General features: G+C 35.1%; 1 protein-coding gene across 1 annotated transcript; it reads left to right on the top strand.

Annotated features, from left to right (window-relative positions):
* Positions 1 to 24,742: 24,742 nt before the first annotated feature.
* On the top strand, positions 24,743 to 71,667 carry LOC140159878 (conopressin/neurophysin-like). Its single transcript, XM_072183218.1, is given in 5 exon segments — positions 24,743 to 24,876; positions 42,262 to 42,388; positions 68,246 to 68,393; positions 68,396 to 68,452; positions 70,430 to 71,667. Coding segments are annotated over 4 exon segments (474 nt in total). The 5' UTR covers positions 24,743 to 24,876; positions 42,262 to 42,271; the 3' UTR covers positions 70,582 to 71,667.
* Positions 71,668 to 72,089: the final 422 nt, after the last annotated feature.

Below are 72,089 nucleotides of genomic sequence, written 5' to 3'. Positions count from 1 at the left end.
TTTATTTGATTTTGGTGGCCATTTTGAAAAGCGCCCTCAATTGTTCGACAAACCAGGGAACCAAAAGAAGACAAAAAACATGTGTTTTGTTTCCACAAGTTTCTTGCAGATTGTGTGTTATTTTATGTGTCGAGTTGTTTTTTATTACAACAAAATGATATTGTAGGCTTGCATTAAAGTCATATTAAAACATTTGCTGAGGAGGACGCCCTCAATATTTTTCACAATTCTACACTTTTACACGATATTATTGTCCTTTATCAAACCAACATACCGTGCAAAAATCAAAACCCTAGGTGCTGTAGTTTTGTCAAAATCCGAGATTTTGAATAAAACGCAGGAACCGTCATTTTATCATTACGATGGAAATATTAGTCGAACGCATACCCGATGTTCATAACACAGTATATACATGGCGTGCGCACCTTTGTTCCATAACCATTAAGGTATAGGACATTTTTTGTTTTTGCTATAGCCCCCGAATGAAATGTATTTAATTATGTTTGTACTCACTCAGGTAGCATTGTGTGTGAATTTTACTTCCGAACTAAGTGCTATTCTTTTTTATGGGCATTTTAGTGTCTAAAATGGCCCAAAATGAGGGTTTTTCAATATTGCCGTCCATTTCTAATCGTAAAAAATGTAATAGCACCTACTTCGGATGTAAAATTCACACAAAATGCTTTTTGAGTGATTACAAAGATAATTAAATACATTTCATGCGGGGCTATGTGGAATTTTGTATTCCTTGTACAATGAAATTTCACAATAAAATGTCCATTGGAAACAAAGGTGTGCGGGACGGTGATCTACACAACAAAGGATCGTATCGTGACATGACCGAAGGGGTGATACGTATTGGCGATATTGGCGCTGGTAGTAAATTCCAGTTTTCTTTGCTTTGCCTCAATTGATCGGCTGAAAATTAAAGGGGGGTATATCTGACAGTAAAGGCTAACATTTTTGGCAAAGAAATACTGATCTATTTTGCATGAAAATGTTATAATATGGCTTTAAACAGATAAGGGTTTGTGTTCTGGGGATTTAACTCTGGTAATGTGTAGTCTCAACAATTAGACTATAGTTTATTACAAATTACAATTAACTTGTAAGACTGGTTGCCGTGACTATATGTACATGTAAACTATGGCATAAAGCTCAGAGTAGGTGTTCTAGCGTAAATACTTTGAAATCTCAAATCAATACATAATACAACAATGTGTATGTGTTTTACCGATGTATTTTGCCCGGAGACGTAAAAGAGCAGATTGGAATTGGCTGGTATATATTACTTGCTTTGTTTTGACAACCTCTAACTTTAATATGGTAGGTAAGAAAGATACGTAGCAACTAGCTTCTAGGTACAAGATGTCTTTGATCAAGGAGGCGTGCAGTATGGGCTTTGGGCAATGCGTATTTTTTATACTATTTTACTATATATAACATAATTGAAAGCTTCATCAACTTTCACGTTTTCTGCAATAAACAATCCCTTTCTTTGTGAAGGAATGCCCCTGAGGGATTGGCCATCAGTGTGGATACGTTGACGATCAAACCTAATGGGATTATTTATGGGGTTTCATGGAAACAATGGAAAGTATACACGTATTCTTCCTTTGTATCTTTGTTTCTTGCAAAAAGTGCGGTTACACATGTTGTTGTTGGATGATGATGATGATGATGCACTTTGACCTGACTTTCGCTCTCAATTTGGTTTTGACCTGACCTTGGACCATGGATGACCTTTAACCTGACCTTTGACCTAACGAACGCAAATCTGAGCTTCCTTGGCCAAAGTTACACCCACCCACCAAGTTTGAGCTCCATGAGCAATTTGAAATTTTTGTGTTTTTTGACCTATGACCTCTCAACCGTAGGTCTGACAAAAAAGTCGCCGTGGAAACTCTTGTTTGTTAGTCCAATTTCCACCCACCCACCAAGTTTTAGCTCCATAGGGGCTATTTGAAATTTTTACATTTTTTGACCTATGACCTCTTAACCGTTGGTCTGAAGAAAAGGTCACCGTGGAAACTTTTGTTTGTTAGTCCAAGATCCACCACCACCAAGTTTGAGTTCCACAGGGGCAATTTGAAATTTTTACCTTTGTGACCTAATGAGCTCTTCACCGTAGGTCTAAACAAAAGGTCACCGTGGAATTTTTGTTTGTTAGTCCACGGTCCACCCACCCACCAAGTTTGAGCTCCATAGGGGCAATTTGAAATTTGTACCTTTCTTGACGACGAGGTCACCGTTGAAACTTTTATTTGTTATTCCAAGGTCCAAACACCCACCAAATTTGAGCTCCATAGGGCAATTTGATATTAATAATAATAATAATAATAATAATAATAATAATAATAATAATAATAATAATAATAATAATAATAATAATAATAATAATAATAATAATAATAATAATAATAATAATAATAATAATAATAATGTTATCATCAATATACTTAAACACAATTTATTCTTTATAAGAATTTACAAAATACACACGGCACTGATAATGCCACTTTTCAATAAAATATGACATATTCAATTAACGACACCATAAAATTGCTCACTTGGAAAAGGAGTTAAACAATATTCACTATTATCTTTTTCTTATCTAAGAAGTATTAAAAGTCACATACTTGAAAATTTGAAACAAGTAGAACAAAAGTACCTTCTTTCAAGTCGCAATTTTATATTGGCCAACATGATATTAAAGGCTTAATGTACGATTTCCTTCAAATTTTAAATTTGTCATTATATACTCAAAATGCTGAAATAATACTAGTAATAATTATCGGGAATGGTTTCTGTTAATTTAGAGCTGAAATAACGAGGTAAAGTGAAAGAAACACTGCTTGTTATTTTGGCCGTTTAACACGCAGTTCTATGGGAGGACATAAAGTCATAATTCTAAATTATGACTTTATGTCGAACTTTGTTCTGTTTACCTGCAAACACAAGAAATTTGGCTGAATCCATTTAGGTGCAAGTTGTGACATGTGTAAACATTACAAATATGCCAAAAAATCAGGTTTGAAAAAAATTAACCAAATTCATATTATAAGATCGTACATTATGACTTTAAGATTTTGAAATACATGTAGTATTCTTATTTGTATTTGTACAGCCCCAACTGACAACAATTGCAAAGTATTTAGGCTATACAGTAATATCAATATATTATATTAATCTATAATAAAATAGCAAGAACATGAAATGGTTTAAAAAATCATAAAAATGCATTTGCTATTCAATCCAAATATTTCAACTTTGTAGAAATGATCCGGATAAAATGGGGACGAAATAACAATTTCAAATAAACTGTAAATATTCTACGCAACAAACGTTCTGTAAAATGTAGAGCAAAAAATTACATTGCGGTGAGGTGTGGCCCTACGAAACAATTTTCTCAAGTACAACAACCACAATGACACCATCCGTAATCATAGATTACGACTTTAGCTATTAAATGAACATTTCTTGGGATGCCTTGAAGCGTATCGATCATGTGTCACTCACAGGTGTTCTCCGTATTTCTGCTTTCTGTCGACACCATTTTCTCGGGCAAAATTTTATTAGAATTTCATCAAGTCATAAAACCCCTTCGGGGTACTAAATTTGGGAAATTACGTGCTGCTCAAAGCGAATCTTTTTTATTCTGTTCCCGTTGTAAACAGTCATAAGGCATAAGGAAAATGTGGGTGAAGGACGGATTTCTCTGTTAACCTTAAAAATATTTGAAAAGTAAAAAATTCAAAATTGACAAAGCGCAAGAGGGTTCGGAATAATAAGTAATATGTACTTTAAACCTCTCTAATTAATCGGTGAGCAGTATAGCTAACCCAGCAAACACAAAACGTTTTCGACATGATTCGCAAAAGGTTATAAAAGGTTGTCAGAAAACGTTAAATGTCGGGTTATATAAAGGGTACATTAATGGTATAAAACGTTTTCATACCATTAAATAACAGTTGTTGGTAATTTACTGCACAGCAAACACAAATGTTTTACAGAAAACATTTACATGTCGGGTTATATAAAGGTTATAAAAACGTTTTAATAACATTCCAAAAACATTTTTGAAAACATGGTACAAATCATTCTAAACAGAATGTTATTTTGGGGTTAAAAAATATTTTGCAAAAACTGTTTGCCCAAAATATTTACAATAACGTTTTTAAAATGTTTTCACGGCCTTTATACAACCCGACATTTAAATGTTATTAAAACGTTTTTTAAAAATATTTTAAGAACATTTCTGTGTTTGCTGGGTGCAAATATTTTAACATAATGTTATTTAAGTGTTGACAAAATATTTGGCCAAAAATGTTTGCAAAAATAGTTTACAATGACATTTCGAAAACATTTTAAAAAACGTTTTAAAACGATTTCATGACCTTATAACCCGACATTTTAATGTTATTAAAACGTTTTTTCCTAAACCAAAACCCAAAATATAACTTATTTAAAACGTTTTAAAAACGTTTTTGTGTTTGCTGGGAAAGTATTCATTTTACGTGAAATTCGAGCTTGGTGAATAATTTCGCTCTTAGGCGGTGAATAATTTCCGTCAAAAACCATCTACTCAGCGTAGAATTTCCGGGAGAGCCGTTACTATTTTCCAACTTAATAATAGCCTCATTGTTAGCTATACGCAGAATGTTTCAGAGAGCATTCTTTTGGGATCGTCTACATTTGAGTCAATTACTCAAAGCAGTGAATGTAGGCCGTAGTGGTTTTTTATTACATCATATTGTGGCCTTGTTTGGTTGTATTAAACAGATGGGTTTGTGTTCTTGGGATGCATTAATTTGCTTAACTCTTGTATAATGTGATCTCAACAATAAGAATATACGTCATTTCTATGAACTTCTCAGACTTGTTTCCATGACTACATGTGTGTTAAAGTATCTATGTAGGGCAAGTATATTCGAAGTAATGTTAATAATAAAATGTGTTATACAGCTCATAGTAGGTGTTGTAGCGTAAATACTTTGAAATTTCATATCAATACATAATACACCAATGGATTACCGATTTATTTTGCAAGGAGACGGAAAAGAGCAGACTGGAATTGGCTAGTATATTATATTACTAATTTTGTTTTGACAACCTCAAACTTTATTAGTATAGGTAAGAAAGATATGTAGCAACTAGCTGCCATGTCTTTGATCAAAGAGGCAATACGTATTTTACTATATATATATATATATATATATATATATAACATCAATTGAAAGCTTCAGTTACGTTGTCTGCAATGAACAATTCCTTTCTTTGTGAGGGAATGCCCCGAAGGGATAAGCCATCAATGCGGATATGTTGGCGATCAAACCAGTGTGACCATTATTGGTTCTACATTCATGTAAGCTTTATTACGAATTCTAAGGTTTGTTTTTAGGGTTTAATAGGGTTAAAGTTTAGGGTAAGGGTAAGGTTGGGGATGTACAAATTTCGTGATGCTAACATGAAGGTAAGACCTGATTATTTAATTGGGATTCATAGAAACAATGGAAAATATTAAACTATATACGTACTTTTTGTTTGTATTATTACGAGATATATGATAACACAATGGTGATATAATAGCAGATAATGACGATGATAAAGAATATATATTATTTGATGATCAATTTCAAATATAACACGTCACAGTAATTAACAACATCAAAACAGCGATACAAAACTTACTCCCCATTCCAGAAAAATACAGCACTAATATTTTTGGTTAAAAAATATTATCCTGTTTTAATCATTAATCATTTAGTTACTTCTAACTAAAATGAAAGTGACATTTTAATATTTTGGTGGGCAATTTAATTTATTTTGCCCTCAAATTAAGGAAAATAATTTACTGGTGGGTAGCGGTAATTAATGGCTACCAGACGTTTTGAATTTTGGAAATGTAGACCTGTTTTTGCTTTGTAAAATTTGGCTTTGATGCAGGGGCTATTTTAATGTGCCTTCGTTCGTGCAGTGCGATTAAAAATCCGTGCAGTGGGAATTAAAAATCCGTGCTTAAAATATTTCTATGCCATTCAAGTTTCAACACCTTATTTTGGGGCCAAAATCAGGGCCGGATTTACCATTGAGCCATTTAGCTTGTTTTGGCTTCCTGTTTTGGGCCAAAATAGCCTAAAATTGTAAAACTGGTCCTTTGGCTCTGCCCTTCAAATAGCAAAAAGTCATTTTGGACTAAAATAGTCTGAAATTGAATTTTTTTGTGCGCATTTTCCACCCAGGCAGGTAAATGAATTTACTAACATTTGGAAATATATGGCTAACCCTGAATACTTGGTTTTTTTAAGAAAGTTATTATGCGCCGCTATCATGACTATTTATGTGTTGCGACCGACGTTTTTGTGTTTGCTGGAATTATTTAATTAAATAATAGACTGATACGAATTGGGTTGGCTTCGGCATATTCTTTGTAAAACAATTATAGCTACATTACAATGGGGATTAATTACTGTGGGAAATAAATAAGTGACCCATACCTTGATCACCATGATGGTGATAATCGATCATAATTACATTGAGGTGGTGTTGATGAATGATGTCTAGGTGGCATAGGGGACACCAAAATGACTATAAATAAGCCATACATCACTGTTTTTTCTGCTCTGTGTTGATCTGATAATACTGATATTTCTCCATATGAGAAACACATGATATTAATTTTTATTTAATATTAAAACCATGATATTCAAACTTTCGATACGCCATATTGGTCGACTACACTGTATGGTAATGATTTCTCCTGCGAAATATTGCTAAGGCTATTACTCAATAAACATTGTTTTATCAATTTTGATTGTCAATTATGCCACTTAGTTTTGTGACCTACTCCTTCAGGCGTTTTGATCTTGACAGAAGATTTGTACAATGAAGTTCATAAGGAAGAACAACATAAAAACGGCACATATTAAGATGTACGTGACTTGAAATAGAGGAAGTAAATTTGATCTTTACATCTTTGTTTTGGGGGTCAGGAGGCAAAGACTATAATGAGCTCAGAAAGCAATTTCTATCACTGTTTGCTGACGTACTGTTTTTGAACTTTTCATCCCTCGGGGTGTTTGTTAACATTTAGCCTGTTGCTAGTAAACCCAAGACCGATTGATGGTTGGAATTATAACATCAGGATTATCCATGTACATAACAAGTCCTAATACTTTACACTCATGTAATATCATGACCATTGCAATGATATTATTGAGTGAAGCTCACCGTCAACATTTTGTTCTCAGCTAAAGGGTATATGCTTAATATTTTATTTAACCCTCATGTTATGTCTTAACCAAACTATATTCTATAAGTTTGTTTACGAAGGAGGGGGTTTATCACTACCAAAATGAATGTTCTTTATATATACCAGTTTGATATCCATGTGAGATATAGCCATATACATACCAAAGTGAAAATCAGTATTGTGTGACAATGTCGTAATAAATTTCAGGGACCTTCGAGATTTAAATATAGGCTTAGGGGCGTTGCTGGTTTTTTTTTTAAAGGGGGCGTTAATTAGAGTTTTTTACAATGATAATTCCCATTAAAACCATCGCTAGTACCGTCTGTAAACACTCCCGATAACAATGGCTTCACACATGTATATCGTAAATAACGTAAAACTGTTGATCACATACAGGTGCATGTACTGTTTCAGTATTTATGGAACGCTCTGGATGAAAAATGGTGGGGCGTTTATTAGAGGGGCATTTATTAGAGAGAATACGTATTTGCATTTTGTTCAGGCGAGTTGGCGAAGTCGCGAACAGCGAAGCCGCTTGGCCCTCTCCCTGTCATAGCGGCGCTCTTCAAAGTACTGAATATTTATACTGTTACAGTGCTTTGTGGGTTAATAGCCAACGGGACTTTCTAAAAGGCTACTATAAGGGCGTTATATATAATGAGTGAGTTACCGCAGCGGTCGTTCCCTCCCCTTGCACCACTGAGGTCCCGGATTCAAGCCCCGGCGCGGCCCAAGGACTCATGTGCACTTGGTTTATCCCGATTCCATGTTCACTCTAGCAGGTTTCCTCCTGCTTTCAACTAATCGGTGATTAGTTGTTTGGTTATCAAAAACTTCCATTCAAAAATGGAATTTGGGGAGCGGTACAGGTAATTGGTGAATGTTACCATCTAAGTGTGAATAGGTTTGCGCTGGTGTCTGGCTGCACAATGCCTAGTCGATGCGATCTAATTGTGATGTTTCGCCATGGTAGAGAAATTACAGCGCTTTGAATACTTCGAGATCTGTGATAAGGCGCTATATAAATACCGATATTTATTTATTCTATTTAATGCCTACATTTATTCAGAATATGGGCAAAATAGTCTATTGTTTTCAAACAGCAATTGTTCGATACACCCGTGTTCCTTTCTGTATAATAGAGGCCGAATCGAGTAATACAAATTCTGTGTCATGTTTCTGATACACAAATGGAACTTATTGAATAACTTTACGACATCAGCAGACGAAACATCATATTACATAACATAAGTCATTTAAATCTGCCTAGAAGTATAAAACATGTAAAACGTGGACAGAAACGAATGCCGTTCTCAAATCCGCTTTGACGAGGAAGACGCACAGTTTTTTATTAAAGAATTTATTTGTTGCATAAATTTAATTAGCCTCATTCGCTAGTCTATATAATACACAAACATTCTCGTAATATCTAGCTCCACGACATAGTCATGTTACATTCTACCTAATAATGCATTAAAAGTAGGTCCTAAAGTTAACAGCATAGTGCTGTATACGTAATCAATGTACTGAACCATTCCTTTTCTGCGACATACATGGTGTTTCTGAAAGAACTGTCGGAAAGTGTACTTTTTTTAAATTTTAATTCCTGAACTAAACAAGATTGAATAATTTATGCAATATTGTATAAGAGAGCTTTTATACACTTCTTGAATTTTAAAAATTGACTTCATTCTTGCAATATAAATGTAAGACTTTTACACTGTTAAAATAAAATTAAACAAGTTGTTTAAAATTTTAAACAACCACAAGTTACCAGGTGAATCGCTCAATAGTTGTTTAAAAATTAAACAACTCAAAATTGTTTAATTATTAAACAGTTTGTTGTTTAAAATGTTGACCAAGATTTAAACAACTGTTGTTTAGTGGTATAATTAAACAACTTAGTTGTGTAAGCCTAGATTAAACAACAGTGTTTAAATTTTAAACGGTTGTTTAAAGAAGGTTGTTTAAAAATATGTTTTTATTCACTGAATGTTGTTTACGTTTTATCAAACATTTTACTTGTATGTGTACACGTTTTACATTGAAATCGTTCGCTATTCTATGTATACATGCTGCTGCTAAAACTGAATGTGATTTTGTAAAAAAAAAAAAAAAAAAACTGAGCATAATATTGCTGATGTTAACTATAAGCTTACCTGTACAAGCATACTGTATCTTACAACACAGTAAGCTTACAGGCATAGTATCAATTTTTTTAACCACATGTGGATCACAAAATTGCTTCCAGTTTGTGCACAGCAAACATTTACATAAATAGAGAGCGATACAGGCCTAAAACTTGTACACTTGCTGTATAAAGTTCGATAAAATTCCTTCGCTTCTCTCCACACATGCATGCTTGTCAAAACGGCCATCTTGGATTATGCAAATAATATTAAACAACTCGATGTTTAAAATGCCGATTTGGCGGTAAATTAGCATTTTTAAACAACTCTGTTTAAATTGATTATTTTGCCTTTTCATTTGTTGTTGTTTAAAACAATCAAGCTCCAATTTTTTTTTTTGAACAACTCTGTTTACTTTTCTGAACAACATTCTTTTAAACAGCAAAATTTTAAACAGTGTTCTAACGGTGTACGATGACAGTTCATCCCAGGGAAAAAACATTTATTCCTCCAAAACAATACTTGGCATTATGTTACTTGGATAAAAGAAATAAAATAATCTCAAGGGGGCAGACGCACCTCAACAGGCTCGTAACCAGGATTTATTTTGGAGGGGGCTGGTTTTGAAATAGTGGATTTTATTTTTCAAAATTTTGACCTTTTTGGATTAGGACGGGCGGATTTTGAAAAAGTGGACTTTTGTTCCCAAAATTGGACCTATTTTTACCGAAAAACCATAAGTTCCACCTCAAATTCCAAAAATTACACTAAAATCCGTCAAATCTTAGAATGGTTAACATAAACAATTAAAAATAGGTAATACACTGAAGCGACTCACTATTTGACTCAAATTACTAAACTCTTTGACTACCTGAAAAAATGATGAATTGACCAAATGAGTCCATGTATCATTATGGTCAGAATATACAACTCAACGGACTGAAGCTTTTATTCACCTATTGTGTCCTATTTGAGCGCTGACATATGACATGGAAAATGTTAACAATCAATATTCATGACGTCGCGCGATCGACACCTATAGTTTAATAATTAGGTGACTTTATTATTCGGTGTTTGTATACATTGGATATATGGAGCTGTACTCTCTAAATGTAAAAGAGTGAAAATTTCACTCGGAAGTTGGAGTGATTTCATTCTCACTCTATTCGAGTGGTTAGTCGTTCTTTTAGAGTGAAAAAAAGCTTCTACTCTCCTTACAGAGTGATCCAAAATTACCGCTCAATTTCAGAGTGAAATCAGAATCACTCTTTGCGGAGTGAATCCACAGTTCGTACAGCCAATCAGAAAGCCGGATTTTCGCATGAAAAAATTGTGATTATTCATTCGGCGAATTAATCGTTGCAGCAATGGCGGTGGAGTTGTCAGTAGTCAGGAATGGGCGAGGCAGTTTGGCGAAGAAATAGCCAATATTTTCGTCGGTAAGTATACTTTGAACTATTTTATTTATATGTTGAATCATTGCAGATTGTAATCGACAACTAAAATCTGATGTTACTGTCTCAAAGGTGATAATTGTACCCATGAAGCTTCTTCATTTGTTGAACACATTGATTCACATTGTCGGTCCGGCATTACGGTGGCACACTCATGGACTGCTATGCATACCTGGTACATGTATTACTTCGATCATAAACCTGTAAATGATTGAGTGTACTTGTGTAATGTTTGTTATACTGCGTCAGCCTTTTTATTGTTAGTATGTACCCGATCACATCTCCGAGTCCGATGCGCTAGTCATGCTATACATACCAGTAGCCACAGGATCACATGCAGCAAGGCCAGGCCATACCTAGCTAGGCTTAGGCCATAGGGCCAGGCCAAAGCATAGGCATGTTATTTCTGACCAGTCTCTAATTTATCATGTTTATATACTGCAGCATGTTATATCTGCATGCGTGATGCCAAAAGTCACAGAGGACTATAGGCCTCTATGTCTGACCAGTCTCCAAAAGGCTTTACTATAGTACAGCACGTCTACCTGCATGTGTGATGCTAGGCCTATAGTCCTACATCACTAAGCTTTTAAGCATGCCAAAATTACCATTTTAATCTTAATTAACATGTAAAGATACTTATTGTGTTGTAATTCCTTTGCTCACAAAAATACATGAATGAATGAACATTTTGTGCCTATTTCTGTGATTATTTTTTGTCAGTCTCATTCACTTCTTTATTTCAGAGCTATTAACTCAAAAAGAGTGGTTTTTCCACTCCTCTTTGGAGCTGTATGAGTGACCACTCCTTTTGGAGTGAAATTCACTCTCCCTAAAGAGTGATTTTATTCACTCTTTTTTCGAGTGAATTTCCTCACTCTTTTGAAGAGTGAATTTCACTCTAAAAGGAGTGGTCACTCATACAGCTCCAAGGAGGAGTGGAAAAACCACTCTTTTTGAGCTGTTTTTCACTCTTTCACATTTAGAGAGTAATGTCAGGTCATAGCGTGTTCATTAATTTTATTCAAACTAGCCGCACAAACTATATACTTTGGACACCGCCTTGGAATTACATAGAAGGTTTGTGTGCGTGTGACCAAATTGAGGCAACTCATACCCTTGGGCTGTGTTATAATAATAATAATAGCAATGGCACTACTTTTTCAAGTGGTGCGTTTACACATGACTTTGTTGTGGTCACTTATTGATACTCGCCTGTAGTAAAATATGCGGCCTGGTCAGTTACCAATGGCGGAACCGCTTTGTTCGATCAAAACGATGGTACCACTTTAATGAATAGCCTACGTCGGCAAATCAAATCAGTATCAAAGGAACATTGCGTTACGTAATCTATTTTTTCTCCTATACTCACACTTGGTGGTTGTATGTTCATTGAAGTATGATGATCAAAATAGAATCTAGGGGCCACCACAAAAGTTCAATTGAGTCTACGATGATATATTTTCTACAATTAATTCCCATCGATTATGCCGTTGTTTTTTCTTGTTCTTTTCACACAGAGCTTTGCAATATATACAAATTTTTTACTAGAGTCTCTGTATAATGTGTCAACTTCTGCTCTGCAATTATACAGAGACTGTTTCTTGTTTCACAAAGACTTACAATTTATTGACTCTTAACGTTAACTTAATATAGAGGTTTTAAAAGATCGATCATAAAACAGGCCCCATATCAATTTGTAAAGCAAAGTCATAGTTCATTGAATTTACAACCGTATGACAAAACAGGCGAAAATAGTAACTTTTTGCACAAGATTGGCAATTTAAAGAGAATTGGCAATTGCTCATTCTAATGTAGCTAGTATATGGCCAATATAAGTCTGCTCTTTCATTTAATGACATAAAATTTGAAAAATATTGTAAGGAACATTTGAGGTTTTGACTTTTAAAACCTACAATTTGGTCAACAGATTTTCCCCATTCGCCTTGCTATAACATTGCGTTATCTGCTGAACTAATAGGAAAGGTATTTTTAGGGGGAAGTGTTAGCTTTCGTTTGATATTAAAAACAAATCTGATTGGATGAAGGGAACACTTGAGGTTTTGACAAAAAACAATCACAGAATCCTTTTTTCCACTACATCTCACACAGCTCTTATGATGCTATGCACACTCAACCGTGTATTATAACACATACTGCGTACTAGACTAGACTCGATGTGCTGGAAATATCTGTGTGCTTGGGTGTATCGAGGTGGAAACTGTGCGTAGATGCATTTATAAGAGAATCCTTTTGTAGTCAAACCTTTTCATATGTGTCTGACTGTAAACCTGTAGCTTATAAGGTATCATAGGAACCCAAGTGTTTTACAACCTACATAATCGGGCAGAGCGAAAGTATGATACCAATTTGGAGATGGTTGACGAAATTAATTTCATATGAACCAGAGCATTATATTCTTTATTTCGACGCAAATCAAAAAAGAATGTAGATACTATCAGGAATTCTGGTGTGTTGCAAGCCAGATTTCTGTTTTATAAATTATCCTTTACCCTTTTTTAAAACGACGTGTGACTCGCAATATTGCATGCAAAGTGAACATATTCCCTGTAGGTTCAACTCCATACCACAATTTCCGACATACTTTACTGTATAAAATGGCAGTGATTTAAATGAATTATGTCAACTATAAAACTAGAGCGACCAATTGCTTAGTAAAAGATGAAAACATAATGCGATATGATTCAAACAATTTTTCAAAGTTACACAAAGAAGAGAACGTAGGCCTATTTATGATAAATTTTGCTCAAAATACAATATTTAATCGAATAGTATTTTTTTAATAAATTTGGAGAGAGCAACTACGTACTATAACATTTAAAAGGTAATTATTTCTCTCGCGTCGTGGCATCTGCTATGTATTTAGTTGTGTGGACTCTTATATATATACTATAGTGTACCATTATTATGTGATCTATGTAAAACGAACAAATACGAAAGCAAAACTGTTACGATAAATGGAATATCTTGATGGATGGCCAAATGCAAAAACAAAAGCCATTTGGTAACAAAATAATGCATCAAGAATAGACACGATGCCGCCCACTTTATTCCATTAATATGGGTGGTCACTAATATTAAATACAACCTTGATTCCTATTGAATGGAAAACAATTTAACAAATTTAGAATTTTGAAAATGAATGTATATGTTTTGATACAAAACGTGATCAGTCATCAGATCATGTTTAATAGAGACTGGAGCGTTTACAGTACGTGGGTTTTGCTAATTACAATAACAAGTTTTGTTTGTGTTTCCAGACTGCTTTGTGATCCTGCAAAAATAAACATTTTCATTGACACAAAGTTAAACGGACAGGTAGACTGTAGACAAAGTAAAGGTTTGTTACGACAAATTGTGTAATATAAAACTAACTGATAAAATGTGTTCCCAAAATATTTGAGACAACATGAACTAGGTTTGTCAGAATTAAAATCACACATTTCTTGTGTTAAGCTAGTATTATATAGAGGTAGGTACCGAAATAAAACAAAAATTTAACATACATTTCCTAAACCACCTCAAAAACTTTCTCAGAGACTAATTTCCCAGATTGATAGATGGTTAGGCGTCATCTTAAAAACTCAAATGGATGAAAACATTATATATTATAACAATGCGTCCCCATTGATAAGTCAAATATTTTATATTATTGTAAAACACTCTTTAGTTTAGGTTTGAAACCAATCAATCTAGACTGGTTCGTTGAATGCGATGCAACTGATACAAATACAGAAATAGAAGTAAATTTACGTACAGATTTCAACAATTGACTTAAAGAAAATATCAAACGACCAATGCAATTGCACCCAACTAGATAGTCACACAATCCAATTTAGATCACATAACCTGTTCAGTAAAATGCCACGTTACCACTGTTAGCCTTTTATGATAAGTACTATGGGAGCTGATCGCTCACAAAGACACGAAAGTTATAAACTACATACCACGAGCAGGATATTTGATAATGTTTTAATCTGTCTTATCGACTTGTAAAATATAATTATCATGGCATACATTGAACAATGTTCCGCAACATTATATAAAGGTTACAGCTAATTCCACCAACACCTGGGATTTATTTCACAAATATTGAAAAAGCTTTTCAGTAATTTTACCGTGATCGATGAGGATTTTATATGAATAATAATGAAGAGAGAAACGTAAAATCAGTCGACACCCTCTTGCTGTTGCTAATGTTGTTGTATAATTCTAAGCATCTTAAACCGTTGAGGGCGCTCCCTGTTAAATGCTCTGCCTTTAGATTTATAAAATCATTTTTGGCGCGCGTGTAAAGACTGTTTTCAATATTTCAAGTACCAAGGATTTTACATGGGTATTTTAAACCTTATTACTTGAGAGTCAAAACAATCTTAAGAACCAACATTTTAGCTTCTACTTAATGGGTAAATTCTCGTTAATAAAGAGTGCCTTTTGCAAACAACATTTGTGTGGGTGGGTGGGGGGATTATGGGTGGGGGTAAATACAAGATTTCGGCGGCAAAGACGGAAAAAAAATTCCCGGTTGCATAATTCTCACCAATATATAGCGGATTGGTGAGAGACTATACATGTAAAGTCAAAAAGGAATTTATTGGGACATTAGGGTAACAATTGGGTATTTTTTATCAATTTGGCCCCATGATCAGGTTAAATTTTAGGTGTGAACCGGGCTCCTTGCCACTTTCCCTTTGCTTTACGAGACCCACATTACACACCCTCCCGCCCCAGCTAACCTGACCGCCTCATCCGGTTGATTAGACTTTTGATGGACGATACCGCCTTGTTCAACCATTTGTATACTCTAGCGCCATCAATCCTTTTAAATGATGATTGAATGATAAAATGACGGCAGTGTTTAAAGCGCTGGATGGGCAATAGTATATACAAAGTTTAATATATATGGCAAAATAAAAAAGAGGGGAGAGACGAAGGCGACAACGTGAAGAAGCGTCCTGAAGCTGATTTCCTTGTCTCTGGCACAGTAAATTAACTTAAATTACTTGCATTATCTTTGTAACAGTTTGAATTACCAAATACATGAACAATATTTATTGTCCCTTGTGCTCACTTAACATTATAAAATATGCTACCAGATGTGTTGTGCTAATTCCTGGAGCTCATTATATAATGTTCTTACCAACCCCAATACTGAAGCGTGTAATCAACATGTCCAAATGTGCACACCAAATGACTTGTGCTAATCTTGGCATCATCCCTTGCGCTCATTCCAATAAAGTCCCAACTCACGCTCGCGTAAATTCACATAAGCGTGTGCCAGTCACGCATTACACAACGCACAACTGGCGTAAGCACTGCGCCCAACAGCGTGCATACCATTCTATATATATCAATACACAGTGTTATGAGCCTAATTTTTCCGCCTTATACCGAACAAACTTTAGTGCGTTTAATGAAAATATGTCCAAATATGTCATTCAATGACTTGTGCTAATCGTGGGACCATTTTTGGAGCTCATTGTTAACGAGGATGTTTTTACCAACCCAATACTAAGGCGTGTAATCAAAACATGTCCCAATATGCCATCCAATGACTTGTGCTAATCTTGGGACCATTCCTTTAGTTAATTTTTGAGAGAATGTTTTTATCAACCCCATACTAAAGGATGTAATCAAAACATGTCCAAATATGCCCCCAGGTGTTATTGGTTATTAATTGTTTTGTTGAAAACAAACATTTCATACAACGCAACTTGTAATTCAAAATGCGACCCTAGCCGGAGTGTCTATCTTACTTTCGAAGTATTGGGAATAGACACATTGTCAGAACTCTATATAAAACATTATGCCGTGGAAGCATTAACATACATCCCACATTCTTAGTCAGTGGGAGTGGTCTAGTTCGTAGACACATAATCTGATTGAAGACCTGAGCGCAAGAAGACCGTAAGTCCATATTTGGCATTTTGAGATATGATCGTTTAAAATAAGATAATTTGGAAATCAAAAAAGCCATAATGTTAATACTTCTCAGGTACATGGGTATAGACAAGAAGAAGAATTTTGTATATCAACCAAGTAAATATCCAGAGTATGCACAATGGGCACGTGGACTACGGAGTAGTCTACACGCTTAGAGGTGCGAGTATGTATCCCGCTGTATGTGTAGACTAGTGCGGAATACTCGCACACGCTAGCAGTACGCGCAACAGAATACGTGAAGTTGTAAACAAGTTTCGTTCATTTTATAATAAAGGGGGTTTCTATGACGGCAACTTAGTTTTTGCGTAAAAAATAGTTTACAGTTATTAAAATAATATTTAACTGACTAAGAATGAGAAAAAACGATAGGAATTTTTGTTTTTGCTATCTTCTACCTGCGATAGACGACAGGCAGGTCCAATATTTCCATCGTAGTCGCCGGCATCCACTGCTCAAAATATTGGACCTGCCTGTCGTCTATCACACGGTAGAGGATAATAAAAACAAAAATTCCTATCCTAAGGAGAAACGCTTGGTTTGAGAGCGGCAATAAACACACCTTTGTCGCACTTAAAGGGCATATATATTGTTCGGACAACATCAAAACATTGGAAAGCTAATATTATGAGGACAATGAAAATATCTCCTATTTTTAGAAAATGCGTCGTTTAAAATTGATATTCCACAAAAATCAACGGTTTTTAAGCGGTAACCGTTTGTAAGCTGCGAGTTCTTTCGAACGAGACAGATTTGACCTAGAAAAAACTGTAATGTCATGAAATGAAGTGTGCCAGCTTTAAGAGAATGGACTGTCAACACTCTCAATGCACAGAACGTATACTGTTTTTGTTAATCAGAAAAAACCTCTGAATCAAGTATTACAAATTATTTTTACACATATGGACAAAAATCAGGCCGCTTCTTAATTATATATTAGTAAATTGTGATATTACAATTCATATCTATATCAACATGATGTTAATATTTGGACTAAAAAAAATATTTTAGATAAATGTTACCGTAAGACGACATGAGCTTAGAATTTGAGCGTGATACATCAATATTGCATTATGCAAATAAACAATTTCAATGGCCCGGGAGCTAACCTTTTGTTGTCCATTCCCAATTTATCGTGATGAAGGTTGCGCATTTATAGGCCTACATGAATGATCATGAAAAGAGCTCTAGGGCTCATGTGTTATGTACTACTCGTGAACATATAGTGTCCTCTTCATTTACTGTACGTCAGCAGCCCGCTGCTTTGAAAATCCGCATTTTACCAACACAATTTCTCCTTTTTACAGGAGAAGTACGAATAAAAAAAATTGCAAGGAGTGTCAACTTGTAATGTAATAATTATTCCCATCGAATGGAGTTGAACTTGTTTTTCCAATAGATATGCCCTTTAAACAACATGGCACCGCAAGTTTTCGAACGCGCGACTTCATGACTATGTGTCAACATCCGAACCGCTGACAGAAACATCTTTCATATGTCTGAATTGAACTTAATAAAAAAGGACTATGACTATTATGTCATTGAATAACTGGTGGTTTATTTTGTGCGTATCAATTTTCCCCTGAAAACAATCTAAAACACATCTTTGAACAAGTTCATTCGGAATGTTGATTTTAACTGTGAATTTTGTTCATTATGAACAATTCCAACTAAAAACGAACGTGATTTACTCACGTTGTAGTCAATAAAATGTTTTTAACATAAACGTGAGTAAACCACCTTCGTTTTTAGTTGGAATTGTCATCATTGTCATTCCCAGTAATAATCTAAAACATTGTTTTTAAGTCACTGCTGCTGATAGTATTTTTGCAATATTCCGTTAGTTGTTTATCTCTATATAAAGTTTCGTCATATTGACACGTTATTTATTCCATATCTCCAAGGTGTTTTCCTCCGATATTTCCTTTACTCCATATCTTCTCCCCACAAAGAATTTAAATAAATCGATGCAGCCTTACAGCACAAACAAAAGACCATTGGCTTTTTACACACTTTACCGTACATTGGCTTGTTAAACTAGCCACTTGTTACATACATACATACATATTGAGCATTTATAAAGCGCTGCTACATTAAGAGCGTAGCGCTACACACAATATTGAAGGTGGCAATAGGCCAAAATATATACACAAGCAAAATATATACAGAGCAACAGAACAATTAGGAAGAATTATACAAATGTGTCTTAAGAACCTTCTTAAAAACAGGAAGTGATGCAGATTCACGGATATTGATCGGTAAACGATTCCACATTCTGGGAGCATTATAGTAGAAGGCCCCGCGCTCAGCAGACTTCAGCAATTTAGATGTATTGTGCTCTGTCAGTCGTGTGGTGTCAGATGCTGAGCGCAGTCCAGCTCTACCAGGTTGATTGAGAGTGATACAAGAGGAGATGTAATTGGGAGCCATATGATTCAGGCATTTGTAAACAAATAAAAGTACTTTAAACACAATTCTTTTTTCTACATGCAACCAATGCAGTTCTTCCAAACATGGAGTTGCATGATCTTGTTTACGGACTTGACATATCATCTTCGCAGCCCAGTTCTGAATGCGTTGAATACGCTGAATGTCAGTTTTGTTTGACCCTAGGAGAAGTCCATTGCCATAGTCGATTTTAGACAAGATGAGGGCACGGATGACAAGATGGCAAGTATCACGATCAAGATACCTACGAATCCTAGAAAGGTTTCGAAGATGATATGTCAAGCTACAGCAAAGGTTTGTAATATGGGCAGACAATGACATGGAAGAATCAAATATAATACCTAAATTGCGGATGTAATCAGATGGATTGATCAACATATCACCAACACACAATGACACAGGACCCACAATATGTTTCAGGTGCGACGGAGTGGCTACAAAGAACTCTGTCTTGCTGTCATTGAGCTTTAGCATATTCCTCCTCATCCATTTTCTGAGAGCATCAACACAGCAAGACAGGTTATTCAGAGCAACCACAATGGAAGAAGGGTCCTTGGGGTTAAAATGTGTGTACAATTGTATGTCATCTGCATACATGTGAAAATTCAAATCAAAAGATCTAACTATACGACCAAGCGGCAGAACATACAATGTAAAGCCAAGTGGTCCTAAAATAGACCCTTGTGGTAAACCAAACTTGTTATCAGCATAAGCTCATTTTAGAGAGAATGTTTTTTTAAAACAACCCCATACTATTAGAATGTAATCACAACATGTCCACTATGCCATCCAATGACGTGTGCTCGCATTCCTTGGGCTCATTTTAGAGAGAATGTTTTTACCTACCCAATACTTCATAAAGTGTGTAATCAAAATATGTCCAAATATGCCATCAAGTGACTTGTGCTAACCTTGGGATCATTCTATGCACTCATTTTAGAGAGAATGTGTTTACAAAAGCGTGTAATAACAACAAGACCAGGGATACTAGTTTTATCACTCGTTCATACATTCTTCTACAGTTCAATAACAATTTATTAAATTAACGCCAGGTTTACAGTGAAATCATTGGTTTTCTTCCAATAATGTATATCTGCAACTTACAACGATGGCACGAAAACCATGATTTGAATAATACTTGTTGGTGTAGCTGGGTGGCGAATATTCATATAAAAGAAATATGACTGAAAACAACCTCACTTTGTTGGGCAAAACGAAGAAACGAGAATGTGCGACTCACTGTGACATACGGAGCAAGTACCTCATTTTTCAATACCACATGCAACAGCATGCAATATAAGGCTATCATGATGTTTTATCAAAAAATAGAAACCTATTTACAAAAGAAAAAAATATGAACATATGGTTTTACTAAAGTCAACAGACCTCGTTTCAATGTAGTCTAAACGATGTCTTATTATATACTATTATGCTTTCTTCTATGTAAAGCTAAATCTATTACGTCACATCTACACTACGGAATAGTCTAATTTATTGTCAATCTTTCAATGTCCAGAATACGAAGTAATATCGAGGGCATAGAGCCAGAACTATGTCCACAATTACATGTTACTCATTTCGGCAACAAATGGACGGTTAATTCTGCCCTCTATAATATACTGTAAGTGACTTTGGGGTATGTACATGGTCACTTGTGTCTAACTAACCATGCTATCTGTTTAAGTGACCATGCATATACCCCAAAGTCACTTGCATTTATTATAGAGGGCAGAATTAACCATCCATTTGTTGCCGAAATGAATAACATGTAATTGTGGACATAGCTACTTCTGGCTCTAAGCCCTCGATATTATTCACGGCAGCCGCGTTGAGGGCTCTGTAACGTCTGACCGTAAATATGACTTTTTCAACATATCGCTCTCGCTAAAAAGATCGTCACACATTATATTGCCTTCTAGAAAAACGTTAGCTAAGTACCTCACCAGTAATGACTGTAATATAACTGGCATACAAATGAAGAAATAATACTTTAAAAAATGTATAAATAGTGGAACTACCACGCAATGTAAAGACCTTTTGTTATTATCATGTACTTAAATGAAGCTAATGAATAATGCAGTGGCTGAGGGCATGCGCTTATTCGGAGCTTTTCCATCATGGCATAATTTAGGTATAAATGATTTAATTGATTATAATTCTTGTATAACAATATATTAGGGACAAATACAAAAATATAGTAGATAAGTGGGTGATAAAATAGATAATGGCGAGGTTTAAAGAAGCCGAATATTTATCTCTGTCGCTTGTTGTCAATTTGATACTTTATAAGTCTTTTGCCTTAGTTTAAATGGCCACAATATCAAAAATGTTATCCTTGAGTGTCATTCGCAACACAAGAGACAAAAACCTCAAGCTTATGGATCACTGTATTACTCGTCTCTTCAAATCCAACCTGGTCTGTGTATATTGGTGCATTTGCTCGAGCCCCGAATATACCTCTTGTTTGTTTTTTGTTTTTTTATTTTGTTTTTTTATATCATTGCTTCTTTTTCCTCGTGGTTTGATATTACTGTATTGTTAGTTTGCCATAGTTTACATAGATACGTGTAATATTCAGAAATATTAGAGTATATGCTTTTGGGTAAGTGATTTATTTCTAAGATGTGAAGCCGTTTTTCGGCAATTTTCCTATGGGCTTTTCCAAATTTTAAATCGATTGGGGCACTTCCACGTTTCCTATGACGCCACGCCACCATGTCTTCAAAATGTGTTGATTTTAAATTATCCTTGATATATTTTATTTAATATACAACAATAGCTACAACAATAATAACAAAATCAGCAACCAATTATTTATAAATCGAATTTGGGAAAAATAACATGTACATGAAAGAAAGAAAGAAAGAAAGAAAGAAAGAAAGAAAGAAAGAAAGAAAGAAAGAAAGAAAGAAAGAAAGAAAGAAAGAATGAAAGAAAGAAAAAGAAAGAAAGAAAGAAAGAAAGAAAGAAAGAAAGAAAGAAAGAAAGAAAGAAAGAAAGAAAGAAAGAAAGAAAGAAAGAAAGAAAGAAAGAAAGAAAGAAAGAAAGAAAGAAAGAAAGAAAAAAAAAGAAAATAATGAAATTAAGAAGAAATAAAGGATAAAAGAAAAGTGAAAAGTGGGAAGAAAGGAAGAAAATGAGGAAAAATCAACCACACCGGGATTCGAGCCCAAATTTTATCAAAAAGGCTCCATAACGGGGATCCATAGGCAAGCGTTCTAACCATTCGGCTACGCATCAACTTACGCAAAGTATTGATCTCAAAGCGGCTATATAATAAGAATAAACAAGCTTGTCGGTCTGAAATGACGAATCCAATAGTAGCTTCAATTTCGAGTGGAAATGAAATGCTATAGCGAGTGGTACAAAGTTGAGAAATAATGTAGGTAGTTAGATGTCCAAATTAACGTTCCACAATCAATATGTCGATAATATAACAAAACAGTTTTTTGCCTTGCTAGATTCACCAAAATGTTAACCCAAAACGGGCTTCTTAATTTAATCGGTAGTACATTTGATTCTGAAAAATGGCGACATTATTTCTTTGATCGGTTTGTAGCACAATACAAAAAGGAGAAAGCAATCACTCGGCGTGGCTTTTAAGGAGCACACATTTGAAAACAATTATGTACAAACTATGAAATTATTATAATCTGATCTACTGGACTTACGTTTTTGTGAGTGGCAATATTTCACATCTATCTCGGATGCATCATCAGGCCAACTGATGTTAAAGCGGCAAAAGTTCATTGACCTCTGAAGAGGATGTTACGTCACAGGTCGAAGATGAGCCAAACCTCTGAGGTATCTTCTTTATCGCTGAACAAATAGAGGTTTGGCTCATCTTCGACCTGTGACGTAACATCCTCTTCACAGGTCAACGAACTTTAGCCGCTTTAACATCAGTTGGCCTGATGATGCATCCGAGATAGGATGTGAAATATTGCCACTCACAAAAACGTAAGTCCAGTAGATCAGATTATATTAGTTTTAGTAATCTGAAAACGGTTGAAACAATATGCCAAGGTGAACACACTTGTCTGTGCGTGTGGGGGTGTGTTTGTGAATTTTATCAAACAAATGTACTTGTGACCAAGCGAATCTTCTCCTTTTACCCTACGAGTTTACAAGCATCACAGAAGAAATCGATTTAGATTGCCTCCCCCTGACGATTGTATATAAGTATGCATTATAATAAAACATGCAGTTGCTAAATTGATATTTAAAGGGAAGTGTGTGTGCAAAAGTGTCAGAAATTTATTGGTTCTTTATGTTTTTGTTTAAAACAAACATTTCATACAACGTAACTTGTATTCAAAATGCGACCCTAACTGAAATGTCCATCTTACTTTCGAAGTATTGGGAATAGGTATCTTATCAGAATTATATGAAATATATATGCCGTGGAAGCTTTACCATACCTCCCACACTACACAGCGAGTCTATCTACATTAAATCATTGCATACGCCTGGTTTAAGAGAGACAATAGAGACACCTTTGTCGCACTTAAACAATATGGCACCGCTGGTGTTCGAACGCGCGATTTCAAGACTATGGGTCAACATCCGTACCGCTGAAAGAAACACATTTCCACGGTCTGAATAATTGAGCTTTGTAATAATAAAAAAACCCGCTTATAATAATATGTTATTGAATAACTGGTGGTTTATTTTATTCGTATCAATTATCCCCTGAAAACAATCTAAAACATTTCTTTGAACAAGTTCATTTGGAATGTTGACTTCAACTGTGAATTTTGTTCATTATGAACAATTCCAACTAAAAACTAATGTGATTTACCCTCACGTTTTAGTCAATAGAATGTTTTTAATATAAACGTGAGTAAATCACCTTCGTTTTTAGTTGGAATTGTCATCATGAACAAAATTCCCAGTAATAATCTAAAACATTGTTTGTAAGTCCCTGCTGCTGATAGTATTTTTGCAATATTCCGCTAGTTGTTTATCTCTATATAAAGTTTCGTCATATTGACACGTTATTTATTCCATATCTCCAAGGTGTTTTCCTCCGATATTTCCTTTACTCCATATCTTCTCCCCACAAAGAATTTAAATAAATCGATGCAGCCTTACTGCACAAACAAGAGACCATTGGCTTTTTACACACTTTACCGTACATTGGCTTGTTAAACTAGCCACTTGTCATCAGCAAACCACGAATGGATTATCATCGCCTGGTGGGAATAAAGAGTGTCGCCCTGTGTTGTATACATTATCCATCTACTGATGCTAAAGCGACTGAAACAGTCGCATGGTCATTTATAAATCAAATTTTAAGTGCATTCTTTTTATCCACAAATGTAGAGAAATCGACGTTATCCACCTAAAAATGAGATATCGTGAAGAACATTAACCCACATGTAGTATACCGCACCACATATGACGCAACGAGTACTTATTTTGGCACTTCACATTGCGCATGCTCAATATTTTAATGAATATCACGTGGGTAGAGCTGCTTATTTGGGTATAAAACTCCCAATTCTGATTGTGGTATAATGAAGTAAGAAAGTATAGCGCACAAGGATTACTAGAGAGCGTTATCATTCAGGACATTTTTGCTTATTGCTAGGGGCGACAAGGTGATAGGGGCAAATTAACCATCAAACAGGTAAGTTAATGTCATCAACATTTTTCTTGCTACTTTGGCATTTTAACTTAAAAAGTTTATCTTTGTTCGTACTTGATCTCACTCCTTAGGACTAGAACTATCGTCATATAATAAAAGCGATAGCTCTTTGGTGTTGTTCTTACTGGACAATCAGTAGCCTTTATTTCAATTGTGTTACGTTACCATATGTGCACTGTTATGTATTGTCTCATTCGTGCTGGTGGCGTTCAGCATCGACATACTTTTAATTATTTTCTTTGTGTAAAGAATGATCTTAATAATCAGGAGTTCTTTTGTCATCTTTGTCTACTTGGTTGGTCCCAATTTCTTTGCAGCCCTTTATAGATTTTGCAACCAAATTAATGATGTATTTCGTATTGGTTTTTCATACATTATCATTTTCTATTAAGAAGACAGATTCTTTTACAAAACTCTTTCCAGAAACATGTGTGATCTGTACTTGAATGTATAGCATATACTTAATGCATTGTGTTACTTGTCCAGGTCGTGTATGGTTCCATTTCCATCATCAACTTCATCAATATCAACATCAACATCAACAACATTATCAACGTCATCATTATCAACATCGATTACTATTACGAAATCTCAATTGGTAATAGCGCCATGCATGTATGAATAAAATTAGCAACTTTTTGGTGACTTAACGATTGCTTGACGCTTTTGGCAGAACCCCTCTCAATCTCCATTATACGTCAGCTCCGCGCAAAGGTTGTTTACAGTGCGCATGTGAAATACAATATAATATAATAATTATTGCTATTTTTGTCTAATTCAAACTTTGAACATCATTATGTACTGTGCTACGCTTGTACATATCATTGTTGTATTTACATCCAATGCAAACTAATCAAAACTTGTCTGCTCTTTTAACGTCTCTCCCTCACTGTTTTTGGATTTTCTTGAAATCTTTTGTCCATATGAATGAACTTCATGGGACGTTATTACGTACGAATATATACGCGTACAGACAGGCACAGAGCTCAAGAAATAGTAAACTTTTAGTTATTAAGCCCATATTTCCGCAATATTGCTAATGTTGTTTCTAACATGTGTTTCCCTTATTTCGGACCTTCTCGATTTTCGTGATACTGATTACGTATATAAGATAGGAGTTCCTAATTTCGGAGCGTCTTAATTTCTGTTCCTACTTACATATTTCTAACGTGTGGTTTCCATGCTACGGACATCGTTGTTTTCGTAATACTGCTTACGTACTTCTGACTTTAGTGTCTTTTGCTTAAGACCGTCTTGATTTCCGTAATACTGTTTACGTATGTGGTTTATTCTTACCTTGGACCTTCTTGATTTCCGTAATACTGCTTACGTATTAAAGCGCAGGGTGTCCATATTTCGGATCTTCCTGATTTCTGTAATACTGCTTACCTAATTCTAACTTACGGTTTCCTTGCTACGGATTTTCTTGATTTTCGAATTTCTAAAGTTGATGTTCATTGCTTCGTATCTTCTTGATTTCCGTAATACTGCTTACCTATTTCTAATATGGGTTTTTCTTACGTCGTACCTTCTTGATTAATACTGCTGAAGTATTTCATACGTAGGTTTTCCTTTATTTGGAGCTACATTTCTGAATGTTTTGTCTTATCTCGTCCTTGTATTGCTTTATATTTACTGTCTAAACTTATTTGTGATGCGATCAAGCCCAATAAGTCGGAACTCGGAAATATTAATTTTCAGTTTCTTATAGGACAGTAAAAAGCATTTGCAAAGCTGCATTTTGCAGAAATCTCTATTAAAATTGAACAACCAGTTCCAAAGATATGAGCTATTAAAGAGTTTCCAAAACAATAGGAAACAAATGGAAATATTTCCTTTGCTTGGCTATATCTCAAAATCAATATTTCCGAGTTCCGACTGATTTTGCTTGATCGCATCACATTTGGGTTTTTTGTAGGTTCACATTTCTAATTGATTTATATCACAAAGTTATTTTGCTTCATGTAAAGGGTCCGTGGCTCGTTAAGCTCTCCGTGAGTGTTTTCCATGGTTCATACTTTTTTGTATGTTTTTGTATGTTTTTTTTATTATAATATTATTGTATTTTTCATATTTCTCATATTGCTGAAATTAATCGTATAAATTTTATTTTCTTATATTCATGCGCGTATTTGGGGGGGGCTTTGGGGCGCCAGCTCCCGGGGTAAAAGCAGGGGGCTGCCAAAATGAAGGGGTGGCGGAAGAAGAAGGGGTGGCAAAAACAGGGGCGGCAAAAACGAAGGGGGCGGCAAAAAGAATTAGTTAATAAAAAAGGGCGGAAAAATTAGATTAAGCATGAAATATTTTGAAAAAATGGTACTATACTTCAAAATGTGCTGCTTTTAGGGCGCCTGAAACCCTGATTTTTTTTTGGATTTTTTTTTTTTTTTGCTCTTTACTTTTTCAAACGACCGAGAAAAAAATTGGGTCAACCTTTTCGGGCTGTTGAGGAAGGGGCGGCAAAATTGAATTTTCTTCAGCCCCCCGGGGTTGGGGCGGCCACGGTACGCCACGCAAATTGTTAACATTTGGTAATATATATCTATATTGAAAAAGCCATCCAGAATAAAGAAGGATTAAATAAATAGAATAAATAATTAAAGCGTAGGTTTGACTTAGGATCTTCCTGATTTCCGTAATGCTACTTATATATTTCTAACGAATGGTTTCCTTTTTCGTTAATGCTTACGTATTTTAAACGTACGTTTTGCTTGCTTCGGAGCTTCGTAAACTGCTTACGTATTTTTAACGTAGGTTTTCCTTATTTCGGACATTGTTGATATAAATACAAGGTTTTGCTAATGTATTTCTAACTTATGACTTACTTATTTAGGACCTTTTTGATTCTTGTAATATTGCTTACGTATTTCTAACGTAGATTCTTCTTACTTCGTGCCAGCTTGATTAATACTGCTTCGTTTTCTAAAGTACACTACAAGATTCATATTGTGACCACCTGCACAGGTACACCGTCGCCAAGGCTGGTACCCATAGAGTACCTACACAGTACCAATTCTGATTGCTGCTACTGTACCCACCAGCAGTGGTACTGCACTGGTACTATACACTAGTACTCCACAGGTACTGCACAGTAACAGCCAAGTAAGTACCTTAGCAACGGTTTACATGTACAGGCGGAACCAATAGTAATCTTGTAGTGTGTGCTTTCATTGCTACGGTTCTTCTACGGTGTTTCTAGTGTAGATTTGTACTCTTTCGGACCTTACTAAACTTTTGTCCATGTGAAGAAATTGGACGTATGAACAGTGATATACGGTGATACACATTTTTGTTTATGTCTGGACTATTAGTACAAGGCATTAACCACGGCTGTCAGCGCTGATGGGTTGTCCAAAAGGTAAATGCCAACTCCAGCTTCAAGTTCAGCCGATTCTGGTTGGAGGTAATTGGACCAGGTAAAGAATTCCATAAGTGAGCTGAAGATGGACACAATCATGTTGGATCCAAGAATTTTGACAGCTTGGTCAGATCTAATGGAGAGCCGCAGACGAAGGTCTATGATCATACGATCTAGTAACAGGTGTTGAAGATGTATGGAGCATCACCATAGAACATCATGTGGAAAAGATAATGGCTCCCATTGCTCTTCTATGTCCCATGTCTTGTATTTGATAGTTCTTTTCATATTCTTCTGACACCCAATGATGCGTACCGCTCTTTTTGAATAGCATCAGGTTTTAGACAGAGATGTGGGTGGAACACCCATCCATGCGGAGCTAGCATATTCCATCTCAGATTGGATCATAGTCTTGCTTATAATTGCTCTCTGAGAAGGAACAAGGTAGGAACCGCGCGGCGAAGGAGACCACGACAGCCAGACAGACAGACAAACAAACAAACAGAGAGTTGATTAGAATGTCATCTTTTGTGCACTTTTCACTTCAAAATATGTATAACTATGATGCCACTCAACAGTTTCCGAAAGAATGCAAAAACGTTCTTCACCTTCATTCTCTAATTCTCGCATTCATATTATACAGTAACATAAAACATTTTCAGGCGAAAATAACTCAAGCACTTAAACACTTTATTTAATTTTATACTTACCTGTTCACAATTTTTGCAAGCAAAGTCGGAAAATAAGTTACGGTTCCTTAATCATCCTGAGGACTGTATATTCAATTAATTTCCATTTACTTACATTTCCGCGGGAAAGAAAATTTGTTTAATAATATAGCACTAAATTGGCGGTTAAATCATAGTAATTCAACTATATTAGAATATGGAATTAGTGCCCGATAACGATGACAAAATTATTTACTAAACAGCCGCGTTTTCTGAACACCTGTCTTTTATTTTGCTGTTTTCATTTGTTTTTTGAAGTTTGCAAACACACTCAGACAGCGAAAGAATAAGGCGATATTTCATTAAAATGATTGCATGTATAAGTTCGGGTAGTATTTTATTTAGGGAACTTCGCATAATAGGATAAGCTTATGTTTCTTTTTCCGAAAACACCCATCACATTGCTTATCATGTAATAGCGGATAACAATTCAAATAGAATTATATATATAATGATCGAACACTTTGGCAATTTACACTGAATTTGCTCTAGCCAAAAATATAAGAAGAGTCCTTTCCTTTGAAACTGAGAACCTGGGATTATATTTCGTCCTTTTATCTTTTCAAATAATGGAAACAAGTACAGATCGCACCATAGTAATTCAGAATGCAATAAAGTATTTCCAAAGACAGACTGTTATATTATTCAAGACTACACATGTTCCTTTCAATTTACTAATCAAATATAAATAACCAACAAAGACCTTGGTTTAAAGATAATGTTTACAAACGCACCTAAATCGTAAATATTTTGTGTAAATCAAAGCCCACAACGTTAAGATAATTGACGTCCTGTACGTATGTCTCCAAAGGGCGTGTCTTGCCAATATTTACTAGTGTACTTGTCACAGTTGTTTCCGCACACCTGAATCTGAGGCGGCCGTTTTCGAGCTCTTTTTACGAGTACACTTTCATATTTGGCTAATGAGCAAGATTACATTTACCGTGTAAAGCAAATGGCACAAGCAAATGGTTAATCCGATTGGTGATTATTTTAATAATCACCAAGGAGCGTCCTTGTTGACGAATTGCACTATAAATACACATTTAGAGCTCTAAACTCTCTAGCTTTTAAGGGGAAGTGACCCAGTGAGGTTTAGACTCCAATAGGGATTCTATGTGGAATAACAAGTAAAACTTTATACCAAATGATACGCTTGTTGTATTTTTGTACAAATCTAAAAACTTTTGAAATCGTTTTTATTATTATTTTTTTTGTTTCTGTTGACTTCGTTATATACTGTCTATATATCCTGACTTTAATCAGAATTAAAACCATATCAAATTATTTTCTTATAATATACGGCCTGTATTCTCCTGATTTCAGAAAAGTAAGTTTGCAGCTAAATAAAACACGATAACCCAATCTCTGCATATCTGTATGCATTTCTTCAATAGCAGCACGCATTTCCAAATGAATTTTGTAATTTTCTGGAATCGAGAGGAATAATTGGTTGGACCACATTTTGAGATGCAGCGAGAATCATTATTGGTAGCAGGAGTCCTATAGTTTGGCGTTGAGGTTCCTGACATAATTTGCCATAACAACGACAATTATATGCAATAATCGATAAAGTCCATTCCATACTGGAAGTTAAAAACCCAAATATCATCAAAATAAGGTCAATTGCAATGGTCAAATAGCCACAATTTATGCCAAAATATTGCCAACCATTCTATATTTTGACAAGGTGTTCAAATCATCTCTCTGACTTAGATATTTGTCTTAAGGTCAATATATAGCATATTTTATTATATATACTTATGGCGGTTTCATTCCTTCCTTGTATTTGGTTTTCTCACAAAGAGGTTTTTTGCTATGACGTGCGTTGAGTCAGCTAAAAACGCTACGCACATACACAATGCCTAGGTATAGAAAGATTTAACTTTTGATCACAATACAAAATATTTACCTCCGAAATTTTCAGCTGTTGATACTACAGCTTTCTTCAGCGGACTGACCCGATCGAGCACACTTGAAGTGTGACGTAATGATCAATGCCTAGGTGTTGACCCATAAGCCTCAGCATACTTTACAGGTTGTCGCTGACCACTACGGTCCCACATCATTCCATAAACCATGGATTTTGCAGTTTAGGTGCGCACACCCTCACAATTAACCATTGCAGCCAGGATCAGCTCCCCGAGCTTCGTACGGGTTACAACGACACAGTTGGCAATTAATGAGTTACTTGTTTAGGAGAATTTCAAGCTAATTCAATTTTTCCACGAGAGCGTATTAAACCACCACCACCGGGTTAGAACCTGCAACCTCTCACACCATATTCAAACGTCTTATCGATTGAGCTATCTTGACCGCTGTGTACATTTCATTTCATTTATAAAGAATATTAAACAATGTTTAATCCATTTTTCACTATATTATTTATTTTTAAATGAAAAACTGAGGATTGATTTTACGCTCATTTTGCTTGATTGCATCGCATATGTGAAACTTCCTCATTTAATAAAACCAGATAAAATAGCAATTGCAATTTAATACTAACTAAATAATATACTAATATGCAAATTAAATTGTACCTTCATTCAAAATCTGATTTTCAACTCGAATAAGTATTAATTCCCACGTATGGGCACGTTTCTATTGATTAATGTTGATACACTGTTAATGTTTACCTTTGAAATTTTCCGTCGACTTGCAGACGATCTGTAGCGTTGTTTGTTAACAATTCATCGGCGAAATCACTTTCAATTTTTTACGTGATGGCTGAATATGAGCTATATGTAAATATGTCCTTCGCGAAATCATTTGAATTTATAATTCAGTCACTGAAATATTAAAATATAAATCCGTGTAAATTAAACTGGAATAAACTGGAATCATCTTACACTTCGGTATAACTATTTGTTTTGTAACTAAATTACATATCGTATTTAAGAACCATTTGAGGCTTTTCTGTGCTGAAATGGGTAAAGTGGTTAAGCCTAAGATGCGCCTTTATTTACTGAATTCCTTATATGATAAAAGTGATATCCATCATTCGTGTGGTGTAAGCTGTGTTCGCATATTCTTATGGGAAAGTTGATATTTTTACATTATGTCCACTAACGGAGTAGAAACGTACTTGTCTACGTTAGGGAGGGATTATTATTATAAAATATCACCAATGTATTTCCAACCTAATGTTTGCTTGTCTCGGGACTTCTTGATTCCTACAATATTCTAAGTCTTGTGCATTCAAACGTAGGGTTTTCTTACTTATTATCCGTATAAACACGTTTGTGTGAGATCTAAGTTAGCTGGATCGCCCTCTATTGGCCAATTAGTTATTCATTTCAAATACCGAGTATCCATAGCTGTACAAATGTAATGCGATATAAGGATTCAGCAGCCTCCAAAAGGCTGCAAAATATTAGCTACCTGCACTCTTATTTGAATAAAGTACTATTGGATTAATGAAATTTGAACTACAATCTAGGCAACTGGACTTGCGTTTTTGAGTGGGAATTTTCACGTTCGATCCTGAATGCATCATCAGCCCTACTGATCTTATGGCGGTAAAAGAACTCGAAGGTGAACTCGAAGGTGGCCTGTGATACTACAACATCCATTTCACAGGTCAATGAACTTTTACCGCCAGAAGATCAGTAAGGCTGATGATGCGTTCAGGATCGAACGTGAAAATGTCCCACTCAATAACGTAAGTCCAGTTGCCTAGATTGTAGTTCAAATTTCATTATTGTTTACTACCTGGATGAATGATAATCTTCACAAACGTACTATTGGATTATTCCATTTAAAATCACTACCACTACCCCTGTGGAAGATTTTGGAAACATCTACCACAGAGGGAGTGTAAATTTCAAATGAAATAAGTCATTATCATGATTATCCAAACAAACAAAAAACATTTAAAACTCGCCCTTCCTCTGTGGAAGATTTAGGTTGACAAGGATTTATGAAATTCAAATCTAGTAATTATTCATTAGACTCTGCTCGCAATGATCGACTTGAACTTGAATGTAAAGTAAAGTAAAATACAAATTGCAATTTCAAAAAAGGTTTGAATATTTGAAAAAAAAGTCCAACTCAAATAAGTATAAAGTCCATTATAATATAATGTGCATGTTGCTCATAATCAATGTGGATAGTTGCACTATCAATATTTTCTTCCACGCGTCAACTTACTCCAACCTGTCACGATCTCGTAGTGTTGTTTGTTAGCAATTCATCGGTGAAATCACTTTCAATTTTTACATATAGGCTAAATATGAGATATTTTCACGACCACCTGGACATAAATTTGCATTTCCGATGATGCCAGGTTTGATATGTCTAAAGATATGTTTGATTTGTATAAATATGTCTTTCAAGAAATCCTTTTTGAATTTATAATGCAGACAAGTAAATATGTTTTGGTTCAGGTGTGAACCGCGTGCCATTCAACGGAATTCTTTTTTGTTAATTGCCACAGTTTTGTGTATGCTGTACTTCAAAAGAACAAAATGTGTGTGCTTGTTGGTAAAATGTACATGTATTCAATGGAACGTGGTTGAGCCTAAGATAAGTTTGTACCTTTAACATTTCCTAAGCATAAATAACCTTTCAGATGATTAATGTCATAATACGCATTTATCACATGTGTAAAATCCCGAGTGGAATAACGTCGTATATAAAATATTGATAGATTGCAAAAAAAAGTAGAGAAAAGATGATTTCTAGCCCAAAGGCGAAAAATTTTAGATCTTGATTTTGCCAAACGTTATGAAACAAGGTTACCATTTGAATCAAATATCAAATTCAAAAATAATAAAAGATTTACCAATGACATCAGATAAGATCAACTTTCTTTTACATTTTATACCACCAACAGCTGCAAAAGAATAATGGAGATTTAAGAAAGGCCTGGTGGGCTGAAATGAACAACACCTTTACATTTATAACAAATGTATAACAATTGAGGACAAATTCACACCAAATCACACAAATATTAAATTACACATTATTAATAAGCATTTTTTATACTTTGTAGTGGCATAACCGTGGAATTAACGCATTTTCACAAGTGCTTTGAGTATTTTCCCATTTTGGAGATTTGTCGAATTCAGTTAAAAATCACCACTTCCTGCGCATGCACACAGGATTGTTCAAGGGAGTCTTGTTTGTTTGTTTGTTTTGGTTCTATGGATGTTACAAAAGTAGCTTGAATTGTGCCCTGCAACATTAAACGCCACATTTAATGATTTTCAGTGTTCGATTATTGTGTGTGTGGGACATCCTGTTTCACTAAATTGGATACACATGTATATATGTCATGATGTGAAGATGTATCTACTCGAGGGGATGTTGTTGACGTCTTCAGTGTTGTCTGTCACGTGAGAAAATAACATTGAATCTGCGCAAATATTGTATGCGGAATTTGGACATCAATTGATTTTCGATTTCAATCAAATTTGAAACACCCGTGTGCAATGATATAAAGTTGTGTTTAATCGAAGGAAGTTTACATTTTTGTTCCGGTCCAGTAATTTTAAGGTGGTACTGCATCCCTTGAAAAATTTGTGACTAGTTTTGCATTTTTCTCAAAAAACACACTGGTAACAAAAGTTATGTATATTATAGGGCAAGGAATCCAGTTACTACACTGGAATTTCTGTGACTCAAGACAAGCGGTACGTTATTTATGATAAGAAAAGAGGTACTACTATATACCTCATTTCTTAACATATATAATGAACCACTTGTTTTGAATCACTGACATTTCAGTGAAGTAATTGGATTCCTTGCCCCTATAATATACATAACTTTTGTTATCGGTGTGTAGTTATTTTTTTTAAAATAATATCTACGTATGCAAGGGTGGGGGAGGAAGGGCAAGATTGACTAAATTTGGATGTCGTCATTGGTTTATTAGGTAATCAAGAAATGTTGACATATACATAATTCCAAAAGTGCACTTATGTTATAAAGAAATATATTGTAGTAGTCTAAATCCGTGTGGTGCACCCCAATGTAAATTGTTTCACTTTTTTTGCACATGGCTATGATATTCAATGTATAAATGCCGCCTGTCGGCTGTTGCCACCATCGTCTGTTTGTATGGTCAGAACGGCTGCTGTAATTATTTATGCTATTGAAATTGGCTATCAGTTGAAACTAAGGCGCGTCGGAGACGGGGTGCCTGAGCTAGCGGTGTTTGTGCTCAAATATTGAGAAAAATAAAGCGCACATTCATAGGAAAAGGTACGGTTTCAATACAAGAGATCCCAAAGATCATTTAAATGGGTTTCCGTGTCATTGTGAATGATTTTCACTGGGAGGGTGGAAATAGCGAAAACTTTCGTTTTGACTTTTATTTGTCATACCTCAATAACTGCAATATATATATATGGAGATATGATGTTACCAGTGGCTTCTTTTTCCCAAGCAACAAAATGGACAAATGTGACCTGAAGGCTGCGACTCACGTTATGAACGTCGCCCAAAATATAATGCACACTCTTAAAGTATGGGTGACATTGAACAAACTACCATTATGTTCAAAACGCGTGAAAATTGCAAAATCTAAAATTTATCTGGGATGTCCTAAGGACCTTGTCTAATTAGCAAATTTACGACTCCGCGGTTTTAAAAACATTTGCCGAAAGTATTAAAAAGTCATAAATTATAAAACGTTTTATTCTTTAAAATCGTTTTTAATACAAAATTATTGACAAAACACCCATTATTTCATGGACCTCTCCCTTCTTTATGCAGTTAAGTAGGTTTGAGAACGGCTCTCCTTGGTTGAATGAACATGACCCTCACTCTCACGTACCTTTTTCATTTCTTTTGACATGAAAGGCACAACATGTAAAATAATCTATAATCGGGTTTAAATGTTATGACTGATTAACTGCAGCTGGTAGAAAATGAGTTGGCCATTTTAGGCTCGTTCGCGCATATTACATTGCACCACTCATAATTGATTGAAACGTTTATCGTGCATTAATGCACATTGAACAAAATTAAACATTTAATTGCCTAAAGGGCTTCTGATGGCCAATACATTTTAAAATTAGAAACATATGATATTGTATATTCTTTTGTACTAAATAACAAGAATACAATTTGATATGAATAGTCGAGAAAATGCATATGATACGTTTATCTGTTTATACTCTCACTGTCACATGCATCCACGCATTTTTAATACTTCAACTTCCCTGATTAGTATAGGATTAGCTAATGAAAGGGTATACGTCGAACCACGAATACATCGATTCCGGTATGAACGTACAATTCAAAATTTTACAGGAAAGCAATAAACTGCATGATGTTAACGGAAATGTCAATGCAGATATTCATCATACGGCTGAATGTTACGGAAGATAGTTCATACAGGGGCGGATCTAAGCTAATAAAGTGATGCATGGTGTTGAGACCTGAAAAGATGAGAATAGAACAGGATAATGGAAGCCCATCACGAGGATTTTACACTTGATTTGTTATTTAATAACATTAATACCGCAGACAGGTAAATGTTTACTTGGGTAGCTTGCTATAAATTGGAATGTTTACTAAAATACTTAACTTGTTTGTAGAGTTGCTTGTATTTATGTTTACAATAATAATGTATACTGATATTCAAGATATAGATATGTTACGGTCGGTTGAGCCTCAGATATGCACATCTGTGTCAATTATATTGCTCCAGTTCTCTTGCATGTTTACAGACGCTGTCAAAGCATGCTACTATACACCTAAACCCAGAAAATGATTTTAAGTCTTCAAGTCACAATTTTTGAAAGCTTTTCATTGTTTTAATTCCAAAACCCAGATACGCAGTTCGAACCCCCTATTTTTCTCATAACAAGTTTCATTTGCACTCTACCTGTAACATGATTAGTCCATGAACAAATAGTAAAACATTATGCGTGCAAATAGTTTAGCACGTACGTTTATCTCGATTTTGACGATCACATCACTTACAATTTGAAGATCATTTACAATGTGAAACTACTATAATCAGCAATAGAAGCAAATGTGTCCTAACTTTAAAATGACATTGGACCATTTAGTCACACATTATCGTCGAACCATGCAACCTTCGCTGTAATTTAAGACGAGAATCTCTCAGCTGTTTACAACTTCACTAATATTATTGGTAGCCCCTGTCACGTGTTCATATTGATGTTGAAATTAACACCAGTATTACAAATGTTAATGTCGCCGAGTCCAGAGTCAACAGTAGCTCAATTGGGAGTAGTCCACTCTTTCTTGTCCTGTTTGACTGTTCCACGCATGGATTGTACTCATTAGTGTATGCGCAATCATTGGTCTCAAACTTCTTCCTGACCATGACTGTTGCTGTCATGGTCATCATCAGTTGTGATGCACGGACCAAGAAAAGATACTTATAAAGCTAAGCACATTCACATCGTTGCATATTCAAAATGTGACGGAATTAGGCTATTAGAACAACCTTGAATAACAGCACAGATAAAGCAGAATGCTGCGAATCATCAGATTACCTTTAAAATATAGCTAGCAAGTTAGAATACGTTCCAACACAGAGTAGAAACTCGTTCGATTCGTGTAAAATGATACGGAGTAGGTGTTCTTATCAATGGAATTGACTGATGTACGTTAGGTGTTATTTCCGACAACATTGAAAGCTATTGAATATTTGGTTAGAAGCTAGGACATAGGTACCCAGGTGTAATTCTTTTTAGGGTCAATAGATTTAGAGGCTCGGTCAGAGGCAATGTTTTTTTGGCCTATGGTCGTGCCAATAGACATTACGTGGACAGCGCCTTATCAAATCGAGGCAGAAAGACTAGTGAAAAACCAAAAAATCAAAGGTCATATCATCATCCTAATCTTTCAACTGTCTTAACGACGTAATAGCAAAATAACCATATGCACTATTGTGCTATTGACCGGTTAAAAGAAATGAAAAATCAGGATGACGAATATAAATGACCTTTGATTTTGGTCTTTCTGCTTCAATTTGATAAAGAAGGCACTGTCCATTTAATGGAAGAAAAAAGTCTTTAAAAATTCGCATGATGTGCCTCATATGTAGTATAGATTCGCAAGATCAGTATATATGGACAAAATAATCAAATTTCTCCTCTTTTTGAGGTCAACTTTTAAAGGGGGTCAGTGTCCTCAGGTGTCATGAGATGCCCCGATTTGCTTGTGTGGAATCCAAAGCACTGCTCCGAGCCACAGTGGCTTCGAGCCATCCAAAACATATCAGGCTCTGTCGTTTCTACGGCGCGAAGTCATTTAAAGACCAACGGCGAATAAAGGACATAAGCCGAACGTAATAAGTTTTGGTACATTGATCTAAAATTATAGATCCTGTACCATAATAAAAATTTCTAACGAAATATTTTTGAGAGGGAAATTCCCGTTTTCAAAATATGACCGAGCTGTTTGATAGAAGACCTTTGCAAATGTGAAGCTATAATAAGCAATAGTCTACATTACAAATGGTTCATCAATGGTTGCCCTATTTAAATGAAAATAATATCAGCCCATTTAAGTTTTTTGTAATAATGAAAGCTGATAGTCAGACGTGTAAAAACGTGTCTTAACAGTTAAAATGGCATTGGACCATTTAATCACACATTATCGTCGAACCATGCAACCTTCACTGTAATTTAAGACCAGAATCTCTCAGCTATTTACAACTTCACTAATATTATTGGTAGCACCTGTCGCGTGTTCATATTAATGCTGAAATTAACACCAGTATTACAAATGTTAATGTCGCCGAGTCTAGGGTCAACAGTATAAACTCAATTGGGAGTAGTCCACTCTTTCTTGTCCTGTTTAACTGTTCCACGCATGGATTGAATTCATTGGTGTATGTGCAATCTTTGGTTTTATACTTCTTCCTGACCATGACTGTTGGTGCCATGGTTGTGATGCACGGACCAAGAAAAGAAACTTATAAATCTAAGCACATTCACACCGTTCCATACTCAAAATGTGACGGAATTAGAACAAACTTGAATAACAGCACAGATAAAGCAGAATGTAGCAAATCATCAGGTTACCTTTAAAACTAGCAAGTTAGAATATGTTCCAACACAGAGTAGAAGCTCGTTCGATTCGTGTAAAATGATACGGAGTAGGTGTTCTTATCAATGAAATTGACTGATGTACGTTAGGTGTTATTTCCGACAACATTGAAAGAATATTTGGTTAGAAGCTAGGACATATGTACCCAGGTGTAATTCTTTTTAGGGTCAATAGATTGAGAGGTTCGGTCAGAGGCAATGATTCTTAGATCTATGGTTGTGTCTTAATATGACGACGATGCTGTGGAAATCCGGACAAACAATAGACATTACTTAGACAGGGCCTTGTCAAATCGAGACAGAAAGACCAGTGAAAACAATCAAAATCACAGGTCATATATTCATCATCCTTATCTTTCACCTGTCTTAACGACTTAATAGCCCCATGCACTATTCATTGGTTAAAACAGATGAATATATGACCTTTGGTTTTTGGTCTTTCTGCTTCGATTTGATAAAGAAGGCGCTGTCTTTAAAAATCGCTTAATGTCCCTCATTTGTAATATAGGTTTACAAGATAAGGTGTGGTTCATTGATCTAAAATTATAGCTCCATTAGTAAAAATCTCTAACGTATATAGGGGAAAAGTTAAGGCTAAACTGTTTGCTAGAAGACCTTTGCAAACCACGAGTAGAAAAGGTAGATAAGATAAAAGCAAGTTTAAATGGAACTAAATTCGCTGAAAGTAATTTATCAATCAATTTATGGAGACTGATGTACAATTAAGTATGAATTGTTGATGAAAGAACCATGAAAGAACTTAACATTTTATTTTTAGGTATTTAATGCATTAATTAAAAAAACTGAATAAAAGTTGTAAATTTGGACAAATAACTGCTCCGTTCTTGAATTATAACATTTTCAAAATAACACCATTTCAATGAGTCAAATAGAATTAACAAAGTGTTGCATGGTGTTGAGACCTGAAAAGATGAAAATAGAACAGGATAATGGAAGCCCATCATGGGGATTTTACGCTTGATTTGTTATTTAATAACAATAGATATTGATCGTGGATACGTTTTCACAGTAATTATAGAAGTTATTATAGCCAATTAACTTGATCATGCACTGACGCACGTGCACAGAAATAATACCAACGATTTAATTAAAATCAAACAAAAAATGTGACGTCAGCTTTATCAAAATATACTCAATATTTTGATGTGAAGATATTACATGCTGTGATTACAATTACATTTGAACATCATGGCAACCAAGGGTAAGTTTAGCGTAATATGCCCATCTCTCTGCTCTATTAATTGCAAATTAAACATGATTAAATATACTGATCTGATTAAACTACTAGAATACTGTTTACACTTCAACGACGATCAAATATGCGAATCAGATTTGAACTACTAGTAACTCCTGGTACAGTGGATTGACCTGGTTAAGACACACATGTGGTAGGCTAAATTATTGAAGTGCTTGCATTTTGGTTTTCTTCAAACATGTTTCTCATTTTAAGCCACCATATTTTCGATTAGTATAATAAACACCTCACACACACAAAAAAGAAAGTCCCACAGTTTTTAGTGCTTGCAGTTTTCAAGTAATTTAAAGCAATAGTAATTTGAACGTGTGGCGACTTTTGATAATTATAGTATGCAAAATGAAATCAAAATGATAGAGAAACTAATAACTGAATTAAAAGTTGATAGATTAGGTGTCCAATTGAATACTGTGTTAGTATCAATAATACTCAAAATACCAAGTTCAACAATAAAAAAAGGCATTCTGGGTAGTATGGCGCGCGATGCAATGAGCACAAGAACAAGTCACGGACAATACGAAGTTTCTAATCATTTTAGTGTCCAAGGAAACGACCATATCTTTGATACGTGTTTTTAATCAATTGCATGAACAATGTCCATTGGACATGTAATAACAGGAAAACAGTTTTACTGAAGCAAAAACATGGAAAAAATGAGATATTGAAAAAACAAAACAAAAATGGGGGAAAAATATGATTCCATGAAGGCAGATTTTGGTAGGAGATATTGTACTTCGAAGTGAGATATTCATTGCTGTTGCCTCATAGGGTTCTGTACTGCAAGAATAATAGTGTTGATTAAGTTGTTAGTCTTTAATAATGGGAATGTAGTAGAGTAGATTGGTCAAATCCTGTGCTATTGTTGTTGGAAGGAATTACTTTACGAGTATGAACTTGTACTTTATGGAGGAGATGGCCGGAAGCCCAATTGTCAGTATGGCCTTCCCCTTATTCAAAACATACAAACAAATATCAAACGCTCAAAAAGACAACAAGAAAACAAGTCTTAAAAATAAATACTTCAATCAATCATATGTAGAATTCTTTTATATAAATAATGAATGCGAATTACAGTTCCTGATAGGTCATTTAGGAAGAAGGGGGTCGTCTACCTCATGTGCAGGAAGGCTAGTGAGTTGCCAGGTCAATTTATGCCAGGTTTTACGATTTTTCTATGAACAATAAATTCGGAAATATTTATACGGCCAGCAGACGATTAACAAACAAAGGAAGACGGATGAAGATCTATTGAATAAGGACTAAAAGGAAGACAGGAAGAATGATGTCATATTGATTAACGAATTATACTACACGATGTCACACTTAATAGCGAATTATGCCATATTATGCCTCATTAAATTCTTGCGATTTCCTAATTATTGATATTGTGACGTGAGCTTGTTGTTTTAGAATACATACATTTGGCGTAGTCGTAATATTTATGACGTCAATCTACATCGATTGTTTCGTCAACTGTTTCTTCAGTATTTTACTATCTATTAGAGAAAAATTTTAATTCCAATTTGTGGCTGGTGGTGATACAAACGAAGGTACTTTCAATTTTAAAAAGATTTTCTATAAATGTCAATGCTCAGAGGTCAGTGCAACAGCTAAAGCGTTCCTCTTCTGTCTTCCGGAGAATTTTACGTTGGTATAACAAAAGCACTGTTCTGAAATATCAGTAGGAACAAGCATGTATCTGAGAAGTAGATTTTTATAAAATCCCTTGTGCATGGCTTATAACATGATAACCTAGTGAAACCAGTTGCAGCCACCTCGGAAAAGTATTTGTTCAACTATTTGTAGCCACTGCTACACTTCTGGTACACAAAGGAGGATGTTTCTCTAGTTTTATGCATAAAAATGATTTCTAGATGGCCAAATTGTTAAGCTGCTAATTAGCTAACTGTCTTTAAAGTCTTTTAGCGTTGACTTACCTAATGTTCACATTTTGTTTTCTTGGTTTTGCAGATATTTTGCAATGGCATGCCTTTGTTGGGCTTTACTACTTGTGCTTTGGATACAAGGTTGTCTAGCGTGTCTTGTAACAGATTGCCCAGAAGGAGGGAAACGATCAGGATTCAACACATTAAGACAAGTAAGTTTTGTTATAAATGTATTATATTTTGTCGTGCATTTAAACCACATGCCACCTGTGTGAGTAACGATACCACCATCCTGGATAATTTTCATGATGATATAGGATGTAAAATTAAAACGTAAATTTTGAAAATGTAGTGTGTTGCTTTTCCCCTGTTTAAATGACAAGAATTGTACAATTTATACAATTTAGAAAATAGTATTATGCAAACATGAATTAGTTATTGATTGTACAGAATTTTACTTGGTCGTCATAGTAAGCCACTCAATAAGTTTTGTTTCAATAAAAATCAGTGGTCTGCAGGCGCAGATATGGTCCATGTTGTGTAAAGAAGTCCTGAAACAGCTTGGGCCAATTTTCGTGTTTTTGTGTAGCAAAAGTGACTGAATTGAGTTAAATCATGAACGATCTGATCGGTGCCCTTAAGATAGGTAATTTTAAACAATGGGGCATTTGAAGTGGTATGTGAAAGAAAAACATGAAAAGGGGCGATTTTGTCCGTACGCTGGTGATGCAACCGCGTAAACACACTGATTTGAGTCTGCCACTACAAAATCCAACATGACGTTTCTCTCAACTTGAGACGAGACACAGTATACACACTATATTTACTGCTTTTTCAAGTTATGAAATTTTGATTAATGCAACTTATTTCAACCAATGTTTCGGATAGTTTCTATAGATTAATAAAAAAATAACATCCATAAAACAGTTTAAGCTTTACAATATAAACACAATGGAAACATGCATTTTCCGTGACTCATTTGTTGCTATTGTCATAGTTCGTGATGATTATTAGTGTAAATCTCACGAACAGGTGCTTTGCAATAATGGACTGAAATGTGTATAGATTTCACCTGTTTTCTCTGTAAATGATTGCAACGAGACAAATCACGGATAATTTGTGAGAGGTAGCTTTTTGATCTCACTTTACTTGCCCTGGCTGCTTTAAAACGTTATTTTAATTACCTGTAGCATTTTAAAAAGATAATACCTGATTTCCTGAATTTTTTCCACGTGGTTGGGTTTTTTTCTCCCGATAGAAAAAAAAAATGAAAACCGATCCTTGAAATGATTTTCCGATGAAAAACTAATCACAGTAAACTAAAATTACTTATCATACAAACGGCAAAAAAATCATCATGACAAAGAACTAAAGATCAACCAAATAATAGGAAATAATTGTGCGTGTGTATCTTAAACAATGAAATTAGATTTTGTTATAATACGAAACCTAAGTGGAATGCAACATAATTATATCATACCTGTGCTGTGCCACCTACCTGTCCTTTAAGACGTTAACCAAAATAACAATCCTCCTAAATACATGTTCTTATTATGAACAACTTTTGTAATTCTTTGATCATCCTCAGATTTTGTACATATTTTTGTGCACCTGCTTCCTGCTCTTATTTATCTGCACATCCACGCAATGCTCACACTTTAATTTGAATATTCATATTATTACCTAACTAATGCTTGTATTATAAACAGTGAGCATGTAATACCATATTTGCATATATTTTAATACTATAGTTTGGAAGTTTGGAATATTTTTTATTTTTTTGCATAGCTCTGTTTGTAAGTGCAGATTTCTTAACATCAATGACACGTCAACCATGCAAAATAGATCACGGGTGTCTGGCAAGATGTTAGGTACCATTCCATATCACACATTGTGTAATATAGGACAATAGCTTCTTATGCCTGACCAATGAACCATCGGGCATCCTTTTTGCAGTTAATTTAGCGCTATGATTCATAAGGTTACATTGGCTTTTCCATTACCGTGTGAAGAAAGCAGATTTACTTTGTTGCATCTGTCTGTTGTATACGATATTTCTGATCATGGGATGCGAGTTGAGCGCAGATTTATTCGACCGCGATATTGACTTACGTAGTCGCGGCTACAAACAGAAAAATATGGGTGCCGCTTTAGGAATAACACAAGGTGCAGTTTCAAAAAAATTAAAGAGACGTCTAGAGATTACTACTACACCTAGACCGAGGTCAGGTCGGCCCCGAAAGACAACCGCCAGGGAAGACCGATCTCTCCTGAGAAAGCCTGCATCTCGGCTACGAACAGAATGGCTGAGGTCCATAAACTCGCCTGTTACCAGGAAACTTGTGAACAATAGACTGCAAAGACATCGGCATGCGGGCTTGCGTTGCTTACAGAGACACAGGAATTTGACAGTAGGCCACTTGCGTAATGTGATCTTCAGTAACGAGGCCCGGTTCAAGATTGCCGAAGGTCCGAAGACAGGTTGGTCAAACCCTGTGTGAGGATTGTATCTTGCCTAGAGTCCAGGGAGGTGGTGGTGAAATCACAGTAGGCTATGAGGAGCATTTCACAGTAGGTCAAAATCACACCTCTACATGCTAGAAGGACACATGAACCAGGACCAATACCTGCATGTTCTTGAAACAGTTACGCATCCGTTTGCAAGAAGAGACTTCGGGAACAATTTCGTGACCCAAGATGGCAACACCAAGGCGCACAGAGCCCGAAGCGCGAGAGAATTTCTTGAAAATGAGAATGTAGAACAGATGGACTGGCCGGCTTTACTCATTGGCCGATAGTGTTGGATCGTTTATAGTTTGCTGCGCAAGAAAGTATGACTACGTAACAAGCGCCTGGTGAAATTGTGTTTTTTGATATATTGGTATTTTATTTGCAGACGTTATCTCAGAGATTTTTGCACCATATTAAAATCATGACCAATTTTGTTCCATAATAAAATCATGACCGGCTTTTATAGCGTATGAACAGTTTTAAAGTAAAGGTAAATACGAAAATAACAAGAAATAGTGTTTCTTCTACTTAAGGGTAGACGAGGTATTGTTGGTCGAAGCAACCTAAAAATCGATTGGCATTATCTAGATCAATATAATTATTGAAAATTAACACCTTGATGTTTTGCAAAAGTTCATTCTACATATCGTATACTTTGCAAATTTGCTTAATTTATTGTTGTTAATGAGTTATGTACGTTTTACAAAAGTGTTGTTGTTTCAGTCCTCTTTACAACGTAACTCAAGAACCGCAGCACCTATAAAAGTATATCTGTGATATTTTAATTATTCTACACGCTCGCTATGAATTAAGCAATGCAGTTTTTGCCAAAGCTCACTGCCATTCGTAAGATGCTGTGAACTACCAAATCACAACAGTGTAAAATAATTAATAACCTTAATTGCACTTCTACAATAACACTTTGTGTGCCCCATTCAACGTCCTTGCGGGTAAGAAATAGCAGTTTAAAATTTAATTGTCTCGTGGACAAACATTAAAATCAGGTCGATGTAAAATGTGTCATAAAAATGAACTGTAAATGCTAATTACTTTATTTTTGCACACAAGGTCACTAATGAATATGTAATTTATATAACGTTTAAAAACATAAAAAGTTCAACCTGTATCTACCAATTTGTTTGTACACGTATAGGAAACAAAATGTTTTGCTTTGAGGTGTAACCTTTTATGGTGGTTTAAATTCTTTGTATACCATTTTTACCAAAATGTATTGATCTTCCCATACAGTTGTTTGATAGCATGTAAAACTACGTCATTTTCAAGAAAAGGTGAACACTGATGGCGCTATTTATCTTAAATCGTGTTTTCATCTTTACAAGGGGTAGACACTGGTATAATGCCATTAAATCATTAGAAAAAGAGTAACAAATAGCAACGAAATTTTCAAAAAACTTTTTATCATGAGATGTTAGGAATATTATATTGGCTAAGTTAAATCTAAATATATGTAAATAGCGCCCTCAGTTTGCACAAAAATATACAGTTTATAGAATTAAAGCAGAAAAAGATAAATAAAAAAAAAAAAAACACGAAAATGTATGTTAAAAAGAATTGGAAATATAATGTTAGTGTGATATTGTCCAGGTCTAGAAATGAACATTGTATAATGTTTTGTTAAAAAATTTAATAAATGATCAAAACAAACAACCGTGCCCAAATGCTGAAGGGATATGGTAAAAATTACGTAGAAGATCCTCTTGTATTACTCAATATAGGTAATAAGAGGACAATTGGAAACAGAGAAAGAGACAAATATTAGGGTCATGCAACACTATAGCAAGTGTAAAATACAACATGCATGCAGCTGTTGTAGGCTTTACAATAAAAACACAAACGTGCATTTTCCGTGACTCATTTGTTGTTATTGTCATAGTTCGTGATGATTATTAGTCTAAATCTCACGAGCAGGTGCTTTTTAATATTTCACCTGTTTTCTAGGTAACTGATTCCAACAAGACAAATCACGGATAATTTGTGAGAGGTGGCTTTTGGATCTCACTTTACTTACTCTTTCCGCTTTGTCTCTTTCGTAATTGTGCTTTGCTAACCTCTTTACAATTATTTGATTTAAGCCTAGTATTTTTTAAGCTAATACTTGCTTCCATCAAGTTTCTCCACGTGATTTTTTCTCCGGATAGCCAAAACATACAAACCGTGAAATTTTAGAAACGTCCAAAAACTATGTCTGTTTTTACTCAATGAAGTTAGGGGAAATAGTAAATCTCCCGGTTAGAAGGATTACTTACGCAGTCATAATTGAAAAAAAACAATGCGGAAAAATCTGCATGGAGTTATATCGTTTTATCGTCATTCACCTGTTCAAATAAAAATTTTAAAGCCGTCAAAACAGTTGTTTCTTCTATTTTCCACGAGTATTTACTCTTGCTGTTTAATTATTTTACTCGAAATTTCAATCAACATCAAAACATACAATGGCTTTGAAATTTAACATTTAATTTTCATCAATTTAAAGAGCAACGCGTAAAGTAAATATAATTACTCCCCAAGGTGAATAACCCTACTTCCTTCTTCACAGTCCAACACGTTACAAAGTAACTTGAACGTGTCGTTGCATTCATAGATAATGTAATAAACCTGGCATTGGGCAACACGACATGGTTGTTTACAGATCAACTAACGGTCACTGCTTTAATATTTAATCTGATACCCTGATACACAAATTTCACAGTTTAAAATTCTAAATTATTCAAAATAAAGTTGAAATTTTGTTATTCATATTCAAAATTAAAGAGTTTCGTGATCAGAATTTTACAAAAATGACTTGTCTGGTAGTACAAAGCAATACAGCCTCATCCGAGACCTTTGTTGTTTTTGTAAGTGATTACACAATGGGTTTCCGTTAACAGGTGCACACCTACACTATGTGAAAATATTACTCATTAAAGGTAACACAACCAAAGTACACTGCGAAGATACTTGGCCCATTTTCCATCGAAGGAGGGCAATTCCTCTCCCATTCTACAAGTACGGTATTAGTAATTGGTAACATAAGACCACCTAATATTAAGAGAAAGTGGATTTTCAACTGAATACTTTGAGTAACTTTAAGTCTTATCTTAACAATGAACATCCATTCATGGTTACCTTTCTATTTAACCAGTTTATCTTTTGAAGCTTAGTTAAGTGCGCAGTTAAGTTGTACATTTTGTCTGTTCAGATTACATAATTGAGGTCACATATACAAATGTTTTTAATGATTGTTTCTGTGTTCTCATAAAGTGCGCCTTGTAAAAAACCAACACGATTATACAACTTGTTTCCAAGAATATCGACGCTGTGTTCGCAAAAAACACTGATTGGATGTTTGTGATTAGATGTGTTTGAGCTTAGTATGCTCATGAAGAATTTAAATTCTTCACAAGAATATTAAAACTAAACAAGAATCGGACAATCCCTCTTTTCAAGTTCTCGGGTTTAGTTCTTTTGTTCAGAAACCAAAAATCAAGGGATTGAAAATAGGAGCAGATCTTGTCTGCAATCATAACACCGAAAGCTGAATTTATACTATATCACTGAGCGATAGCGATTAGCCAGTGAGGTATAGCGCTTTTTGTTGCGGTGGGAAAAGCTCCACTACTTCTTTGGTCAAATACCAAATGCTTTTTCGCTCATCAATGGAGTAATAAATTCAACATTATTGTAGGAAGGACACGCACTAGTTTATAGTACCATGAAAGAATATAATAACCTATATTATCGGCCATATATCCTCCTTTGTATTATGTTATGTTGAAGGAAACCAATATATGTATGGATCGGATGTCAATCACACGTGTGCACGGCGGGGGACTGCTGCATTCATAAGCGACAAAAAAAGGTTTCTTGTCCCCGGAAAAAAACCTCACCTGGGCTCCCCTATCCTCTCACCTATATTACCTCCACTTCCCTCTCTACTCTCCCCAGGGTCTCCTTCTTCTCTGCCTCACCTCTCCCCTACACTGTACTTGTCCCTCCCCTACACCCTACTCCACTCTCCTCTCGAGCTCTACCATCCCCTTCCTTCCCTACCCTCTTCTAATCCACTCTCTCCCCTAACCCCCTGCACACCCTACCCCACACCCTCTCCCCCACCCACCCACCCCCCCCCTCTCTCTCTCTCTCTCTCTCTCTCTCTTTCTCACTTTTTTCGTGCAATGAATAACTTGAATAAAAATTACCTAGCCCATATCGGAAGTCATATAGTTTTAGCTTCAATCGATTATCCCGTATGCGATATGCATATGAATATGTGTATATCACTCGAGTGTCTATTCTTTTGAAATCTCAGGAGGAAATATTATTTTTCACAACCTAATCCAAGGATTATTCGATCATCTACACCATGCTTTCAAATGTAGATTGACTTATTCGATTTCTCTCCTCGTGAATATTACACGGCGAAATTTAAACACTTCTTTTGTATACTTGGATCAAGGTAACTTTTTGCGATTACACGATTAATGACGTCAGTCAAGTGCTTAGAAAGGATAATAGTAAACCACGTGACCCAAACAAAACCAATCCTAATACTCATAATTTGAAACGACAGAATCTAAACAATTCCAATATGTTTAAAGTAACCATTGAGTGTCCTTGAACTAGTGCTTGTATTCTCAGTCCGTTTACAATAGCCCAATTTGGTTTTAATGTTAACGTCATTCTTGAGATCAATATTATTACGTTTCAAATAAACAATTACGCTTGTAACCCTAGATTTTTAAAGTGTCGCTAGCTTGTCTGAAACTGTGTGCCGTTCTGACACATTATAAGCAGTGTGTTGAGTTGGGAACAATGTTTTATCGTAAGGGAAGTGATCGAGTGTTAATTCATCTTAAAAGATCTTAAAAAATAATGAGCATACTTGCAGTGGTTTCGTCGAAAATAGTCCCAGTTCTAACGAAGACTTGTACAAAAATACTAAACTGAAAATTACTCAATTCCAACCTAATTGCACAATTGTCGTCAAACTGCTCAAAAGGATGATGTTTATTTTATAGATAGCCATAAATGCATAAATGACGTACGAACCCGTTTGTATAATTATTTCACTGTAACAAAATCACAATTACTAGTAAACAAACTTTGAAATGACTGACATTGAGATAACGTCAGAACAACATGTTTGACTTAAAAAAGTTCTTATGAATATCTTAGTTATAATACAAAAATACTAAAAACATAATTTCCCCGGGCGCTTGTTAAGGTAAGTCAATGTTTCAGTCGCAATCAACGGGCGATATCATTTTTGGCCAATGAACGTAGTCATACTGTTTTGAGCGGCAAAATACTTCCCGACTCAATATGCCTACGAGCGCTCGCTCGTCGCAAATAACTGAGTTATAATATTAAAAAGTATTATGTATTCATATCTTACTCAATTTCACGGCAGTAAGTACGAGACATTGCATTAATATTAAGGTAAGTGTACATAACAAACAAGTATCGGAAAGTGGGATAATTGATTGATAACATTCATGATGCGTCAAATTTCAAATAAAAAAGAACGGTCGACCCAATTCTATTCGAATGTATCAAAGTAAAAAATAGGCCATGATATTAGAGCAATATCGCTTTAATTTTTACACAATCTCATTCTTCCTATTTTTATTTCTTACAATAAGGCCAGATGGGAACGGTAAGAGGTGAAAGTCTCTCTCAGCTTGCAACGATTAGATGGGAATATGAGCTATACTTTGGTTCACCTCAAATTTGGTAGTGATGTCAAGCAAGCGTGCCGACAAACCGCCGTTGTATGCCTGCGTGTACGCCATGCTCTATTAATTTTACCCGCGCGACCAGCGAAATACGGACCTGATCTTAAGACGGGCCCGGATTTACCACTGTGCCAGATGGGCCCAAAAAAATTGTGGGCCCTCAAATTTGCCCTGTGCATGTTCCTTTTTAGCCCGAAAACACAATGTTTAGGACCAAAATATGGTAAAATTGCACTATTTTAGTCGCTTCACGCGCACTAGCGATAGCGTATAGCCCTTTACATAGCAAAATTCACATTCACTTTGGGCTAAAAAAATTTGAAATTGAAATTTTAGTAAAACCGGAACAAAGTATGCTCGTCTCCCTCTAAATTGCAATGCTTCTGCCGCCACTGTCGATCTTATAGTAGGCCCCCATTTTAGAACTCAAACTTGCCCACTTGAGTGCACATGCCTTCCTTATGGTCAGTTTGGGGCCTCCAAGTTTTGGCCTGGCCCAGGGCCACAAAAAGGTAAATCCGGCCCTGACTTGAGGTGAATCAAAGGTATATAATGCAATAATAATACAATTTAAGTTGACGAAACATTTTCTGAAAGTTTAATTTTAATTTTGGCGACAGTTAATAGATGAAATGGTGTGCTCTCAAAGTAGGAAATCCTTAGTAATGTTGAAAATATAACAAATACTGTCTTAAATTGTTCGAATTCATATTAAGAATGAGCTGTCCGTGACCAATCCAAGATTTCAAGGTCAAAGTTAAAATCCACAACAACATACAGTTATTAAAGACAGATGCTTGACCTACCTAGGACGTCTTGGTAGACCTTTTTAAAGGGAATTAGAAATGACATATATCGCATATCAGGAATTCAGCAAAAAAATGTTGTGAATGTAACAAACTTGTTGAATGTTACAAGTGATAGAACCTGTGTTACATCTAATCCAGGTGACACCGACAATGACAGAGGCTCTACATGCTCTACTTGAAACATACCCCTGTGGTTTTACTACCTAGTCAATCTGTCTAGAGTGGAGTCAAAACCCATGTACCACTCCCATGTCCCACTCCAGATATAACGAATCACATGGGAGATTACTTGTCCCACCCTCTAGTATAAACTTCAAAAATAAAACAAACATACTGAGGTCATGATTGTGTCCTAAAAGTATACACCCACATGGAACCCTTGTTGTGAGGTTACATAATGTTGTCTTTAGGTTACCGGAAAATTTTAATTGAAAAAAAAGAACCACTCTCTGGGTACACCTGTTATGAGGATGGTACAAGAAGTGGACTCCCCTATAGAGGAGTAACTTTTCAATCAGAGAAATGTCTTGATTTCCAAGTTTGCTTTCTGAAATCGACTGGAATTCCAGTTGCCAATGTCACTTGAAAAAGCCTGGAAATCCAATTGAATGAAGGAAAAATCATGGAAATGTCTAGACTTCTCCGTAGTCCACTTGCCCATTTTGCATACCCTGGCTATTACATTTAAGCATAAAACTCTGATTTATATTGATTTGTGTGCAACTGATAGATTTTCACATCTGTATCTGATCTTTTCAGTCACCGCACTCCCTCTGTTTGTTAGCTTCCCAATTTCTGGCCTAACTAAAATTGGCCATGATGTTATGCATCTTTAAATGGATCTGCCTTGTGATTGGTCGCCCATATCTCGCTATGGTTTAAATCTTCCGGGCCCGCGCCATCACCATTAACTACACCGTACACAACTATCTGTGGTATTTGCGGCGCTTTTGTGTTGACGCGAAAGTTAATCTCTCATCAAATATCTAGCGCGTCTTGTACTATACCATGCTTAGTACTTGTGGTTAATGGACTGATAAACAAGTATGCTTGACAGTGTGTTTTAGAGAGCAAAGTCCCGGGGTAAAGTTCTGCTTAAAATTCAAAGTCCATAGTCGGATTTTCGGGGTTCGCTATCAATAAACTGGTAGATTCCAAAATCAGAATTGTTCAGTATTAAGGGATGGGTTTGTATGTGTGTAAATGGAGGAGAAATGGGAGGATTTTGGCATGTTTGCTGTGATTGTTTGCCTAGCAATATTGATCACAAGTACACAATTGATGGTGCATATCAAGGACCAAACTCTATAGTTTTATATTTGAGCACGATCACTTCTGTAAGGTCATGGGAAATTATGTAAATCGGCTTTTATATTTGATGTTGCATATCGGCTCACGCACTTTATTTTTGTACCCAGTATTTCACAAAGTCCCTGTACTCTGATGACCCTATGACTTTTTGCTGGTATGTTGAGCACTTTAAACAATTAATTATAGTACTTACCTCCTACTTTAGGAACATGCGTATGTCTTAATGTATGTCGACCATGTCAACAACCCAGTGTAGTTTTACATGGTTGGAAAAGTCTATTTCCTTTCGCTATTTTGCCAATCATAATTCATAAATTGTCCAACTTTTTTGACAAAAAGAGTTTTACAACTATTCCGCCAGCAAGGAAACACAAATTTATGTGTATCCAGTGCGTCCTTTACGTTTAAATAGTTCAGTTTATTGTCAAGTTGTGCCTCTATACGCCATATTTACGGAATTGATGATACGAGCTGATACGGAATTTTTGAACCCAAATTTCTTGAAATATACATTACCTTTTTCACTTCTCGCCACGAAATTGGATTCATAAGAAGGTCAAATACAAGCCTTCCATTATGGCTGGTATCATCATCTCGATTGGTGTCTTGTGTTAGTATTATTCCATATTTTGCTGGTAGAAGTTCAATGAAACCCTCCATAATTCACGACTACTGTCACTTGTGTTATAAACTCGATGTGTTTACTATATTGTCGCTCGGGTCCGCGACTAATCGCAGGGACCAGTCTATCATTAGCTATTCTATACACTTTTCAATAGCCTTATTGTGATGTGTGGGAGTTTTAAAAGCCGAGCCATGAACAAAATATAATGCGAGCACCCGGGGGCATCAACTTTAGAGGTGACGGTATGTGCCTGTCAATATATGCCCCTCTTTTGAAGCCGACTATACCCGACGACCAGGCACCTTCAGTTTTCAAAATATTATACCCAATGACCCCTTTTTCATTTTGATTGTACATAATTGACCCTTTTTTTTTTTTTTTTTAACCCCCAACGTTTTGTACTGATATGCGCCTACTTCGCGACGCTTGTACAAAATGTAGGCACATATACCCATCAATTCTAAAGTTGAGTGCCCCGGGGCGAGCGCATACTGCGGGCCAATGAACAATGAGATAGTGGCTTTTCTAATATCACTTTGAGGAACTGTTGAAGTATAAATCAGCCAACGAGTAGGTGTGTCCAAATTGCACATCTTGAATTGAGACCAAGACATGCTGTTATTTCAATTGTTATATCGTTCCGGTTGGTTTATTACCTACCATTGCCTACGAGATGCAGTTCTAAGGTGACAGAGGGACAGGTCTGCAATTCGATTCCACAACCATTCATACCTTTCATCTGTTTTATTGTATTATCGTGCGAATTGCTCCGTGGTACCTTACGGGTACCTGAATTTTATTTGAATGAAGATGACTCTGTCATGCTGGACGTCATATTGCATAATTTCTATACAGTATATGCAATAAACCAACCAGAACAGTATAACAATTGAAATAATAGGCAGTTCTAAGATAGGTTAAGAAGAATATAACGTCATTCTGTATTATTATTCAAGGTTGTAACGTGTGTCTATGCTGTCATGTAGGCCTACCTGGCAACAGACACGCCCCAGTACAAACAGATGAAATTTGTAGAAAATCGTGATTATAACAAAAAACATTAAAAATGATACTTTGAGGTATTGTTTTTTTAATTTTTGTATGGCAGATCATACATACACATGTGCTGAGGTCAAAAAGGTAAAAATTTTGTTTTTGACCCCTGACTCACCTGTCATTCCAAACAACCCCTTAAAGTGAGCCATTATAATTATGCAAGATAGTGTTGCATTCAATTACTTTTATTGTCACTAATCATCTGATATTTTTAACTCTTTATGACCATTTTACTATTGAATACTTTAATTTTAATAAACATCAGTATAATTTTGAGTTCAACGAAATGGGTTCATCTTGACTAATAATAACATATTTTTAATAAAATTCGACTATGGCATAGTCTAGGAAATGTCCAAAATCAGCTCTCAAATTGAGGATTTCTAATTTGAACTATTTTTCTGCTGGATTTTTTTGCCTTTGGACTCTTTAAAAGTGTGAATTTCCAAAAACCACGACTGGGCAAAAAGTCCGGAAATCCGATGCTGTAACTTATTTTGTTTGACGGCTAGGAAACTGGACTGATATCAGTGCCACTTTTAGCATGTTTGTGACAATTTAAGTATAGCAGTGTCAGATAGAAACTTAATTCTTGAATAGTGCTCCTGCCAGTTGGATTGTCTCCGCGTTGTTAAGATACGAACAAAAACACTCTACTATTAAAAAATCAAACTTCTTGGACTTTGATTGGCTTGACACATGCTTATTAGAACCTGGGTTTGTTTAAAGAATAGCTTGTCAAAGAATTGTCTACAGGCCCGTAACCAGTATTTATTTGGGTGGGGCTGATTTAGAAAAGTGAACGGGCGGATTTTAAAAAAGTGAATCTTTGTAAAAATTTTAATTTGGACCTTTCTTGACAAAAAAATGCATAAAAAACCTTATTCTTTAGCTTGCAACTGGGACTTTTTGGGTCAAAGGGGGGACTTTTTTGGCCTATGGCGATTTGCATACCACCCCTCGCCCCTCCCATTCCATAGTTACGGGCCTGATTGTCTTACCACAGTTTAGTCTAAATAAAAACGTTGTTTAGACAAAACTCCCTCAACTTGCGGGAAATCATGTAAAATAAGAATTTTCGAGCCCTTAAATTTTTTGTTGAAAGTCATACATATCACTTTGTTCTTTGAACAAGTTTCATTTTTATTGGATTTGTACAAAAAGAAATATGTCAACAGTAATATCACTTTGTTGTTTTAACGATCAAATATTTCTCACTATAGTTATACGATGATCTTTGTTTCTTATATTCGATATATTCAATGACAAATTTCTTCCTGGTGTGTACAAGACCGCCGCTGGCATGCTATCGTGATTTTGTGTGTTATACCAAGTGCGTGGAAATTTAGAGTAGAAAACGGTAACTTGCAAATAACAATTGTATGAATACGTTTTATATGAAATAAAATATTGTAACATATGTTTGAATGAAACATACCCTGAAAGTTCGCATTCATATCTAACATGCATAACAAAACCAAAGTCGAACACTCTCCCAATAACCAAATTAATAATGAGTAGCTTCAAGCTACGGGAGTAGTGACTTAAAATAGAATCACTTCGGTTAATACATATTTGGAGATTTGTTTGCAAACTGTAGATTATAGAAAACAGTGGGAGGATATTCTTATTTCAGGTAGCAATTGGAATATGCTGAGAATAATGTTACATGATGTCAAAAAAACACGATCTGCAACCTATTTATTATTAATTCAATATGCCACCATTTTATTTTGACAAAGTATAAAGAAATCGCCGATTTAACCTGAATACTCCGAGCATTAGTCAATTTACAAATTCCATTTTCATTGTAATTAAATTTTAAACGCACAAATTGCTGTTCTTTTAATAACAACAACCCAGAAACGCACGTGGTGCTACCAAAGCAAGATGTCAGCTTACAGGAAACTACAAGCATATTCACATAGTTTATTGTTAAATTTTAATACTGCGGGTTGAAATAATTTAACCTGTTTGTTCTAAATAGCATATTAATTTTAATGAAATGTGAATGCTGTAAGGCAAAGGCTTTAAGATTAAACATATGCGAGATTCTTTTACCCTCGCGACCCATTATTCAAAATCCCACACAGTGATTTGTAAAAAGACATCACGTGAGAGCCCTTTATGCTGCAATAATGAGTTAAGCGCAGTAACACATTCTATAGGCATAGCATTATGATTGGGTTACACATACAATATTTCCGCGATACGCGTTGTCACTTAAGCGTACGCACTCCACCTTAAAGTAAACCTTAAAGTTAAAGTGATATATTCTCTTTTTTTTTCACACTTTTTGTGGTAATAGAATACAAAATGAAGGGTGTAGCATTATCCTTTACACGTGTTACGTTCTTGCCGGCTCTCCTCTTAATAAAACTATGAAATGTTATAGTTTTCCTTTTAGACGATCAGAAATCAAACTTCTTGATTCACAGCAGACATTTTTGTGTGCGATCTTTTATTAAAATATTAATATTAGAGTATTAAAATACTCTGTCTGATGTAATAGACATAGACTTATTACATGCATATATTGAAGCTATAGAAGTATAAATTTCCTTCAAAATGTAAATATCACTACTACAATACGAACAGAACTAAATGCGAGACTTAACTATATACAATTTTATTAAGCATCTGTGAAATTGTATGTACATATTTACCGATGATATACTTCTTCAATACTGCATTATCTTCTTCTCTTCTTTCTTCTGTATTTGATATCTTCTTTCTTCTTTGGCTTTGGTGAGAAGGAAGGAAGAAAGGTTTTATTTCAAACTCTAATGGTGACCCGCAGGTCAAATTGCTAGAATAGTATATTAAACACAACTAAACAGACACTATGCAATTTGCAGGCAGCAGCTTAATCAGTGCCAATATTGCAACATTGAAACAAACAACTATACAAACATCCAATTCAACCCAACCCCAATCCCCCAGTAGGCAATGATGATAAAGTGCCTTGCCCAAGGACACAACACGTTGGCACGAGCGGGGCTCGAACTCGCAACCTATGGATTATGAGTCGGGCGCCTTATCCACTCGGCCACACGTGCTCCCACAAAGCTGAACTAGTCTTTACCAACTTTGATACAGTCTTTGTCGATTTTCAAGTTTCTTTCTTCGAAAACTTTGTTGATGTTTTCTTTGGCGATTTTTCAGTTTCTTTCTTCGAAAACTTTGTTGATGATTTCTTTGGTGATTTTCCAGTTTCTTTCTTCGAAAACTTCGTTGATGTTTTCTTGGTGATTTCTTTGAGTCTTTCTTATGCTATTTCGTGGCAATGGCGTACCTGTAGATTTACCTTTCTTGCCTCTTAATAAAACTATGAAATGTTATAGTTTTCCTTTTAGACGATCAGAAATCAAACAATCAAACGAAGATTTACAATAATAATCATCAGTCATTTATTATCATGCCTCCTTCCTCTCTCAGAATAATCTTTTTTATTATTATTTTTTTATTCCTCCTCGCGCAGCTCCTCCTCCAAATCAAACGCAAATGCTCACCGCGTCGCTTCCCGCACAACGCGCCGCGTCGCACTGCGGAAAGCCTATTAATATCATGACAACACCCAAATAATAGGCCTCGACAGTACAAACGTTTAAATAATGGTTTCGGCGGTGTCTCACCCATTATTTATGTTTTCAATGTCTCGGACACATTATTCAAGAAATAAAGGTTAGTGCAGTATCCTATTTAAATTTGGTACACTCACCTTCCGGAGCGCGTTCACCGGGCCAATCGACGTCTTCATCGGATGTTATTGCTCTGCAGATTTGTTGTTGCTACATCTGTGATGAACCTTCAGAGCAATAACATCCGCTGAAGACGCCGGTTGACCCGGTGAAAGCGCACCGGCGCTTGAGTGTACCAAATTTAAGTAGAGTAGAAGTTTAGCTTTGCTTTCTAGCAACAATTATGTATTACAATATACATCTACGATTTGTACCGCGCTTAATCTAATAGGTCATTACTAGAGTAACAGAAGTTAAATTAAAGATCTGCTACACAATGACACATTATTGGCTCGTTGGAAAATAATTTAGAAGAGAAGGTTCCATAATGTGTGATATTACAGTCATTTTAAACAGCATAAACGGACAAACACAATCGCGTTACCATTAAACTAAACTAAATATTAAATGTATATTCAAGCAAAAGTACAAGCTAGCGCATCTCTCAGAAGATCTAGAAGATTGTTTGTTCAAAAGTACGTGTTTCCAAAAACAGTCAAAACTACGTTTTTACTTACACGTTGCGAATGGAAGAAAAGATACCGCGCTTAATTGTTTCTATTACGATGTTTGAAGACACATACCACTGTAAGTCAGTTTTGGGAAAGTTTTAAAGTTTGCAATAGCAGTGTAAAAAGTAAAAAATGCTTCTTATTTCAATTTTTACGCATTTATTATACTCATCTCATTATAAGTATGTTGTTTGAACGAAGTATGCTAAATATTGTATTGAAAAGATAACAAAAAAGCGCAATCAAAAACAATCGATGAAAGTAGTCGGTGATGAAACTATCGATGTCAAAAGACCATCTGTCATGTTATACTGGAGTTACCAAGAGAGTAAATTCGTTCGCCGTTTTTTATAAGTTTGTTTTGAAAATAAATCTTTGACAATATACATATATATATATATATATACCTAGAGAGAGAGAGAGAAAGAGAAATCACCACGACATCATTTTAAATATATCGCCGAAAGCTAATCGTTTATTATATATGTATCAACTTACATCACTTTTAATAATTGTAGCCGGACAGAGTGTGTAGAATCTGTCTGAAAAGTGAAACCTTGACCTCAAATTTTCTACTAGGAATACGTTATATTGACAACGCGTTTATTTGACAATAAAATTGAATAAGTTATTTTTGATGCATTAAAAGCATCGAGATAAGGTGAATGACAAGTCGTGAACTTAGCAGCCCATAGTATATTCATGTGATGCTCCTGTTCTAGCTAACTAAATACAAATAAATAGCTTTACATATTCATGGTATCCAATATGTTAGTTTAACATATCTGTGCAATTATCGTAGAGTTGGTTAACCACCCCCTTTTAAAGTTCCTGTTAAACATTGAGTAAGCCAATGGTATAATATACATGTAGTATATTACAAATAGAGTATAGAAATGTTAGTCCTTCGTAAAATTGCCGTTTATATTGCGTAATTTGTATGTTATTAAATGTATGTTGGCATTTAAGCTGTCATATTCAGTTCATGTTTGATTGCTGGTGTCTTTTTAATTTACAATGTGTGTATCATAAATCCATATTGACATTCAAATAATTTTGGCTGCAAGTTTGAACTTGATATTTTCATCGTGTAATAATTTGGCAAAACTAAAAATACATCCAGATGGCATTGCATGTACTTTTGTTATTCGATCATTTAATACGTTATTCTAAATATGAATTCACCTGTTGCTAACAGATTGATTAACTTTCAATAGATATTAGATAATAGTTGTGTGTTTTCGTGCTGTTTGGTTGGAACATTGTAATCCGTTTTGTTATCAAAGAGCATATAAACTTTGGATAACCTTGATTGTAAGTTTGGTGTTTGTAATATAGCAATAACTGGTAACTTCAGTCATTAATATACTCTAAGATGACGTCAATGCGCTTGTATGATTGGTTTGCACACCCATTGATTCACAACATAAACATAAAGTCCCTGATTGTCAGCACAAGATGTGCGTACTTGACAAGTGTCGAATACGAATCTCGATTCATAAAATGACGTGTAAACATGGTAAATAGCATTACTTTACTTTATATGCACATGCACATATTTGGAATGAATCCATTGTCACCAGAGGCATGTTATGTTCAGTCATATAATGTTGTATGTTTTCGTAATGTGACACAAACTTTGATTTGATATTCGGCATGGATAAATACGACGTATCAATGGTATTGTTTATCTTGTTTTTCAAGGCCATACGGATGACTTCCACAGCATCGAATGTCCTTCGCTTCATCATCGTCATCTAACTGATAAAATGACACAAAGGACATTTTCCCCCGAAATTTATTTTCAACTTGAATGGCTCCAGGCAGTTGGTATCAAGCTACAAATCACTTGAAACGCCACAACTGCAAATCATTCACACAAAATCCAACTCTTTTAAATTGGTGTGAAGTTTCGATCGCCCAAAGGGTAGGACTTTTGACCCTCTGTCATAAAAAGTATTTATAATAATTTAAAATATATATCCAAATTCTTGTTTTCTAATGTTGTTAAAAGAAAAACCACACAACTTACTTCCGTTTAAGGTCAAAATAATGGTCATCCCCTATTTATTTATTAAGGAGTGGTCGAATGATTGTTTTAGTTGAGCCCCTATTGAAAAATACACATGACCTACATCAAAGCAACTAACATGTGTGGGAGATGCCATAGGTTAGTACATGTCTTATATGTTATGTGTTTCCGAATTTTTGTATCTGGTAAGACTTTTGAGGCAAGTTAGCAAAAAGTCACTATTGTGCCCAAATTATACATTGTACTGATAATAAATATAACACAACAACCCAGTTCCACAGGTGTCGTACACACAAAGACAATCGTTTCCGCTATGTTCTTACAGCTACAGTACCAATTTATTGTGAGAGTTTAATTTCCCCATTTTAAAGCTTGCAATTTTTAAACATGCCCTCACAATATGCTATATTTCCCCAATGTTTTTTCGAATAAATGCTCCCATGCCAAACTGTCCATATACCTAGAGGAAAACACAAAATACCCTCTACTGACGAATGCCAATGGAAATATTGGTATGGGAATCCTCAAAGGTTGATAACATATCTCTGTGGTAAGCAATATATCGACCAGTCCGTTCAAAACAGGATTCATGGTGAAACTTTCAGGTTGCGTTGAACATACTGAAGCACTCTCTGAGAAACTCCTGCAGACTCACAACGCTACTGACCATCCTCTATTGTTATACATAGTGTAAAAATGGCTTGCCTCCCCCATCTCGGTCTGTCAAAAATCTTTGCCCCCCACCCTGCACATGGCAAATGTTTGGGATCCCAATTAGCAAGCCTTAAATGGTTGGGATAATTATTGCGAGCGTAGCGAGCAGGAAAATTGTCATATTGCGTTCCCGTACTGTTTTCCTTTTAGAACGTTTTTATTTATTAGGCGCCCCATAAATGTATGCCAAATAATCTCTTCCCTGGCTTGCCAAAAATAGCTTTTCACCCTTTCGGCTGGCCAAAAGATGCTTGCCTCCCGCCCCCCCCCCCCATTTCACCCTCCCCAGGGCTCATAAATATTGCACAAAATGGACAAAATGGTTTTTGGTCAAAATGGTTATAGGACCAAATGGCAATTGGACCCACTGGATATAAATTTTAGATCCCATGTATCAAACGGATGTAGAAGAAATGTGTATTAAACAAATGGTAAATAGAAATGCGAGTAAAGTGAACTTGTAGCCGAATGTGAGAACCGCTCATAGACGACTCACTACTTCTCAATTCAAATAGGAAGCCGGGGTTTCTATAACATTTTCATCATTTTTGTTAAATGTACAATTCCTTATGCATTCTGTTGAATTACTTATTTCCTATGTTTTTTTGTTGGATGACTTATTTATTATGTATTTTATTACAAAATTAGGAAGTTTATGAGGATCGTTTTCATCACTTTAAATAAATTTAACATGCTTATGTACTGAATTACATATTTCTTATGTTTTCTATTGAATTAGCTATTTCTTTTGTGTTAAATAATTAGGACATTTATGCGGATCGTTTTCATCACTCTGCTAAATTTTCAATTTCTTATGTATTTCATTAATTTTTTATGTATTGTAGGCTATTGAACTTTCGATTTCTTACGTATTTTTATTGTCTTAATTAACATTGTTAAAAAAGTAAGCATCATTTTTTCTCATTATTCCGGTACATGTTCTATATTTTATGTTAACTTCAACGATTTCCATTTATATTTGCGCATAACATTTATGCATTCACCGTTATTCTGAAATATTCTAAGTGTTTCTTTTCCAAGTGCGGTATTTCAGTGATGATATTTTAAGAACAGGTCCGATTTGTTTTGGTCCCTAAATCGGGCAGTATCTATGCAGAGTGCATTTTGGCAGGGATGAGGACAGACTTGTGGAGTTTTCAAGTGAGGATGAAACCTCACTATTTTTATTTGGTCCCTATATTCAGTGTACTTCTTCGGTTATATCTATTAATGCACTTTTATAAATACGCACGTGACCCATGACACGACATACCAAGACCAACAAGCGTGACCAAATCCTCATGCATTGACCACTATACAGAAATGGATAGGAACTCTGTAGATAAATACCATCAAATTTAATGCTCTCGTTTCCACCAAGAATCACACCGAGATCACATCATATAAGGGGGGATGGCAGGGACCATCCCTTTATTTGGTGTATGCTCTTGCATTTAAACTGTGGGCTTCATGCATTTTGTCGCACAGTCACAATACAGTTTCAGGACAGACGGCCATTGCCATTTGGTCTAATACCATTTCGTCTAATTCCCCCTTTAGTCCATATTCAATTGGTCTATTACCAGAAAGGCTAATTGCCACTTAGTCTAATAATCATATAGCCTAATGGCCATTTAGTCTAATATTGTTTGGTCTAATAACCGGTATGTCTACTAACCATATAGTCTAATAACCATTTGGTCTAATATTTCTTTAATAACCATTTGGTCTAATAACCGTTTGGTCTAATAACCGTTAGGTCTAATACTCGCATGATCTAATAACCGGTTAGTCTAATACCATTTCGACTATTTATAAATAAACTAAATGGTTTGTAGACCAAATGGCTATTAGACCTATTGGTTATAGACAATGGGTATTAGACTAAATGGTTGTTAGACTAAATGGTTTTAGACTTATTGATTATTAGACCAAATGGTTATTAGACCAAATGGTTATTAGACCAAATGGTTAAAGGACCAAATGATTATTGGACGTAGTGGTTATAGACCTAATGGGTTTAGACGAAATGGATGTAGACGAACTGGATATTAGACCAAATGGTATTAGACCAAATGGCAAATCCCCTTTGCTGCCATTGATCATCCCAGTAGAGGATAGAAAATGTCTTATATGCATTTTGTAGACTTCTCCACTTGCCTGTTGTGCATACTGGCTATTACATGTAAGCATAAAACTCTGATTTGTATTAATGTGTGTACAATTGATAAAATTTCACATCTGATCTTTTTGGTTACCGTACTCCCTACATTACAGTTAGCTTCCCAATATTTTTACTCTGGTTTTCGCGATAAACTGGTAGATTTCATAATAGCCCATAATCAGAATTGTTCAGTATTGAAGTGAGCTATTATGATCATGCCAAGATATGCTGCATTCAATAACATAGGCACACATATACTTTACTTTTACTGTCACTAATTATATAAACTCTTTTATGATCATTTACTATTAAATACTTCAAATGTAATAAACATCAGTATAATTTCAAGTTCAACCGTATTTCTATTTATGAAAAATCGACTGATAGCTATGAATGAAATAAATTGTAAAGCAAAAGGTATAATAGGGCCACTGTGCATATTAGACTCAAAATTAAAGAGTAAATCACTGTTGGCATATTACAAAAATGTTTGAAACCAATTGATCTATTCCATTTTCTTTTGTTATGTTATAAATAAAATATTGGAAAATACCATAATTTTTCACTTTTATATCTTTCATACTGAAGCGAATCACCATTTTTCTTACGTACATACATATGCCCAGAATTTTTACCCTCTCCCTCCCCCCTCTTGTACATAAGTGAAAATGGCGAAAATGATGGACGGCCCTAAACAAAATAGAAAAGCACATTACGAAAAGGATCACAGCAAAGGTAAACTTCTCTTGTCAAAACAAATAAATGTAAAGTTTTTATATTAACTTTCATTAACATAAGGTGACTTACATGAACTTCAGAGCGTAAGGTTATCTTCATGGAATGATGCTTTTATAACTAAATTCAAATAAATGACTTTACATAGCCACTGACATAGGGGTAGAGTTTCATGGCAGGTATGTGTTTGATTGAAATGATATTTAGATTGGATACATTTCTTGATACAGAATATATTAGTTCAAAATATTGATGGAATTATAAATAGCTTTAACCACCCTCTAAGCACTAGCTGTCTCAACATTAGTGAGCCGATGGCACAAAGTAAAGACAAAAATATAATAAAATGTTGTCCTTTCGTTGCCGCTGATTTTCGTCTTATGATGACTTCAAATACAAAACAAAAACATGCATCACCCGTGTCAGCTTTGTTCCCAATGAAGGCATTACTTACCTAATTAATTAATTAACATATTAGTTTTTATTATCTAACAATTTAAAACTGAAAAATATTGCCCTTACCGAGTTAATTCTATTCATTAGCTTGCTTCATGTTGGTTGCTAACATATGTAACCTACTTTCGTAGATTAGATATTCCCAGCAAACACAAAAACGGTTTAAAAACATTTTAAATAAGTTATATTTTGGCTTTTGGTTTAGGTAAAAATGTTTTAATAACATTAAAATGTCGGGTTATATAAAGGTCATGATAACGTTTTAAAACGTTTTGTATGAAAACACACTACAACAATATTTTTAAATGTTTTCACAAAATGTTATTGTAAACTATTTTTGCAAACATTTTTGCCAAATATTGTGTCAATACTTAAATAACATTATGTTAAAATATTTGAGCCCAGCAAACACAGAAATGTTCTTAAAATGTTTTTTTCAAAACCTTTTAATAACATTTAGATGTCGGGTTATATAAAGGTCATGAAAACGTTTTTAAAACATTATTGAAAATATTTTGGGCAAACATTTTTCTCAAAATATTTTTTCAACCCCAAAATAACATTCTGTTTAGAATGTTTTGTATCAAGTTTTCAAGAATGTTTTTGGAATGTCATTAAAACGTTTTTATACCCTTTATATAACCCGACATTTAAACGTTTTCTGTGAAACATTTTTGTTTGCTGAGCAGTAGATTATCAAAAAATGTTTTTTAAGGTTATGAAAACGTTTTATACTCTTAATATACCCTTTATATAACCCGACAAACCTTTTATAACCTTTTGCGAATGCTGTCAAAAATGTTTTGTGTTTGCTGGGTTACAACGGTAAAAAGCGCCCAAATTTATACTAAATTAAACAATTTATTATAATTTTATACAGTTAAGCACATTCATTCATTTTGCCATGTCCTATAATACACATAATGGCCCCTGACCAACGATCGTGTATGTAATACCAAATAAAAAGTCAATTAAGGTTTTGAGTAATCAATTTTGGGAAGTAAAAGTGACGTGTTGTGCCACTAACCATTCTAGTCATTACAACCCGCTTTAAAACATCACTAGATTAGATGTATAACCATAAATGTCATCTCTATTACAAAATTCATGAAAATTGAAACACGTACGATGTATCTAAAAGTTGTTTTCACCATACTTATTGATTGAATAAACGTTCGATAAACCCTGCGTGTTAATGTTGAGATTTAGCGTATGAGGTTTGGAGAGACCGTTTTGTTGCAATGCAGTATAAAAAAATATAATGGCCCAATGGTAAATCCGGCCCTGGTCCCGATTCTACATTAAGTAATAGAAGTCACAGGGCGAAAGGGTTTCAATTTGGTGGTTACATACACAGGTACAGAAAAAACATCCAGCGCAGATAGTGGAATACGTAATGGTCCAGAGCATATTAAGAAGGTTTCAATATTAGACATATTATTTGAAAAGAAAATTGAACAGACACGACAGAAGTGGATATCGGAAGAAGTATTCCACAGATTGCAACACTGGAAAATACTGAAACTATTCAAATGCAATTGCAAAAAGTAACGCCGCAGCGGTTACAAACACGCCTATTAACCGAATTCACAATATTTGAACACATTAAGAAAGGTGGTTTATGTTCGCGCATTTTGATACCCATTCGCCCAATTTTGTTCAGTATTAAAAACACAGCAGTGTTTTATTAATGAATTCAAAAGTTGCACTTACAGAGATCAATAGTTATTGTGGCATATAAAACTCAACATTTAACCAAATCAATACGATTTACTTTTAAACTTTTAAATTCGGGTGTTTTTTTTTTTCTTTTAAAATACTGATGTGTTGATAATATTGAACGAAATAATTCAGCGAATGTTGTAAATGCAGTTAATAGATCTGAAACTATATATGCGTATTTGTAACGGCTGCATGAAGTCCGTATATTATTTTTACCCAATCTAAAGATTCTATCCAAGTAACGATGATCCAAGTTCGTAGAAAAATGCTTCTTTAGCAAAAGTTGCACATACGACGGAATTTGTTAAAGTCCCAATTCTTGTTAGCTAAGCAATTAGTTCTAAATGACTCTCGTCTTGGAGGAATGAGTCCGTTCACGTTATTATTGTTTTTCTTTATACTCGTCCCTTCTTCAAGTGAATTTGTAAGTGAAATTGAAGGCTTATTAAACACATTAAAAACGTGACTTTAATTGAAAAACAGTGAAATATCTGTCGATTACTAACACTTCTGTTCCTAAAGACTGCAAGGCATGGACCGTTTTCTCTAGACACCATGCCCGTGATTAAAAAGGGAATGCAATTTGTATATCAGGAATTGCAAAATCGAGATCAAGACTTAAATGCTATAAAAGGGGGTTACCATGGTACCCAGTATCTTGTGTTTTGTTTCATATATATTTCTAATTGCCTAACCTGTTTGTTTTGATGCATTAATTGAGAATACATTGGTGCGTTAATAGTGATAATTCGATTCGTTTGGGAACCCTCCCTTGGGTATTTAACGGAAGTGAGGAAAATAACATCATGAAAACGATAAAACTATACGATCTTTAAAACTTCCCTGTAAACGCAATTATATACATGCAATTAACCAATACGTTTCAAAAGTTAAACAAACAAGTTTAAAAGCGTCTACATGCTGTTGTTTGACATGTCGCTTGTAAGTCTGTTGGTAATCATTCTATGAGAAAAATCCATGACTATGTTTGCACCGCTTAAATGCTAAATTGTATACGTTTTCTAACAGTATGCTATAAGCTGTTGGTACTTCTATCGCAAAAGATATCAATATATATTTTAGTTCCAAACTACGTATCTTTTACAAGTGAATAACAATAATGTACTCCTCGCCTTTTGACCAAAGGCCCTATACATGGATCAAAGGATTAAAATGTTCAATATAAATTGTTATTATTTACTTGAGGCTTTCAATATGACCTGTGTATTTTGCAACCTAGTCACCTTACTAAAATGATCATATAAATCATTCTGCAACCGGTCTTATTGATCATAATTAAAATAATTTTAGTGCAGTGATAGCGCCATCTATTGTGTTCAGTGTATTTAAGGTTATTCAAAAAACCAAAATATTTTTGGGCTTTGAACACTTAAAGCCGCAAACCCGGCAGGGCTGAGGCCGCCGACTTCCAAAGTAAAGACTTGCATCTAATATTCTTTAGGCCATGCCCTTCAGGGGCTAATTTATAGCGTATGCTTGATCACTATTGTTTCTTTGAAGCATTGCGGGGCAACCTTGATGGCTATTGTTTCTTTTTAGTTTTTTGTAGTTTGCCTTGCTTTTCCAGCCTCATCCTCCGCCACACCTCCGGGATTCTTTAACTTTTCAATTTATTAATTTTTTTAAATTTTATTGCGTCAAAGTAGCTTAAGACCGTTTATATACGGTATAAATTCAATAACAACAGATGCCGGTATCACAGCACTAAAATGATTCATATCATCACTTTAAGATCAGTTTTAGAAGTTAATTGAGAGGATTGTCTTAGAGATTTTTAAACGTTTAAAACACACTTACATCCCACAAACCGATAGTCCGTTTTTCACGCCAAGTGTATAATTATAAAGTCTGTTTTGTTTCGTATTTTAGTGAGACTTGGATTTATCGATTTGGATAAAGATATTTCTTGTATTTATTTTTCTGCAGTGTCAATCATGTGGACCAGATGGCTCAGGACAATGCGTGGGAACATCGATATGTTGCGGGGATTCATTTGGATGTTATATGGGAACACCTGAAACCTTAATTTGTGAGAAAGAAAAAGAACTTTCATCACCATGTAGACCTCAAGGGAAAACTGTCTTGCTGTAGCACAAGGACAATGTGTCGCTAATAGTATTTGTTGCAATTCAAGTAAGTTCATTCTTCATGCTTCACACACATGATGGCTATCACCGTATGCATGATATAACAGCAATGTCGGATTCAAAATAATCTGAAGCGATCCATTCCTGGTCGTAGGTACACGTACAACACGCCACATGTATTTTATGTGGTGTGTGTGTAACACATTTGCGCGAGTTTTGATCTGCTTTTGTGTGGTTTGGTTAGACGCGAAGACCATGTCTCTGCAGTGGAGTAAATTCAATCTGGAACGACTCAGGCAATGTGGATATACGCAAATAATTATTATTCGGGAGTGTAGCCTTATCCATTAATTTGACAGCTGTTAGTTGTCCACAATAATGAGCTTTGTCGATCGCTCATATGCCTCAAGTATTGCTTCCTCTAGAGACACATTTTCACTGTGTAGCTGTACTTGCGGAGCTGATAAAAGTATACGGGATAAAGTAACTACGTAATGGGCTATCCTATCTGCATTTGTTTATCCCCGTTGTTCTGTTTTGCACCTATATGTTTCAATACACATTTCTCCTTTCTTTTCCCACTTCCGCTTCTTTATTCTCCACTAAATCATCATCACCTTATCTACGGCGAACAAATCATTTTCTATTCTTATTAATGACGTTTATTTGACCATTTTTGCTTTAGATCCATGTTTTGCATCTTAGGGCAATGCTTAATAAACATGTTAAGCTCTTAGCAACAATTTATTCATGTCGGCAAATGTTTTATTCCTGTCGGAATCAAATTTGGGATTGCCAAAGTCGCGGTGATGACTAAATCATATTTGTTTTATCGTTTCATGAAGATTTCATCCATAGTACCCCCGGGATAGTACCCCTGTATTTTACTCCAACACAATGTCAATTCCATCTAGCCCACTCCTGAATCAATTTTGAGTCGAGAATAAAAGTCATGTTGCATTGACCATGTTTTTACTCATCCAGTTATTTGACATTGATTTAACTTGACGCTTATTACTTTATTTTGCTCTAGATCTTCACAATACTAGGGCAAAGTTTCATATAAATGACACTACCCAAAGGGAGATGACATTCACATACTCAAAAGTAATCATGTAATTTGTGCAATGGCCTTTATTAGAGTTTGTCCCATTCATATTTGTTTTTCGCTTTCGTATAAATTTAGTTTTTATATCAGATAGACAACACGCATTTAGTGTATTCAAATACATTTTTAATCATTTTATTCAGCATCATGTTTTTTTACTACACTGACAAAATGTCTGAAAGAAAATGGACCTTCCTGATTATGTTTTCAAATTGTCACTTTTAAAGTCTTTTAACACATTTAGCTTTAACTCACAGATCGTAGCCTCTGAATGGGAGAACAATTCTGTTATCACTGTTGTTTGATGTGATCATTTATTAATTTTTCTAACAAAACATTATAAAATGTTCAATTCTAGACCTGAATAATACCAACAGCTATCACACTAATAACCTGTATATATACATATATTTTGTAGCCATTTTTAACATAGATTTTCGTTTCTATATCAAATTATTCATCTTTATCTGCGTTTTTGTGGTAATTTTTATTCTATAAATTGTACGTTTGTGGGCAAATTGAGGGCGCTATTTACACAAATCTTAAAAAATGGGTTTTTTTTAATTCCCCTGTCACTTGTTAATTTTTTCCTGATGATCTAATACCATTATACAAGTGTCTATCCCTTGTAAAGATGCAAACAAGATTTAAGACAAATAGCGCCCTCATTGTTCAACTTTTCTTAAAAATGGCTGTTTTTACATGCCATCAAACAACCGTACAGACGTATTGTCCTCTATGCAACTGTAATTCAAATTATTAAGATAATTATGTTGATACAATATTACTTGTTGCGTTGCTGTTTGTGTTGTTGTCACTGTCTGCATTAATAATGATGCATGCTTTCAAAACGATCTATCCTGCACGTTCTTTTATCGCATTAAAGCAAATGGTTCAATTTGTTTTCATTTATAGGAAGTTGTGCGGAAGATCTATCGTGTGCAAGCCTTGGAATTCCAATGAGAACGTCTTCTGAAGAAAGGTCATCAGCAGGCAATGGTTTCAAGAGAAATATTCAAGACAGATTGAAAAGTAAACTCCTGGAGGTATTACTCCGCCAACCTTGATTGTACACAAACTGTTCGTTTGCTTACACAATGAAGCTTTTACCAAATCCCGCGTCACCCAAAGCAGACAACAACTTCTTCCCGCTGCAGTTTTGATTATTTGGATATTTCACACACATTAAGGATGGATAAAATGAGATACTTGCACACACACATCATTGTCCCGACAAGCTCAGGGACTATTTTTTTTCATTTGAAACTACGGTGCTGTTGTCAGTATGTGGATTACCAATTTGCGGTGTTGTTGTTAAATGCAAATGAGCCATATTTTCATTGTAAAGTTATTTGGGTAGAATATTCATTGTGCAACTGGGGATAGTAATACATATTTGAAAGTATCATTATGTAGGTGTGTTTTTAATTTTGGAATTTGTTTTAAACTGTTTTGCCACTTCCTGATTTACTGTGCTATTACGATTTATAAATAATTTCGTTACATATATCTGTAATTTCCTTCTTCAATTTGAAGTCAAAGTGAAAGCTTGATTACGTTAGATGAAGTGCCGGGCATATCCCACCCGGAAAAATATGGGTGTGTTATACTATAACACGTGTACTTATACAGACCAACTCTGCATGTGGTATGCCTTTAGGATAGTAAAGAACACAATACGAAATCACAGAATTGTTATTTTGAGTGTAATATACGTTTGTCATTGAGCGTTTTAGGCGAGACGTAACCTTTGAACTTAAGAGAGTAAAACGTGACCTTTAAATATTACAGTGTGTGAACTTTTACCTTTAGAGCAATGAATGTACGTGTGTTTATGAAAACAAAAGTGAAGAGATATTCTATGTTTAAAATCATTTATTAGTGATCGGTGATAACACGAGTATACAACTGACATAAATAGCTTGGTTTGATAGGTGTAAAGTCTATGAAATTCACGAGTTTTAAAGCTAAATAGTTTTAGATCTGTCTCCAAAATGACGGTTCTCTGCACGGAATACATTCTTTCGCTGTCTCTATATAAATGTATCTTTCTCTGTTCCGTTGTTTTCTTTATGTTGTATATACCCTTATATAATAGCTAACAAATGTACAAGATGGTATGTTTGAAGACTTGCTGTCAAAATTACAATGTACACGACGTGTGTTTGCATGAAAATGTGTTAACATTTGTTGATTAGATTAGCAATAGCAGCAATCCTTGTGTAGCACATTTGATAGCATAATACCTTTAGTAATGAGATATGAGCATAAACCCGATGTAATAAATATCTCACCTGTTGCCCTTCATTGAAATAGACGTTTAGAACGGATGACGTGTCCGGAAGACGTATTACTCACTTGATGATGTCTCCTTACTGTCATTTTCACTAGATGTGGAAACACTTATTTTAATCTTTCCACCTCTTATTTAGAATATTTCAGTTAGATAATGTACACGAACTTCTTGACAAGTCCATGTATTTTCATTAGGACTAAAAGATGCGGTAAGTTCATGTGAATTGAAACAGATTGGATAAAGCAGGTCGTGCGGTTTCTACGTTATAAGTGGTGATAT

This window comes from Amphiura filiformis, chromosome 1 (assembly GCF_039555335.1).
Source record: "Amphiura filiformis chromosome 1, Afil_fr2py, whole genome shotgun sequence".
NCBI lineage: Eukaryota > Metazoa > Echinodermata > Ophiuroidea > Amphilepidida > Amphiuridae > Amphiura > Amphiura filiformis.
The sequence above is the reverse complement of the archived record's forward strand: the minus strand, read 5'-3'. Positions and strand labels throughout refer to the sequence as shown.